This window comes from Bidens hawaiensis, unplaced genomic scaffold (assembly GCF_021521415.1).
Source record: "Bidens hawaiensis isolate Kalapana, Puna unplaced genomic scaffold, B.hawaiensis_p1.1 tig00023229_1, whole genome shotgun sequence".
NCBI lineage: Eukaryota > Viridiplantae > Streptophyta > Magnoliopsida > Asterales > Asteraceae > Bidens > Bidens hawaiensis.
Window position 1 is genome coordinate 230625 of NW_027493645.1, and position 72089 is coordinate 302713.

Sequence of the window (72089 nt, forward strand, 5' to 3'; positions counted from 1 at the left end):
TCTCTCTCTTGGTGAATCGATAAAGATTTTTTGGGGGGAGTTTCCCTACCATTCGACCAATGTTCATCCTTTTTTCTTTTAAATATAATTTTGTATATTAAATAATCTTTGGTAAATAATTTTTATTTATTAATTAAAGAAAATTAAATTTATAGGTTTGTATTAAAAAAATGTCTAGTTATCCATGTAAAATTTTAACGAAAACGAACTTTTTTCTGAAAAAATATATTTTGGCCTCATAAACGACTGACACATGTTTGAATTGCGAATATTATTCGAATTTTTATATATATTTTTAATTTTATGTTTATATGTATTAGTCATCAATCAAATTTTCAATTTAATTAGTTGGTAATGTTTTATGTAGTATTAATTCTAGTTATATTAAATTTTATTTTTATTATAGATATATTAATAGTATTATTTTATTTGAAAAGGGATGGATTTGATGAATTAGGAAGTATTTTCTCGATATTGTGAAAAATAGTGAAATGAACTAAAGTGGAGTGTGATGTGATCATGTGATGCTAACGTTGCACTATTGGGAAATTGATGAATTATGGTTCATACCACATGATCTAAGATTTTATCTTTTCAAATGTTGATGTATTAAATTTCATTGATGACAATAATTAAACAAAAAAACGTTTAAAAAAGAAAAAGAAGTTTATTGCTAGCTCTCACACACTCATTTATGCGTATTTCGGTCACTAAAATTGTGAATAATGAATAATTAGGAATACCGCAATATAAATGAAAAAGAAGTGAACTGGGGAAAATGCTTTGCTATGTCTCGAAAGTGTTTTGCGGAACAAACAATATTTAGAAACCCATGCATATGAGTATTTATTTACATTGGAGCCTCTATTTGTTATATAAAATTTAATTAAAAACATGTTTTTCTTAAGTTTGTTTATTTTTCAAAGCCCTCTATCTCTATCTTTATTTTATTCATAAACACTTATTTTATTATTTTTGCCTATTTTTATACACTCATAAGAAAATATTCACCCGTAATTATTCTAGGGTGTAAGGTTTGTATGCTTTCAGTGCTTTATATCGTGTTAATTAGTTAAACATAATTTTATATAATCGTTTAGTCATGTACATGAATTTGATGTTTCGTATTGTTGTTGAAGGTTAATTAGCACCATTGACGTGTCTTTAATAAATGTGTGCTTTAGTTTTCTATAAACTTTTCTTAATAAAGAGATCCCATTATAGCGGTATTTTAGTGTTTCCTATATTTTTTCCTTTATATTTTATAAAAATTATGAATGCGAAGGCTCCAATGTGAATGCTCTTAGTAGATAATTGCTAACATGAAATATATGAGTTTGGGTTAAGTCTAAACAGTTTCAAATTTTGCAAGTTCGTAGTTAATTGTGTATTTTATGTCAAAATGTAAAATAATAAAAGAGAAACAAGCATAATGAATTATAGATCAAAGTAATTATATTATATAACTTTGTACTTTTTTTGTTGTAAATTCCTAACTTTGTTGTATTATTATTCTAATAAATAAAATAAAACAAGTCAAACGGGTTGTATATGTGTCACATTTCTTAATTTATTTTATATTTTAATATGTCAAACAATGAATACGACTCGTTTAACACTCTTTTAAAAATTACAGTGTATAATAAAGCACAATCTATCTTCAAGATCGTGGAGGACATCAAGAAGAGTCATTCATTTGGTTGAGTCATTAGATACAAAATTACCCATGCTAACATTACCAGCATACCTTCACTAATAGATACTCGTCAATAATGACTTCCACCGATAAAAATGTTGATAAGTGATACTCATCTTTTATTGCATATTAACTATTCACAAGTGAAGTGATTGAAATCGGTGACACATGTTTCTCTAAAATTTGTTAGCAAATGCCTTTATTATACACGCAACAATGCATTTATTATGTACAATAATACTCAATATACATTTATTGTATATGAGTTGTTCTTATCTATGAATTTGTTGACAGCACTCAGCAGTGCTGTTTTATTTTCTTTAAAACGCCAAACGCATAGCCGTCTAATCTCACTCTACACCTTTGTTCATAGTAAGACCTGAAAAATCAATCTTATGACGAAGAAAATCACTATGTATACACCTTGATATCTCTAGACTACAATTTATTTGAAACCAATGTTAGATACACTGAGGGGCGCATCGGTACCGACCGTCCATCCAGTCGTTACTATTACTATGTAACAAGTCAATTTGATTGTAAGACTGTAAATCATTGGAGTTTGAAAGACTTTTGAACAAACTTATCTAATAACAAGTTCGTTATACGAAATAGTTAAAATTCTTAATGTAAATAGAGATATTGTATTTATTAATAAATAAAATAATAAAGTGATAAGCATACAGCCCTTTTACACGTAGTTAATGGTAAGTAAAAGTTGACTTAAAAATGTTTTCTTATTTGAAAAAAAAAAGTTATTGGAAATGGTTTTATATTAAATATATTTTAAACTGTTAATACACATTTAAAAATAATTTAAGTATCAAGTAACAATACTAGATTTTAAATGTTTAATAACATAAACTAATAAAAAAATAACAATAGATCGAAAAACGCATAGAATAATGATCTGGAAACAATATATGAAGAAACACTAACCAGACCCCGGGCAGATTACTGGTAACCTGGGGGTTAGATAGATGTTTCCCACGAGGGGTTAGACCCTTGGAAGATGGTTCTTCTGATAACCTGCAAAACAGACACCGTGAGCTCGTCACTGAGAAGGGGGGGGTTCCTCCTTGTGACCACCCTCCGGCGTGAGAATCAGACTAGATTGCTCTTTAAATATAAAAGTATATTAAGAGATTGCTAGAGCAGATATCAGGTATATATGATGATAATGTAGTAAGATATGATAAGATGAGATGGTCATACCATTTGTGGTATTTATAGCCGAAGGTAGGTTTCCAAAGAGGTATGGCCGGCTGCAACAGTGTTCCTGTTCCACCAACAGTAGCCTACGCACGTGCCCTGCTGGTAGTTGGTGGGTAGGTAGCGGCTGACAGCGATCAGGCCTGCTGTATACTATTCCTGTTCCACAAACTGACGGCTACACACGTGGTATGGCAGTAGTTGGTGAGTAGGCAGCGGCTAATAGTGACATCCAGTGCAGGAGCATGCTGCTCGCCATACTGTTGTCAATAAGCTGTCGTATCTTTAGTCAGATCTTTTTCCCATACCTCGTCAGGTACAGTACAGAAGATCTTCCTGTATCGTACGGACTGGCTTATTTGGGCGGGAGTATTCCCCCTCCCGCCCTTGTGCGGGATTGTTCCCGGCTTCGCTCATTCCTTCAGGTGACACTGAGTGATTGAGAGCTAAGTGCCTTGTGCGTGTAGCCTTGCTGCGCGGGTGGCCTTCCCTGATGGCTTGTATCCGAGGCTGCGGGAACAGGCGGAGTCCTTCACCATCGGGAGGCATTTCCTGCGGGACCAGCTTGCGTACTGCGCGTAAGGACGTCACATCTCTGAGCATGGTTGGTCCTGCGGATCCAGTTGGTTTCTGCGCAGACGTCCCTCTTTTAGGTGAGTCTTGCGGGTCCAACTGGGCTTTGCTGGGACCTACCTCTTCAAGTCCCCCAGTCCAATGTTCTTCTCATGAGTGTTTAATAAAGTGAAGTGAACTTTTGGACTTAAGCAGAGGGTTTTGAAAAGGGTTTTTCTAAGGTTTTCCATGGGGATTCTTCCCGCGGAAGTCCTTGTCACTTGCAGAAATGCCCGAGTTTCCTGCTTGGTCTTTGGGTATGATGCGGGTAGGCTGTAATCTCCTCGCACGTCAGGAGCGTTGAGTCCCACTTGTGTGGATTCTCCTTGAGGTTTTGGTGGTTTTGAACATAGTGATCAATTATGTTAAGACCACCAATTCCATCCTGGAGCTTCGAACAACGTAGTTCTCGACGTTCCCGCTATGCGGGGATGTTATTTCCGTTTCCGCAAGCATTGCCCAGAAGATCCTTCTTGGTTTCAATTCCCAGCGGAGTGCTAGGTATGTGAAGGGTTTTGCCTTAACACTGTACCAGCGCTCGTCTTACGGTTACTTTACTTCCAAGGTATTCCTGGCGTCAATTCCCTGCGGGTGCTAGGTATGTGAAGGGTTTTGCCTTTACACTGTACCCACACCCGTCTTATAGTTACTTGGTTGCCGAGGAATATTTGGCTTCAATTCCCTGCGGGTGCTAGGTATGTGAAGGGTTTTGCCTTAACACTGTACCCGCATCCGTCTTACGGTTCCTTGTTCGCCAAGGTTTACTTGGCTTCAATTCCCTGCGGGTGCTAGGTATGTGAAGGGTTTTGCCTTTACACTGTACCCGCATCCGTCTTACGGTTACTTGTTTGCCAAGGTAAGGGGTATTTTCCCGCTTACTTTTTAATATTTTTAAATTTTGAATTTTGAAATTTGAAAGGTTGGTGGAAAGATAGGAACAGTCCAAACCTCTGAAACGTCGTGCGACAGTTTCTTCTGACTGTGTCAGGACGTGCAGGAAGTTATGGTGACGTGACGTTATATGGTCATTCCAGACGCTTTTTCAGGCGCGTGGGCGCGATTTTTCGGGCGCGTGGCCGCGAAATTACTGGCACACGTCCTGTCAACAGCTGTTGCCAGTCTGCTTTTTGCCACGTGTCATAGTTTCATTGCACCTTCGATTTCTCTCTCCTCCGCATTAAATTCACCGCATTAATTGCGATTAGTATATAAAGGGGGAGAGGCCTCTTTGTAATCCACACTTTCACCTTTCTTCTTCTTCTTCTTAGTGATTTCCGGCAAATACTCCCCTTTTCAGGCAAGCATTTTCCCGAAATCACTTTCTTCTTTCTGCAAAATGTCTTCTCATGATGCTGAATCTGTAGCCGACGATAGGAGTACTGCTGGCGAGTGCCAGTGTGCTCTACCTGTCGATCAGTACCAGTACATCGTCAGGAAGTTCATGCTTGAGTCTCTTGAGCCTGAGTTTCCTGAATCCCACCAGACTGTGTACGATGCCCCCAGTGGCAAGATCGGGGTATATGCTGCATTCTTTGTCTATGGGAACCTTAGGTTTCCTTTGACAAAGTTTATGTACCGTGTCCTGGAGAGGCACGGTGTGCACCTGACCGAGGTGCATCCGATGGCGATTGCCAAGGTCCGGCACTTCGAGTGGGTGTGCCGGATTCTTGGTATTGAGCCCTACGTGGACCGCCTGATGACCTTCTATACTTGGAGGTGCGTCCAGGGGTAGTACACCCTGACAACCCGTATTAAGGGTTTGAAGATCTGCGTGACCGAGCGCAGTCTCCGATCGTGGAAGCGGGAGTTCTTCTACATCTCTGCCCGCGCCATCCCCATTGCCATGAAGTTTAAGAAGGGGCAAGCGCTTCCGAGCCTTCACGCTTCCAGCTACCAGGAAGCGGAATGGTTCGCGAAGATATCCCGGGTCCAATCTCCGGTTTACCGGTTTGCGGAGTCCGGGATGGTGATGCTGGGGATGAGCCGGGTATGGAAGGATGCGTCCCGGTTTCCCATCCTTCTCGAATACGGTTTGAACTCTATTCCTTATGTTATGTCTTGTCTTTCTTGCTGATATTAGTTTGTCTTCTAACTGTTTCTTTTCTTTCAGAGGGGAATGACTTGGAGTCGCTCCTGTACCCGCGGGAAGCTGACGGTCCCGTGCGGGTGGGCACTCGTGCTTTAGACGAGAATGAGTTGCCCATCCTGGAGCAAACGGCGGATCGGTTTGTGGAGGTCTATCCGCCGGGCCAAGAGATCCTGAGCCAGAGGCGGCCAGGTAAGGCGATATTCTATCCTCAACCCCTCAATGTTGTACCTGCTGCTGGATTTCCTTACATCCTGTCTTCTTCTGAGGAATCCGCAGATGGTCCTCCGCTGGTGCGGAAGAAGAAGGCTGCCGGAGGGAAAGGAAAGGAGAAGGTGGCCTCCACGGCTGATCCGGTGCTTCTATCTGACACCGAGTCAGATAGTGAAGAGGTGGCGGGGAACCCCGGTGGTGAGAAGACCACTGCTCCGGAGGCTACGACTGTTACCTCCGGAGAACCAATGACGACGACGGTGACCGGCGTCAAGAGACCGGCCCCATCGGGCTTGTCCCCGCCCCTCCGTACGTTCAGGCTCAAGAAAACCCGTAAGTACAAACATTCTTTTTGTAGATTTATCATACTTCATAAATTTATTAACACTTATCTTCTTGTGCAGGCGTGGATGTTGACGCATTCCAGGGTGAAGTGCCGAGTAGTATCTCTCCGCCGATGACGGTAGGCTTGGTCAGCCTACCTGAGGCGTCGACCCAGGCGCCTGCGCCTGGTCCCGCTGGTTCAGTTGCTCACTCTGAGCCGACTGTTCCAGCCGAGTTTATGCCACCGCCGGCCGTGAGTGCGATTTTTACGTCGTCCTTCACCGAGCCGGCGGTTACGATTGCTGCGGATTCTGCGGCAGCGACTGCGGCGGCTGCCACCATGCCCCCGCCACCGGCACCGACGGCCGGCTCATCAGGTACGCATGGGAGTACTCGCCAATCCTTGCCACCTTCCCATCTGCCTGACCTTTTGGATGGGTTTCCTTTGGGTTCAGGTGATGGGTTCGGCGGCTATCGGCCTGTTATAGACCCTACAGGTGCGTAGGGTTCCTTTGGCCCTTTTTCACTTTTATTTTTATCATCTTTTCCTAACTGTTTTTTTGTTTTTTGCAGTGTCGGATTCCAATGAAGTGTATGTTCCGCGATGGAACATACGCCGAGGAACAACCCTTCGCACCCCTGTGGAGTGCGTGGAATGGGCTCGCCACGCTGCTCCCCATGGTGCGTTGGGGGAAGCCATGGCTAGCTACCAGGAGGGTAGGCTAACCAATGAGCTTCGGGTTCTCCAAGCCCTGATGCAGCCGCGCGTCGAGCTGCTTTGTCGTGAAAACGACAAGTTGAAAGCAGCTCGCGCAAAGGACGTATCTCAGGCGCGGGCTCTTCGGGAGGAGAACCAACGGTTGGCCGCAGCTGCTGCGGAGAAGGAGAAGGCCTTCAAGGCCCTCGAGGTTGAAGTTCAAGCGCGACTCGAGGCCCGCTCCAAGGCTGCCCAAGCTGTTAACGAACAGCTTCGGCTGGCTAAGGAGACTGCGAGGAACGCAACTGAGAGGGCCACCAAGGCTGAGGCCGTTGCTGAGCCTTTACGCGTGGAGAACGAGGAGCTCAAGGCCAAATTAGAGGCTCTCCAACGTGCTCATGATGCCTTGGCCATGGAAGATGCCAAGAAGCTCCAAGAGATCCTGGACCAGAGGGGCGTGCTTGACCACACCGAGCGGAAGCTTAAGGGCGTTGAAGAGGCTGCTGCAAAGGAAGTGCAACTTGCCAACCTCAATAAAAGCGAAGCCGAACGCGCCTGTACCCAAGCCCTGGTTGCCAAGGAATGGCTTCTTCGAGAAGCGTTGCCTCAGGTAAGCTTTCATGTCTTTACGCTTTCCTTTGTACATAGAATGATTTGTATATTTTCTTTTGTAGGTTGTGCATCGTGTCTTCTCAGAGACATCCTACGACGATGCGATGAGCGCAGCCCTCAACGCTTCTCACGAGGATGGGGAACGGGCTGGCTTCCTGCTTGGTCTAGGGTTCGTTGAGAAAGGCTTCCCGCCTTCCAACTTCCCTTTGTACAATGTTGATACTGAAGCCATATATGACCAAGCAGTAAACCAATATGCTGCCTTCCCGCATCCAGTGGTGGAGAAGGTGAACCAAGTAGCTGCTGCTGATGATGGGTTAGCTATCCTTAAAGCTTTCCTCGAACCGGCCCGTTCTTCTGATGGAGCGGGTCCAAGTGGAAGCGGCCCTGAGGCTTGATCCCGAAGATCCCTTCCCATTGCTAGGATAGTCTTGTAATGTATTTATTTTTCTTTTCGTAGGCGGGTAGTTACCCGGCCATTCTTGTAATAATTCATTTGTGAAATATAAATCTTTTTGCGTATAAGATTGTTATTTCCTTCTTTGGGTTCCTTGCTTTATAAACTTATGACTTGCATACTTAGTTTAAATTAGCAATTTTCCAAGTGTTTAGAATAAGTTAACCTGTTGAACGTGGTTGATAATGGGTTAAAGTTTTGCTTCCTCTTTCGTGATTGTGCGGGTAGAACCGTCACTTGCACTTAGTAGGATGGCTAAACTTTAACCTTCATCTGACCTGCGTGTAGGTTTTCCTCATCTTTTGAGGATAAGTTAACCTTTGAACGTGGTTGATAATAGGTGTGAAGTTTTGCTTCCTCTTTCGTGATTGTGCGGGTAGAACCGTCACTTGCACTTAGTAGGATGGCAAAACTTTACCCTTATCTGACCTGCGTGTAGGTTTTCCTCATCCTTTGAGGATAAGTTAACCTTTGAACGTGGTTGATAATAGGTGTGAAGTTTTGCTTCCTCTTTCGTGATTGTGCGGGTAGAACCGTCACTTGCACTTAGTAGGATGGCAAAACTTTACCCTTATCTGACCTGCGTGTAGGTTTTCCTCATCCTTTGAGGATAAGTTAACCTTTGAACGTGGTTGATAATAGGTGTGAAGTTTTGCTTCCTCTTTCGTGATTGTGCGGGTAGAACCGTCACTTGCACTTAGTAGGATGGCAAAACTTTACCCTTATCTGACCTGCGTGTAGGTTTTCCTCATCCTTTTTAAGAATTGTTTTGAACCGTTCGACTCGCGGTTGTCAATAGGTTAGTGTTCAGTTTCCTTTAATGATTCATGCGGATAGACCGGCACTTTCATTTAATGGGATAATTGAACTCTTCCCCTTCAACTGACCTGCGTGAAGGTTTGCCACGTTATTGGGTTCGTGCGGGTAGGACCGCCTTCCCACGCAACGACTTCACGTAATGTGTGCCGTCACCCGTGTTGCATAGTTTAACCGTTCGACGCGCGGTTGTTGATAGGTTATTGTTCAGTTTCCTCATTATGATTCGTGCGGATAGACCGGCACTTTCATTTTTGGGTGGTGAACCTTTTCTCTTCAACTGACCTGCGTGAAGGTTTTTTCACATTATTGGGTTTGTGCGGGTAGGACCGCCTTCCCACGCAACGACTTCACGTAATTATGCGGTGAAAGCCGGCATACTAGTGTTCAGAAAAGTAAAATCATCAGCTTCGATGTTCTTAAAGAGAATCATTTCCATTAGAAGTGGCTCTTGGCCTTTTCTTTACAAATTGGAATTGATTTACATGCAAATTGTGTAAATGAGCTCCCTTCCATGTTGGGATGGGAGTGCCATCGAGCCGATACGCACCTGGTTCGGGGTCTCGTTCTTTACGCAGCATGTAGTCTCGACATTGAAGCTGGAACTTTTATTCGTGTTTTCCCCAGCTGAGGTTCTACACGCACCCGCCTGCTCAACCTTTATTGCGCCACGAGGTGCGCGAGCGTCCCATCTCTGACAAATGCTTCGACCATGTCTTTTACGTCTATGCATTCTTCAGTGTTGTGCCCTTTTGTCTTGTGAAAGTCACAGTATTTGCTCCGATCAGCATCATGACGATGTCGGATTATTGGAGGCTTTGGCCATGGGAGCTCTTCAGTAGCGAATATCTCAGTGACGCTCTTGGTGAGTGGCGTCCATCTGGAGTTCCGGTGCGGATGTACATTATCCCTTCCGCCCAATCGATGTTGCAAGCCGGATGAGGTGTCAAAGTTTACCCTTGACTGCCAAATGCCTAGCTTCCGCTTTTTATTTAATCGGGCGGTGAGGACGTTGTCTTCTCTCGTTTTCTGAGTGTAGAGGTTTGTGCTCTGGGGGAGATCTCTACCCAGTTGCTTCTCCGTTTCCGCATAGCGTTTTGCTGCTGTCATGATGGCATCCCATGTGGATGGCATGCCATCTTTACCCGTTAGGGTGCGGATGAGCTCTGGGTCATGCGCGCCCTGGATGAAGGCAGCGCGAACAAGATCTTCGCTGATATTGCCCAAACTTAGCTTCTTTGAGTTGAAGCGAGTGATGAAGTTTGGCAGAGATTCATCTTCTTCTCGTATGCATTTGAGGATTGTCCATTGCTCCTCGGTATACTTCCGTTGCTGGCTGAAGTGTTGGCTAAACTTCTGCTGGAAGTCTGCCCAGTCGTAGATGTGGTTGACCGGCAGACGATCAAACCAAGCTCTAGCAGCCCCAACAAGCGTCATTTGGAACATGTAGCACCACGTGGGTTCCGTCCAATTGCTGACGGTTGCCCCTGCTATGAACCTGTTCAAATGATCGTCTGGATCGGATATACCGTCATATGTGCCTATGTTAGGCATTTGTTTGGCACTCTTTGGGGCGATTGCTTCCGCAATGTCCCTTGCAAACTTGGACGTTCCTGCATTTGCAATGTTTGGTCTGAACGTTTTGGAGAAGTCTCGTGGACTTCCACCTGTGCTTTTTGGTTTGAAGGCTTGTCCAAAATGCCTTTTCGGTTGGGATTCCATTTCCTTACGCTTCCCTTTTGCCCTATGGCGAGGGTTCGCGTCGGAGTCGGATTCCTCCGAGTCATCCTCCCAGTATTCGAATTCGTCGGCCTGTTGTATGGAACGCAAGCGTTCGTCCAACTCAGCCTGGAATTCCTTTTGTCGTGCCTCCGCCCATGCCTTAACTTCATCGAGAGTTTGGCGGGGGAGTCTTCGTTTCTCAAACTGGGTATCAGTGGATCCCAGTAGGCGATCATTTACTGCACTTGCCCCAGCTTGAGTAGCTGGGGTAGTGTTCGTAAAATTTACTTCACTTGCCCCGGCTTGGGTAACCGGGGTAGTGTTTGTAAAAACCGTGTTACCGGTATTCACCCCAGTAGCTGGGGTTGTGGTTACCGGAATTTCTCTAACCATCTTTGTAGAAGTTTGAAAAAACTGGAAAAAAATAAAGTTCTAGCTTTATGCACGGATGGCGCCAATGAAGAAACACTAACCAGACCCCGGGCAGATTACTGGTAACCTGGGGGTTAGATAGATGTTTCCCACGAGGGGTTAGACCCTTGGAAGATGGTTCTTCTGATAACCTGCAAAACAGACACCGTGAGCTCGTCACTGAGAAGGGGGGGGGGGTTCCTCCTTGTGACCACCCTCCGGCGTGAGAATCAGACTAGATTGCTCTTTAAATATAAAAGTATATTAAGAGATTGCTAGAGCAGATATCAGGTATATATGATGATAATGTAGTAAGATATGATAAGATGAGATGGTCATACCATTTGTGGTATTTATAGCCGAAGGTAGGTTTCCAAAGAGGTATGGCCGGCTGCAACAGTGTTCCTGTTCCACCAACAGTAGCCTACGCACGTGCCCTGCTGGTAGTTGGTGGGTAGGTAGCGGCTGACAGCGATCAGGCCTGCTGTATACTATTCCTGTTCCACAAACTGACGGCTACACACGTGGTATGGCAGTAGTTGGTGAGTAGGCAGCGGCTAATAGTGACATACAGTGCAGGAGCATGCTGCTCGCCATACTGTTGTCAATAAGCTGTCGTATCTTTAGTCAGATCTTTTTCCCATACCTCGTCAGGTACAGTACAGAAGATCTTCCTGTATCGTACGGACTGGCTTATTTGGGCGGGAGTATTCCCCCTCCCGCCCTTGTGCGGGATTGTTCCCGGCTTCGCTCATTCCTTCAGGTGACACTGAGTGATTGAGAGCTAAGTGCCTTGTGCGTGTAGCCTTGCTGCGCGGGTGGCCTTCCCTGATGGCTTGTATCCGAGGCTGCGGGAACAGGCGGAGTCCTTCACCATCGGGAGGCATTTCCTGCGGGACCAGCTTGCGTACTGCGCGTAAGGACGTCACATCTCTGAGCATGGTTGGTCCTGCGGATCCAGTTGGTTTCTGCGCAGACGTCCCTCTTTTAGGTGAGTCTTGCGGGTCCAACTGGGCTTTGCTGGGACCTACCTCTTCAATATAATAGCAATAATATTTAATAATGATACTGCAATAATAAAAACTTAATAAGAAAAACATAAGCATGGAGGAATATAAAACCAATTTTAAGAATTCAATTTTAAGCACGAATAATCATAAAACTTCGTCACACTTTTATTTATATTATTTGCTCCCGATTTAAGATGCAATTGCCTCAACTAGTTATCAAAGCTTCTTTTTTCTTGTGATGCCATTGATTCACTCGATCTTTTGACTTCTTCATCTGAAAATATCATATAGGTTTCGTTTTATATACAGCATCAAATCTATTTTTCACTCAGCATGTGCACATATAAAGTTGTAAAATACTTACCTCTTTGTCCCAATCAGTTCGAAACGTAACCCATAACAGAATAAATGTCTGCAACGTCGTACCCCCAATCATGCCCAACCATATTCCCTTAAGTTTCATGAAAAAAACATATGGCAAAAATTAAAAATACACGTGTTTTTAGTTTTAATTTTTGCTCAAATAAAAATGTTTAAAATGCAAATTATTTGGTTAAATATAATATGTGGTACCTTAGCACCAAGATTAAACTTGAAGGCAAACAAAGAACCAAGTGGAACTCCAACCACATAATAACATCCGACGTTCACATATGCAACGAATGTTTGCCATCCACATCCAACAGCAACCCCTGTCCAACTCCAATTAATAATAACAACAACAATAAACAACTACTAATTTGCGACGGTTTCGTTGTAATCAAGCAGCCAACAATACTATTGATATTAACCTGAAAGGACGGGTTGAATGCCATTGAGGATGATGGAGAGTGCAAGGAGAGGAGTAAGTTCCGAGACAGCATTTGCGACGGTTTCACCTTCGGTAAATACATAGCTTATGTAATCTCTTACGCAAAGGAGAATTATGGCACATATCAAAGAGACCACCAGTGAGCTGAGAGTCACTATTACTACAGAATAAGCTGCGGATTTAGGATGTCCTGCACCTAGCTCGTTGCTAACTCGCACACTGTCACTTATACATCTATTAGTCACTAAAAAAAGAGAAGACTTGCGACTTCTAATAGGGAGTCACTAAAAAAAGAAAAGACTTGCGACTTCTAATAGGTTAGTTTGAGGTTGAATACAAGTCGATCCGAGCACGACTCATTTTGTTAAAGTATCAACTCAAACGCAAGATAATGAGTTGGTCATTCAACAAGCTTAAAGTTCATACTCATATTTTGATAATTAGATTTTAGAGTTTCGAACATTTTGTTGATCATTTTCATTTGAATTCTCTAATGTCAAGCTAAATATAAAAATGTGCTTGTTAGAACATGTTTAGGATTGAGTTTGAAAACAACTTATTAGCTTATTGGTTTTTTCAAAAAACAATAAGTTAATAAGGTATTTGGCAATCATAAAAAATCATTCTTATTTTAGTTTTTTGAAATGGTTAGAAAGTTGTTTTCTAAAAGCCGCAAACCATAGCTTTTCAGTATGACTTTTTGATAAAACTAATAAGTCAATAAGCTGTTTTAAAACTCAAATTGAAAATAAATGATAAAAATAAAAACAATTAAAAACATACCAACTATAAAATATAAAAAATAAAAATCTTTTTAGATGAAGTCATGATTACCAACTCCCCATTTAAAACTCATGTTCACAATTAATATTAGATTGAGTCAACTTGACACACCATAGCATTGCTATTGGAGAAATATACTGAGTACGATGATGATGATGAGTCAACTTGACACACGATATGATTTTAAGTTTGTTTGGTTTGTGAGTCAAGTTGACACACGATATGATTTTAAGTTAGTTTGGTTTGTGTTCTTGACACGAATAATTACATAGATCATGTTTAGGTTCATATATTTAACTGATTAACTCATTAACCTATCAACTCAAAATCATTCAACTATATAACTAGTCATGATTAACACTCCTGTCACAAAGTACGTAGCCACAAACACATTTAAATTAACAGGTATTGTCCAGGCTAATTAACTTGACGATTTATAGGTTGACTTGTTCAATCTATTTCTTTTTGTAAATTTTTCCAAAGTACTTTTTCTATATTAAAAAGTGATTGAATTTTATTCAAAAATTTAAAAGAATAAATTAGAACGAATGTAACGATTTTCAAGGTTCATTGGCAATGACAAAGCCTTTAAAACACCAAAGAGTTAGAGCATTCACATCTCATCCAGTATCTCTAAATCTAAAATTACATTAACAAACACTAAATTTTCTCTTTTATTTCAATTAAATTATATTTTTTTTACATTTATCATTACATTTTCTCTTTCTTACACTCCCAACCACTTTAAAAAAACATTAAAAAATTTATAGGATGCATTTTTAAATTATGAAAATCTCTACTCATGCAGAAAAATCATTGTATTTTTCTCTCCTATACTCACAATATCTTAAACCACTTTTTAAATTATAAAAATTTCACTCACATAATTTGATGATTAAGATGTGAATGTTAAGGAGGTCTTGAGTTCAAGTTTCCTGGATAACAAAAAATTCGGCGTTCAACCAAAAATTAGTGTCAAAAGAACTTAACAAACCTGGCGGCCGCATTAAACCCGAATGAAATCATCAACACCCATCCAAGTATAGTCGTGCATATAGCCAATGAATCCAATGCAATTTCCGGGTTTTCGAGCAAACCCGCTATCAAAACCAAAACTTGATAGTACCACGCCTCGAGACACAACATTACAGCAGACGACACAGATAATTTAAAAAAAGACCAAAGTCCAGAAAACGCTCTCATGCTGAACCCGGTCCATGTCTTGTTACGAGTTCGATCACTCCTTAATATGTACACAAATTGTGCCACAACGACTACCCACCACGAAAAACTCAACACTAGAGATGCCCCTAATAAGCCCCAACCCCACTCAAACAGCGCAAACCATGTCAATAGAAAATGGAACACAAGAACCACAGCCGCAATGTAGGCACTCGGGTTTACAATGCTTTGAGCTTGGAGAAACTTTTGGATAGGGAAGTTGGCTGCGTAGGCAAAGATTTGCGGGATGAGGCCAAAGATGAACAACGAAGCCGCAGTGGCGATCTCCTTGGATTGACCGATTAAGATCAAGAGTGGTTTAGAGAAGATGTAAACGAACATAAGTGGAATTGAGGTGGCCATTAGAAGTACGGTTGATCTTTGAAGATAAACACCAAGCATTTCAAACTGATGAGCTCCATATGCTTGCCCACATAATGTCTCCACTGCACTCCCCATCCCAAGCTAAAAAGTATTTAACAATTTGTTTATACACACACATGTTTGCATGAAGAGTAAATTATTACATTTAAGCTAGTAGTTTTACACCAATGTGGTATTAGGTTAGTAGTCAATTAGCAAAGTCAAAGCCTTTAAACATTGTAGTTAGAGGATTTTGGATGTTTTAGGTTCAAAGGTCATGTTATTTTACAAAGAGTGATAAAAAATGAAAAGAATAAGAAGAATTTGTGGCCCTTAAAAAAAGCCACTCAAAAAAGTTAATAAAAAAATCAAAACTAAAATTTTAAAAAACAAATAAAAAAGGTAAAAAAACAATAATGTTTCTCCCGTCTTTCTCTTTAAAAGAAGACACAATATTTAGGAAAAAAATCATTGTATCTTTATGGTTATTAATGTGTTTTTTTTTCATTACTGATTGTGTTTTTTTCCTTAACATTGTGTTTTTATAATATTTTATTATATTACTCAACATTGTGTTATATTTTTTTCAGCATTGAGTTATATTTTGCGATATGTTGTGTCTTTTATTAATTTTCATCATTGTGTCTTTTCGTCGTTTTTTTTGGAACGAGAATGACGGGGGAAATATTTTAATTTTTAAAATTTTTTCGTTTTTTATTTATATTTTGAGTTATGATTTTTTTAATTATTTTTGAAGAATTTTTTGTATGACCAAAAATTCTTTTCACACTTCTCATATTTATCTCATTATGTATTTTAGCTTTACCATTAAACTCAAATCTCACATATAGCAAGAATTAAAAAAAACTTGCCATTAAAAGAGGAAAAAAACCATACTTTTACTTACCATATGTGGGAAGACTTTCAAGAAAAAACCAAATATCCTTTAATTAATTGTAATAAATATACCAAACCAACAACTCTTTGTAGATGAATAAATGAAGTTTTATTAAATGCAATTAAATTATATAAAATGCATGCATATAAGATCTTTTAATATCAAATATATGATATATGATTGCTATTTGATTCTAACTGTATTAGTACGTGCGTATATATGATGTATTTGTGTCATTGTGTGTGGGTATATACAATTATACACACACAAACAAGAGTAAACTTTTTTCGAAAATAGAAAAAATAAATCATTAATTTTTCAATCTAAAATATTTTAAAGCACAAAAAATATTGTAATGTAAATGTTTGTTAATCTCTTCTCGAATATCTAAAAAAAGTATAAGTTCATTTATTTATAAAAGCAACTCAAGTTCAGAATTTACACGTACATGTCTGCATGTAGGTAAACGTTTTTGAATAAATTCAATAGCTTTTATGTATACACAATATAGATGTTTGAATGCAATAACAAATAGTTATAAAAATATGAACCGATCATATAACATTAAACATTTGAGGTTTATCTTTTTGTTCTCGCAGTTGTTTAGATAAAATATTAGAAACCTAAATAATTTTTAGAAAAAAATGTATTATATATGCCGACAAATTTACGTAATTTACAACTATGTATAATTATCTTAGCTGTAGTGTTTGAGATTTCTAAAATATTTTTCATTAAAGAACTTTCGACAACGGGATGAAGCAAATGCATTACTATGCTGCGTGCATCCAATTAAATATATTCTGAAAACTTAGTGAAGTATTTCAATAAAGACATAGGAATTATAATCTTTGATACTAATCAAAATTCTAACTTGAAATAAAATATTTTACTTTTCAGCTTTAAAGTTTTGTTGGTTTAAAGTTTGTAAGACAATTTTGTGATAATTCATTAAAACGTAGATTCTGAATCATTCAATATGTTTCTAGATTTTTAACAGACTTTATAATTGGTAAGAGATGTCTTTTTAGTTAATCAAATATACCTTACCTTCGAAAAATAGTGATTACTTCAAAACACTCTACATCTAACCAATTCAAAGATAATCACGTGATAGAATCATTAAAAGGCTATTAAAAAGTCACCTACATTGTCTAACTTATTAATGGATTTCTAAATATTTTAGTGTACATTGTCTAATTTATTAATCGACTTTGAAATATATATGTTTGAGATTGAAGAAACACGGATCCACTCCCCAGGTATGGGTCCTGGATCCAATGAGTCCACAGGGTACAATAAAATAACTACTACCACGATATGAGTGAGGCTCCCTAAAGTCCAGTGACCGGAACCTGCGAAACAAACACCGTGAGTCTCGTTACAGGAAGGACGAGAGGGGGGTCTTCCTGTAACCACCTTCCGGCGTGAGAATCAGTAACGTTCGTAATGAAGAAAGTACTGAAGTACAGAGACTAAGTGTAGTCAGAATATATGTGGGTGAATGAATACCTCATACCATTTGACAAGGTATTTATAGCCGAAGGATGAATGGGGCAGCTGTCCTCTTCTAGAAGATCTCTGATAACCGTCTGGACACGTGTCCTATTGTGATAGGTTGAGCTATACGTCTCATGTGCATGGGTATAACAACCTGGACACGCGTCACCAAATGATAGGACGGATTGCACCCTGGCCATGTGCACGGTTATAACAACCTGGCCAGGTGTCCTTTATTCATTGGTTAATATGTTATGTGTTCCCCAAGTTAGAATCGTAAACATTCTTCTAGAGAATACTTAAGTGATGACAGCTGTCCTACTGGCATTGCCTTCCGGTTGTTTAGGCGGACAGATGTCTTGTCCTGCGGATGACTTTTGAGGATGCCAGGATGCTTCCTCGTGTGTTATGAGGACGTTCCTCCTCATTCGTGACGTGCGGGTGACCCGAGTGTTCCGCAGGTGGTTTATAAGAGGGTTCTCTATTACCCGCGGGTAGTATTTAAGGGTATTTGGGTCTTTTTGGTACCCGCGTGAAGTCTTTGTGCAGGTGGAATTCTGGACTTAATGTATGTTGGGGATTTTTGTTGTTCGGAGGTTAGGTAAAAAAATATCTTCTGTTGTATGGATAATCATGAAAAAAGGACAAGTTGACCACTCGCAGGCGCGTGAATAGATGATGGAACGTTTTTGACGGTTGTCACTGTACCCGATTGTGCAGTTTTTTCTCTTTTTCAAATTTCTCGCGTGACCGTGTCAGTCACTGGTTGGGTAATGTTTTTCTCTTTCTACTGTTCATGTTTCATCGCATTAATTGCGATGAGTATAAATAGGGAGAGGCTTCTTCTTTTTGAAGTTTTATCACTCTTTTCGTCTGATTATCTTCTTAATTTTTTCTTAACTTTCTATATATCTTCCTTTCAATCCATTATAATGTCGAACGCACAGACTGAAGTTGATGAGATAGAAATTGCATGGGACTATTCAGAGTATGAAAAATTGTTGGAAACGTATGGTATTCCACCCGAGTGGGAACCAGAGTTTCCTTCCATTGGATCTATAGCCAGTTTTCCACCGCCTGGGAAAATGGCTTTGTATGCCGATTATTTTGTTCATGGGAATTTTCGTCTTCCTATAACAAAATTTTTAGAGAGAATTCTGACCGCTTATGGAATTCATTTATCTCAACTACACCCGCGTGCTATGATGCGAATTCGTCATTATGAATTTGTATGTATAGCACGTGATATGGTTCCCCACATAGATCGATTTCCAGTGTTTTACCGTCTTACTAACCGTAATGGTTGGTATACATGTCAAGGGTTTTCTGATCGAAGCCTTGGGTATGAAGTTGAAAAGTTGTCCGTCGACTGGCGTAACAAGTTTTTCTGGATATATGAGGATGTGGTGCCCCTTGCCATGGTTCATCGTCCAGTGAATGCTGCTCTTCCGGACGTTGTCACGGCCGCTCATGAAGGTCGTGAATGGTACCGTGTACTTACTATGCAGCCCTCACCTATGCGTGCTTTACCAGAAGAAGCTTTGGTGTGGGCGGGCATGAGCCGGTTGTGGCCGACGGAGTTTATAGAACCCATTTTTGCAGATCTGCATGAACGTAAGTTTCTTTGTACTGTCTCTTATCTTTTTTGAATATTCTGATGATTAAGTTTCTATCTTTTCAGGTCGAAGCTCCATGTTCAATGTTCTTTTTGGAGACAGGGGTTGTGTCTGCAAGAGTATCCGCGAAGCTGGGAACCAACCCATACTTGACAAGACTAAGTCTCAATTTTTGTTTCCTAAGAAGGTTCGGGCTGAACCTGTAATTTCCAACGCCACCTTTGAAACAGGTGCGTATGTTCTAAACCCTCCTCCTCTTACTGCCGTTACTTCCGACGGAACGATTGCCATCTTATCATCAAGTGATGATGATGGAGATGTTTCTCAGTTTTCCGCTTCGGAAGAGGAAGAAAACTCTGATGAGGGTGCTTCTAAATTTTCCTCTGTCTCGTCTTTGTTAGCAGAATTGGAAAGAAAGAGAGCTTTTGTAGCTTCTCAGACGGATCGCCCAAATATGAAGGCTGCGGATACTGAGGCGGGGCCATCGAAGAAAAAACGGAAAGTGCACCGTCCCAAGAAGCCGCAATACAGCCTTGATGACCGCATTGACACTGTTGAAGGTACGTATAACTTTGGTGTTACACTGTAATCTTTTTTTGTTATGAGTGTTTTAGCTAAGTACAACTTTGTTGTGTAGATCCGTTGATCTTTAGTGAGGATATTTCGGAGAGGCTATCTACACCAACTCCCCAAACTGAAAAACCACCACCCCCTTCTCCCAAAGAAGATGCTGAGACTGAGTTGACTACTCCGCCAAGTGGCCCTAATGTAGAGCCTTCAACTGAAAATGTTGCGGGAGATAGGGTGCCAACTCCGCCAGCTGATATTTCAACGGAGGAAGCTAATATCCAGTCTGAAACTGATACTCGCTTTGACTATCTGTTTCAGGCTGGGGGTGGTACTGGTGGTCAGCAGGACAATCCTGCTGTTAACGAAGAAAATGTTAGAAATGTGGAGTCTCCTCCTCCGCAACAACCTTTTTCAACCCTAGCTCGCCTTAAACCTTCAGGTTCCCGTTATTACGGTGATACACAAACATGAGCTGTTTTTTCCTCCATGGGGTATTACTAACGGATCCCGGTTTTCCCAAGCTAGGACTTGTATGGATTTCGTTAAACATTGTACACCACCCGCTGAGATGGCATATCAACGTGACCTTTCCCGCCATGATCTTCACACAAATGTGCTTATCATCTGGATAATGCTTTGGCTGGTAGCCAGGAAGTCTTAAGTGAATGGCGTACTTTAAGTGGGAAAGTGGGGGAAGCTCGACGGGCAACTGAGGTTGCGAAGAAGGAGACTGAGGAGCATCGCGTTGCTGCCCAAACAGCCAAATGGAAACAATATGATGCTGAAATCGCCCTGAAGGCCGAGCAAGATCGTAATGCTGATGCGGCGCGTCGATGGAAAGAAGCTTGTGAAAAGCAAAATTCTCTTCTTGAGGCTGCTCGAGCTAAAACTCAGAGGGAAAGAGATGAATTGGCTCATGCTCAAGAAGCTAATTCTTCATTAGAGAATCAAGTGGCCCTTCAAGGCGTACGGATTCATGACCTTGAAGCGGAGCTAAAGTTGCAGAAGGAGCATGCCAGATTTAAGGATCAGAGTGCTGCTGAAATTCAGACTGCTTATGATTCTCTCCTTCAAGCCCATGAGGAAGCTACTGCGGAAGCTAAGGAGTTCCGAGCGCGGGCGGAACGTGCGGAACAGGACCGCCAATGGTTCCTTACTCGAGGCGTTGATGCTGTAAGTTAATCTTTATTACTTGTTATTTTACTTTCACTTTTTGATACTGGGAACTTATGTTTTCGTCTTAATAGGTTGTCCGCCATATCAAAGGAGGTAAGGAGCTGAATGACAGCTTTGCCAATGCGATGGCTGCTTCTTCCTCACTTGGGCTTGTTGTGGGCTTTCATGAAGGGATGAAGTACGCCCAGAGTAACCGCACATTCAAAGATCATCCGCTCTATGGCGTAAACATTAAACAAGATCGTGTCAACCGGGTTAAGGAACATGACACTTTAGTCTTCACCTTACAAGATGTGCTTCCAGAATTCGCTTCCGCATATGACGGCGTACAAATTTTGAAGACTTATCTTGGGGAAGACTCTGAGGATGACTCTTCCGAAGACACGTCGTTGAAGGCTCCGGAAGGCCCATCAGCTTCAAATCCTTAGGATAAGCTTAGATGTTTTGTAACTTGTAAATTTTTCTTTTCCTTCTTGTAATTACTTTTAGGATAATTAATGAGGTAGGTTTCTTTTGTCTTTTGTGGATATTCTATTCTTTTTATGAAAATATCTTTAGGAAATGTTTTTGATATTTTATATCTCTTGAGAAGATTTTTCTGAAATCTTCGACTTTTTGAAGTATTTGAATGTTTGGATAACTATGATGACGTGGCGAAGAGAGAAACTTATTGAGGACAACTGATAAGACGTTCATGACGCCTTTGACAGCCTGTTTTCATCATCTTGAATTTCCCGTCTGACGTGTCTGTCATCTGGCGGTCCGCAGTTTCTCTCTCTTCTGGCAATTTGTGAATCGCATTAATTGCGATGGATTTAAATACAACCCTTGTGGTTTCCATTTAAACTTTATCACTTTCATATTTCTTCAAACACTTGAGGCCTTTTAACCTTCTCCAAAATTTCTTCGTTTTTATGAGATTTCTTTTAACCTTTCTGATATAGAAATGGCTAAAGAGAAAGAGAGTACCCCTTCTATCGGTGAAGTTACCGTCTGCCTTAAGGAAGAAGATTATAATGACGTCGTCAACGTGTACGGATTGGCGACGGAGTGGGAGCCGGAACATCCTGCTAGTGGTTCTGTTGCCACTAGCCCTCCTCCGAATAAAATGGCTGTATACGTAGACCATTTCACAACGGGGAACTTCCGGATTCCAGTTACTAAGTTTGTCTAATCGATCTTGACATCTTACGGAATTCATCTTTCACAGATCCACCCCTTCGGGATGTTGAGGGTTCGACACTTCGAATTCTGTTGCCAAATTCACAACCATGAACCCACCGTTGGCATGTTTGCCGTTTATTACAAAATGACCTTTCATGATGGGTGGGACAGTTTTGCAACCATCGAGAAGAGGATCATAGGCACGGAGTGGCTCCGTAGCCTTCATGGCTAGAAGCCAAAATTTTTCTGGAACCGGGAGGACGTTATCCCTTTCCGGATGACTAAACGCAAGGCGGACACTCCTCCGCCTGTTGTTCCTGCGGTCACTCATGAAGGTCTTTCATGGTTTAAGACCCTGATGTCTACTCCTTCTCCCATGCGTCCTATTCACGAGGGCGCAATGGTGAGTGCAAAGATGAGCTGATTGTGGCCATTCCCAAATTGGAGCCATATTATGAGAAAACTGATAAGAGTGAGTTTGTTTATGGCCTCCATCTCTTTCTTAATATGAATAATTTCTGACTTTACATATTTGTGTAGGTGAAGGTTCTGCCTTCAGTACCTTGTTAGACAAGGAAGGGGACATGATGGTGCGACGTCCGATTGATCCAAAAGATGGTTCCTTTCTGGATCGGACGAGCGATAACTTTTTGTTCCTTGCTGCTTTTCGTCCGGAGCCATTGGTCTCTGAACCAATGTATGCCCAAGGTGAGAAGTATGTTGAAGATTACATCCAGAAAGGTGAGGGCGTTTTGAAACGCAAACCTGTGACTGCTCTTACTTCTAGAGGAATGATTGTGCTCTTCTCGTCTAGCGAGGAGTCATCATTTTGCGAAGAAGTTTATTCAACTGATGCTAATAAAGCTGTGAGCTCAACTGCAGGTCTTACCCGTCAACAGGTCATGATAACGTTGTTGTTACTGCGGAAGTTGAGGGTCCAGAACGTGATGACGTTGCTGCTGAGGGTAAACGTCCGGTTGTTGACGTGGGTGTTTCCAAGGCGGCGGGTAAGCGCAAGGTTAATCCTGTGAAGATTGCCTTAAATAAGAAAAAATCCAAGAAAACAACTTCTTCCGCCTTGGAAGCCCGTTTAGAACAACTTGATGCGGAAGACCCTTCTCTAGGTATGTAAATTTTGTCTCTACTCTTTATTTATTATGAGTTGGAGAATTTCTAACCCATTGTTAACACTTTTTAGTGAACCTGGATAACCTTTCTGAGGGTATTTCTGGTTTGAAGGATTCACCTCTTCGTCCGCCACCACCGTCTCCTAACACTGTTGAAAATCCAGTAGTTGTGGCGGACGATTCCCCACTGAAGAAGAAAGGGGTGACACAACTGAACATACTACGGTGTCACCCTCTCATAATGTTTACCGCTTCAGGGATCAAGGGGGCGTGATTTTCGTATGCTTCCCCGACTTCTCCCTCTCCTGGGGAGGAAGATCCCACCCCGCACCAGCCTAACTGGTCCTTGCGTCGGGATTCAACATTCTGTGACGTGGACACATGTTTTGAATTTATGGGGGAGTGTCTTCCTCATGATGAAAAGGAGAGACATCGCCTTAGTATTCGCCAAGAATTACTAAACTCTCATTCTTATTATTTGGCGAATACTATGTCCACTACTCATGAGATAACCAGAGATTGGTTGGCGATGAATGAACAATGGGATGAGCTGGCGGCCTTTGCTTCTGATGCTAAACAAGAAGCTCTTAAAGCTATAAACGAAGCTAGGAGGCCAGCCAGGCCCTGGAGGTGGAAAAAGCTGCTCGGTCCGCTACTGAGGAAGCCAAGGCTGTTCTCCAAAAACAGTTGGAAGAAAAAGCCAGATTAATGGAGGCTCTTCAGGCTGAATCAGCAGCCAAGGACAAGCGTTTATCTAACCTTAACACCAAGAGCCGAAATCAATCGTTGGAATGTGCTCAACACAAAATGGAGCTTGTCCGGGCCAAGGCGGACCAAAAATGGCTATTGACGGAAGCTATTCCCAAGGTATGTGCCTTATTCTCATCATAAATGTTCCAAGTATTTTTAGAGTTACTTATGTGTAACTGTTCTATCAGGTCATTGCCGATGTTCGGGCTAGTGATGAACTTGGGAATTGTGTTGCTATCCTCCTTAAAGCTTCGAAGCAGGCTGGTCGCCAACTGGGTTTCCAAGAAGGTTATCAGTTTGGTTCAACCTCCAAGCTTCCTGAGGAGTATGTCCTAGCTGGCAAGGATACTGTTGCTATCCTTAAACAGAAATCAAAGGACTTTGATTCTCTGAAATTTTCTTTGACGGAACAGATATCCGCGCTTGCGGACAATGAGGATAGCATTCCGCAATTAAAGATTCTTCTTGAACTTGATGAAGAAAACAAAGAAGAAGAAGAAGAAGAAGAAGAAGGAGATAACGAATATGCGGAAGATGCGGAAGGTGAAGGTGCGGGGCACAGTGATGCTGCACCATAGTTTTTTTTTTTTTTTGCTCTTGTAACTTGATCCTTTTGTTGTAATCCCATTTGTATGAATAAAGAAGGCTTAATTTTGCATCCGTTACACTTTGTTTATTTGTCATAATATAAGTGTTTTGTAGGATCTTCTTTGTACGCCAATAAAAGATTACCTAATGATACAAGACTCAAATGACTAAAATTAAAATTTTCATAACTGAGGCATAAGCCAAAATACAAGAAATGAAATTACATATGTTGTGAACTTCTAGTTAGGCATGCAGGCCAAAAGATAAACATACTAAATGTAGCATTTCCTCAGTTGGGCCCCATTCCAAGTTCTAGGGACCTCTGTCCCGTCCAACCTTTCTAGTTTATAGGCAGCTTTAGACCGAACTTTCTGGATTCTATAAGGTCCTTCCCATTTAGGGGCCAACTTTCCCGGAGGCTCTTGCCCTGAGGCTTCGTTACTGCGGAAGACATAGTCTCCCGCATCGAATTCACATCTTTGAACCCGCGAGTCATAATACTTTTGCAACTGTCGTTTGTAATTGTGCTCGCGAATCGATGACATTTCCCTCCTTTCCTCGAGGAGGTCGAGGTTCATCCGGAGCTCATGATCATTATCTTCAATCATAAGGAGTCTGGCGGATGGGATACCAATCTCGGCGGGAATCATGGATTCTGTGCCATATGTTAAACTGAAGGGAGTTTCGGAATTGCTGGAATTCCTTTGAGTGCAGAAGGCCCATAGTACATGGGGCAATTCGTCCACCCATCCCGTTCGTTTTGTTCCCAGCCTCATTTTGATTCCTTCTTTGATCGTCCGATTTGTTCTTTCGACTTGACCATTCGCTTGCGGGTGGGCTACAGAGGTGAAGATTTGAGAAATGTGTAACTCTTTTAACCATTCTTGCAACCCACTGTCCGCGAATTGTGTCCCGTTGTCACTAACGAGCTCTAGAGGGAGGCCGAAACGGCATATGATGAATTCCCACAAGAATTTTTTAACACTCGCTGCTGTTATAGAAGCAACTGGTTTGGCCTCCACCCATTTTGTAAAGTAGTCGATGGCTACTATCAGGAACTTGATACGTCCGGGGGCTTCAGGGAAAGGTCCCATTATGTCAACTGCCCATTTCTAAAACGGCCAAGCTGAAGTGACTGGGACTAACTCATTTTTTGGTCGAAGCGTGTTAGGAGCATGGCGTTGACATGAATCACACTTTCTGATTTCATGTACAGCATCCATATGCATCCCCGGCCAGTAATATCCAGCAATCATTACCTTTGCTACAACCATCCGCGGACCCGCTTGAAGACCGCAAATGCCTTCATGAACCTCTTTGATTAAGTAATTCGCGTCCTCGGCATCCACACATCGAAGTAGTGGTCCGAGGAAAAAACGTCGGTACAAAACACCATCAAGAATCTGATAGTTCAAGACTTTGTGCTTTATCTTCCGGGTCGCTGCTTTTCCTTCCGGAAGTGCTCCAGATGACAAGTATGCCATAATGGGTGTCATCCAGGATTCTACTCCTGTTTGGATCACTAAAACCTGATGTTGCGGAACAGTCGGGCGATCTAATACTTCAATGCGGATGTCCTTGGCGACATGTTCGAAGTTCGATGAAGCCAATTTACTGAGAGCATCCGCTGATTTGTTTTCACTTCTCTTTATATGAATGACTTTGCAAGAAGAGAACTGAAGCATTAAATCCTTTGCCTGTGACACATATGAAGCCATGATATCGTTTTTTGCTTCGTATGTACCATTGATCTGTCCCGCAATCAACATGGAATCCACTCGGGCTTCTAAATGTTTAACCACGAGCTTTTTGGCTATCCGCAAGCCTACCAAGAAAGCTTCATATTATGCCTCGTTGTTGGTACTTTTGAAGTCCAGCTTTATGGCATATTTAAACTCATGGCCTTCGGGATTGACCAGCCTGAGGCCTGCGCCACATCCCTCATTGCTTGAAGCTCCATCCGTGAATAAGGACCAAATTTGTCCCAATTCCGGAGGTGATTGGGGTTGTTGCTCGATTAAACATTCTTTTTCTTTGTGATGCGAAACTTCTGTCACGAAGTTCGCCAACACCTGCCCTTTGATTGTTGTCCTAGGTTTGTATTCTATTGCATGTTCACCTAGTTCGATGGCCCATTTGGCCAATCTGCCAGATAATTCGGGCTTACTGAGAACATTTTTGAGCTTGTATCCGGTTAAAACATTGATGGGGTGCCCTTGAAAGTACCTGCGGAGGCGTCGGGCAGCATAGACCAGTGCCAAAACAAGTTTTTTAAGCATGGAGTATCTTGTTTCCGGGTCCGATAGTGTTCTGCTGATGTAGTAGATCGGTGTTTGAATATTCTTTCGATCTGTCAGGAGGACGGCCCCGATGGCAATGTCTGACGCTAATAGGTATATCGTTAAAGGTTCCCCCGCACAGGGTGCTGTTAACTTGGGCAGCTCCATCAAACATTTTTTAACCTCCAAAAAAGCTTGTTCTGCTTCCGCAGTCTAATTGAAATGTGCTTTCTTAAGGAAATTTCTTAGTGTTGAGATAAATGGGTGAGATTTGGCTGCATGGTTTGCCAAGAATTGATTCAAAGAAACCAAACGCCCATTGAGTGTCTGAACTTCCTTGAGGGAGGACGGAGAAGGCATGCGGACTATGGCTTGAACTTTATCTGGATTAGCTTTGAAGCCCTCGTCCGTGACAATCACTCCCAGAAATTTTCCTTTTTCCATTCCAAATGAACACTTTGCTGGATTCAACTTCATGTTGATACTCTTCAAAGTATCGAATGTTTCTTCGATATATCTCAACATTTGATCTTCTTCAACACTTTTGATTACGAGATCATCCATATACACCTCTAGATTTCGACCAATTTGACTCTTGAATGCTATGTCCATCAATCGTTGATACGTGGCTCCCGCATTTTTCAGTCCGAAAGACATCATTTTGTAACAAAAGGTGCCTTGATCGGTGCGAAATGCTGTTTTGTCCTCATCGCCCGCTGCCATGCGGATCTGATGGTAGCCTTTGTAGGCATCCAGGAAACACTTAAATTTGAATGGTGCTACAGCATCAACCCTGAGGTCTATCTCGGGTAAAGTATAACAATCCTTGGGACATGCTTTATTTAAGTCCTTGAAATTGATACACATCCGCCATGCCCCATTGCTTTTGGGGACGATAACTGGGTTGGCAACCCAAGTTTGGTAACGGATTGGATGAATGATCCCTGCCTGCAAGAGGTCCTGGACTTGTTCATTCATCCTACTGCACCGTGTGCTGTGGACGGATGAGCATTGAAATCACCAATCGCTTCTCGTCCAAGGATAATATCATGTCTTGATGTTGCTGGCAAAACCAGAAATTCGACCTCCTCGGTCCTCGAATGAATTCCATCACTCAGGGTAACTGGGAATGAGATTACACCTCGCGGATGCATTATTTCTCCTCCAAATCCCGATACTAGAGCGTGAATGGGTTTCAATCTTTCTTTATCTTCTTCGTCAAGCTGATCAAAGCATTGTTCATACATGATATCTGATGTGCTACCCGTGTCGAAGAAGACGTAATGAGAACGATAGTACCCGAAGAGAGCAGTGATGATCAGGGGATTCTTATTGTTCGGGCCACCTTTCATTCGAGGGAAGATCACTGGTTCATTCTTCCACTCTTCAACATCATATTCTTTTCTCTTATTCCCTGTATGGAACTCTCCTTGTATCATATGAAGATTCAAATCTTTAATTTGTTTCTTACTCGGGCATTGGATGTCCCGAACAAGTGTTTTTCCATTGTTCGGTTTTCCATCTTTTACCAAGTGTTTGAGCTTTCCAGATTTCACAGCCGTCTCAATTTCATTTTTCAATGTTCTACATTCATTCGTATTATGACCAATGTCGTCATGATACGAACAGTGCTTAGTAGCATCCAAGAATGATCTTCTTGTTAATAGTTGTGGCTTTCTAAACTTTATATTCTCTATAGTGAGAATTTCAGTGGGAGTCTTTGAAAGAGGAGTCCAATTGTTGGGACCTCGGTTTACAGGTCCCGCTTTGTTCTTGTTGCCTATGAGGGATCTTGCATCAAATGGTTTTGACGCTTCCGCACTTGGCTGAAGCCTTGACCATATAGGGCCTTTGGCCTGTCTATTAGGTCTCGGATTCTGAAACTCAACTTTAAATTTTTGTTTCGTGTTACCATTCCTCAATGTTTTCTCAGTGTTAGCATACACCTTTGCCGCAGTCATCAGGGCGTCCCACTCTTTTGGCATTCCATCTATGCCCGTAAGCGTGCGGACTAAATCGTCACATTTGACATTTTTGCGTAAGGCACCACGAAGCATGTCTTTACTGATTCTACCGATGTTCAAACTTTCGTCATTGAACCTGGTGATAAAATCTTCTATGGACTCGTTATCGCGGCGGACAATATCCAAAATTTCTGATTGGTCTCGCGTATGTTTTTTCTGTTGACTGAAGTGTTTGGGAAAATTTTTTCACCAGATCGTCCCAACTAGAAATTTCACCGTTAGGTAACTTTTCAAACCATTCTCTTGCTGCCCCTGTTAGTGTCAATGCGAACATGTGACACCAATAAGGCAGTGTCCAACCACTAACACCACCTACCGCAATAAAGTTCTGGAGATGATAACTTGGATCAGTCATACCATTATACTTACCCACCGATGTAGGTATCTTAGCATTAACGAGAAAGGGTGTTGTGGCAATACTTGCTATGAACTTTGATTTTTCAGCGAAGGCCGCGGGGCGGTATGGTTTAGTAAAGTCTCGTTCCGCATTGCTATGGTATTCGGTATGGCGGACTATGTCATGCGGACGGCTGCTTTTTGCCTGAGAACTCATCCTACTGTCTCCGGTATACATACTGTAATCTCCCGGGTGGTAGGATGAATCGTAACCGTCAAACTCATCTAAATAAGATGGCATCCGCATATTTATGCGAGGACGAGGACGTAGCCTCTGAAGTTCGCCAAACTCTAGCTCCGTCTGTTGACTGTAACGGGTTTGACTTCCTCGCGCTGTTGGTGGAGGAGAAGGAGATCCCCTATGTGACAACTGCCCAATCCGACCCGACCCAGGTACCCGTTTTCGAATCCGATTCTTTTTATGATTTAAAATTTGATTATTAATCTTTGTAAATTTAACATTTAATAAATCGTATATATATAAATTTTTATAATACTTACTAATAATAATAATTTCCTTTCCGCCGTCTCGCCTTTTTCTCTCTTGTCGCCGTCCCGCCCCTTTGCTTAACCCTTGAGCCTTGAACCCCTTTTTCTCTTAACTCTTTGCTTGTCCTTTGGTTCTTCCCGCCTAAGGATGTCTGCGCAGCTCCACGCGCCAGACTCCTTACAAGGAAGCCTGCGTGAAGACCAGTTGTTCCTGCGACGCGCTAAGGATTGTAGTTCTTCTCGCAGCGCGCTAAGAACGGTAGTTCTTCCCGCGACGCGCTAAGAATTGTAGTTCTTCTCGCAGCACGCTAAGGATGGTAGTTCTTCTCGCAGCGCGCTAAGAATGGTAGTTCTTCCCGCGACGCGCTAAGGATTTGTAGTTCTTCCCCGCGACGCGCTAAGGATTTAAGTTCTTCCCGCGGCGCGCTAAGGTTGTTCTGTCTGCCTTCGCCCTCGCGCGTGCGCTCGAATCTTCTCGCGCTAGACCTTAAGTCTTTTCTTCTGTTTAGGTCAGCCTGTATTCTTTTGAAATATCTTATCTTTAGTTTGAGCTCTTTAGGTCAGTTCCGACATCTGTCCGAAAAGCCACTTTCGGCGCAGCATGCGCACCAATCCTATTGGTTGACAGAAAAAGTGACTGACACAATCTTTTGAAATCTTCTTTTGCATGCCTTGAACAGTGTTTTCTCTGACTCCTCCCATGCTTTATTCTGTAACATGTCAGCCCTTTTTCCTGTTCCCCTGCAGCTGCCGGCATATCTTTCCATATCTTTTGCTTTTGGATTCTTATGCTTTTTAATATCTTTTGCTTGATTTAATAAGATCTTTTCCTCTTTTCTAGGGATTGTGTTCCCTAGGGTTTGCCTATAAATATATAGCTATTTTCTTAACACTACACACACTACACTTAAACTCCCCTCTGCTCTCTTCTCCTTGCCCTCTGCCGTTATTCCTCAGCCGCCTCCACTCTCTTGCCTCTGTCTTCTCTTCTGTTCTGCCCAGATCTCGGTAAATATATATATTTTGTTTAAGTAACTTACATATATTCAAGACATAAAAACCAATCGTTAAACCAATAACCTCTTATTTATAGGTTAACTTGTGCTTATTTAAAAGTTGGTTCTTGCATTACCTTTCAACGCACCGTTTACATGTGAGTAATCTCGTACCTAATCCCTTTTTATTTTTAATGTTTTGGGATGTTCATGTGTTCGTACAAACTTGAGTCTTAAACTTGTTTATGAACTTTTGTCGCGCAAAACCCCATGTGTTATGGACGTAGACTTGGCTGTTTATTTGTATGTGTGGATCATTAACCGTCTTGTCGGCCTATTCCGCAGTTTTCATGGATCCATTAGATGAACACGGGAGAACTATCGTTTATGATTTCTCTTTTGTTTACACTTGCACAGTTTTCTTGTTTTTGTGCTCAATTGGGAGCACGGATTGAACTATGAGCTATGATCTAAGGCTTGATCACAATCTGATTACACCCTTGTTGAACACCAGTTATACACATGATGCGCGCAGATATTGTTATCTATTTATATCTATTAAACTTGATTTCTCACCGACACGCAAGTGTTGACGTTTTATTTTAACACATGTTCTGGTTTGCTGTAGCTGTTTCTGGAAGCTTGAGGACACATAGGATGTTTTCTTTTCTTTTGGACCTAGTTTAAAATGTAACAAGACAAGTTTATGTTATTTGAATATTTTGAGTTATGATATGATTTATGTTACTTTATGTCATGTTCTGCGCATGCGCAATGAAATGTATTTATTAAATATTGACACCCAAATAGTGTCGCGAGTAATGAAACAATACGTGGCGCCCCGATGTATAATCCGCCATCGGTCGGGGTGTTACAGATTGGTATCAGAGCTCCGTGACTTTAGGATAGGTGGTTAGACGTAACGACCTAGAATACCTAAGAGTCCCTTTTCGCGCATGAGAAATATCTCATGTTTGCGCGCTAATTGTTATTTACTCGATAATTATAAAATATGCTTGCGCATACGCAGCACTTGATTTCATGGTTTATTCGCGATCTTTCGATTTTTATTAAATTTCAATTTATTTCCTTACATATTCGTTTGTTGTGGGATTGAAAATCCGAGAAGTCATGGTGGTACATGAATAGTTGATTTTCAATTACCATTAACTTTATGTTTTAAATTGAAGATTTGAAAAGTCATGGTGATACATGAATTGTCAATCTCCAATATTCATTTACTCGATATTTTAAATTGAAGATTTGAAAAGTCATGGTGATACATGAATGGTCAACCTTCAATGCTCATTTACTCGTATATTTTAAATTGAGAATTCGAAAAGTCATGGTGATGCATGAATGGTCGATTTTCGATTCGAATTCATTACCTGTATTAAGTTTGCATTTAAATTCATTACTTTTACTTCAAAATTTAATAGCATTTAACTTCGCGAAACAAGCTTTACGACGGTATACTATGCGCTAAAACGATTTCCTATACCAAGATATTAACAAAAATTAAAACTTTTATAGAATGCCTCCGCTATCAGCTCGTTATCAGAGGAGAGAAGCCTCGCGCAGACGTAGGCAGCAACGTTCCCAGGAAATGGCCGCCGCAATAGCCCAAGCCTTAAACCAAACTAATACCAACCCCTCCGGATACAATATTAAATCCTTCAATGCGGGTAACCCTCCGAAATTCACCGGACTTGAAGGAGCCACCGTGATGCTCCAGTGGCTCGAGAAAATTGAAAACACTTTCCTCCATACCCAATGCCCTCCAGACAAACGAACCTTATATGCCTCTAGTGTCCTGGAATCAAGGGCGCTTACTTGGTGGAACGGAGTAGCTCATGCGCGTGGCGCAGAGGCTGCTTCTAGCATGCTTTGGGAGGAATTCAAGGAAATCTTGACGCGAGAGTTCTGCCCTCCCAACGAAGTAAAGCGCCTGGAGGAAGAGTTTTGGAACCTGAAACAGTACAGTGGCGAAGCGCGCGAGTACGCGACGCGCTTCCACGAACTAAGCTTGCTTGTCCCACACCTAGTTACCCCTTCCCGCCGAGCCATCGAGAAGTTCCTTAGGGGTCTCCCCATGGAAATCCAAGATTCTGTATGGGCCAGGAACCCACTAACCCTCTCTGACGCCATCGAGTTGGCCGCTGTGCTCAGCGACAACCATGTCAGGGCAGGAACCCTGTTCCTGCGGGGAGCTGAGAAGACCAAACCCACCAAGACTGTCACAGAACCAACAGAAACCAAGCCAGAACCCTCAAACCGTAACAACCTCAAGCGCAGGCGCAAAGCCTATGCGCTTACCAACCCGCCCATTGTCCAGCAACCCACCTACCAACCTCCAGTTTACGCGCCTAACCCACTGTCGACCTACTCAACACCTCCTGTAGTCCACAACTATGCCTTAACCAATCCAGCACTCCCTGCCCCGCCAACTAAGAAACCCTACACAGGAAACCAACCCTTTTGTCCAACCTGTAGACTTCACCATCCAACCCAAGTCCCGTGTCGACAATGTAACCGATGTGGCCGTACTGGTCACACTGCTGAGAACTGTAGAGTCCTTCCCTCCAACCCAATTGCGCAAACACCACCAACCTACCTGCAGAACCCACAACCAACATACCCTAATCCACGACCCAGGTCGTGCTATAACTGCGGTGACCCCAGTCATTTCCGGAACGCGTGCCCGAGACTACAAGTTCAGATTACGCAAGCGAACCCAGTTAACCAAATTTCGAACCAAGTGACGCGCGGACGAGCTTTTAATATAACCGCGCACCAAGCGCAAGCGAATAATGACGTGGTTAATGGTACATTTTTACTTAACGGACAATATGCATCTATACTTTTTGATACTGGCGCCGATAGAAGTTTTATTTCTCGCGCATTTGAGCAGAAACTTGCGCGACCGCGCATAAACTTAAGCGAAAACTTTTCAGTTGAATTGGCTAATGGTGAAACTATTTTAATAAACTCCGTAATCAAAGATTGCACGCTTAACCTTAACGAAAACGATTTTCTAATCGACCTCATTCCTATGCCGCTTGGAAGCTTTGATGTTATTATCGGTATGGACTGGCTCTCGCAAAATCGCGCCGAAGTTATTTGCGCCAAAAAGATGATTCGCATTCCTCGAGAAAATGGTGATCTGCATATCTACGGCGAGAAACCATCTAACGGTCTTAAACTGATGTCATGCACTGAAGCCCGAAGACTTTTGCGGAAGAAATGTGTTGCATTCTTAGCCCATGTGGTCAAACCCGATGAAGGAAAGAAGAAGCTTTCTGAAATCCCCATCGTGCGTGACTTTCCTGAAGTCTTCCCTGATGATCTTTCTGGTTTACCTCCCGCTCGGGAAGTCGAGTTTCGTGTTGATCTTGTCCCTGGTGCATCTCCCGTAGCCAAATCTCCTTATCGTCTTGCACCCGCTGAAATGCAAGAATTAGCAAGTCAACTTCAAGAGTTGACCGCTAAAGGATTCATTCGCCCTAGCTCTTCGCCCTGGGGTGCTCCGGTGTTGTTCGTTAAAAAGAAAGATGGTACGTTTCGCATGTGTATTGATTACCGCGAGCTGAACAAGCTCACCATTAAGAACCGGTATCCCTTACCGCGTATTGACGACCTCTTTGATCAACTCCAAGGTGCCTCTTGTTTCTCCAATATCGATCTCCGTTCTGCCTATCACCAGTTGCGTATCCGCGAAGAGGATATTCCCAAGACTGCTTTTCGAACCCGCTATGGCCATTTTGAATTCTTGGTCATGTCCTTCGGTTTAACCAACGCACCCGCCGTTTTCATGGATCTAATGAATCGGGTGTGTAGGCCTTTCTTGGATAAATTCGTGATCGTGTTCATCGATGATGTTCTGGTGGATTCTAAAACCAAGGCCGAGCATGAGCAACATCTTCGGTTGGTGTTGCAAAAGCTTCAAACCGAGCAACTCTTTGCTAAACTCTCCAAGTGTGAGTTTTGGTCGGATGAAGTACAGTTTCTTGGTCATGTTGTAAACAAGATGGGTATTCATGTCGACCCATCCAAGATTGAAGCAATCAAGAACTGGATTACGCCATCCACTCCTACCGAAATCCGTTCCTTTTTGGGCTTAGCTGGTTACTACCGGCGATTTATTTCGAACTTCTCAAAGATCGCTTTGCCTTTAACAGCTTTAACGCACAAAGGCAAACCGTATATTTGGGGCTCGAAGCAAGAAGAAGCCTTTCTGGAGCTCAAGCGATTGTTGTGCGAAGCTCCTGTTCTAGCATTACCCGAGGGTAATGATGATTTTGTCGTGTATTGTGATGCCTCCAACCAAGGTCTCGGTTGTGTACTTATGCAACGAGGCAAGGTTATCGCTTACGCGTCAAGGCAACTCAAAATTCACGAAAAGAATTATACGACTCACGATCTCGAACTTGGTGCAGTTGTATTTGCCTTGAAAATCTGGAGACACTACCTCTATGGTACTAAGTGTATCCTTTACACCGACTATAAAAGCCTTCAGCACATTTTTGATCAAAAGGAACTTAACATGAGACAACGCCGATGGAACGAACTCATCAGCGATTACGATTGTGAGATCCGATATCACCCTGGAAAGGCTAATGTGGTAGCTGATGCGCTCAGCCGTAAACCCAGCCAACTTAACTGTATCTTGCCGCGCACGCAGCTTCACTTCGCGCCGATTCAAAGCAACTTTGAATCACGCATTCGTGACGCGCAGCGCGCATCCATCAGCAATGGCAACCTTCGCGCCGAGTTAGCGTGTGGCGCGGAAGCGCATTTTGTCCCTAATCTGAGTGGAATTCTCTGCTATCTCAATCGCATCTGGATCCCCAATGATGAGAATCTTCGCTCTGTCATACTGAGTGAAGCGCACAAATCTCGGTATTCAGTTCATCCTGGTGCTGACAAAATGTACAAAGATTTGCGTCTTTCTTTTTGGTGGCCTGGTATGAAAAAGGATATTGCTGTGTTCGTAGCTAAATGCCTAACTTGTTCCAAGGTAAAAGCTGAACATCAACGCCCATCTGGTTTGCTCGAACAACCTGAAATTCCTACGTGGAAATGGGAAAGTATAGCAATGGACTTTATCACCAAGTTACCCTTGACCGCAAGCAAACATGATAGCATTTGGGTAATAGTGGATCGATTGACCAAGTCTGCCCACTTTCTGCCCATTCGTGAAACCTACCGTGTTGAACAACTTGCGCATCTTTATGTCAAGGAAATTGTCTGCCGTCATGGTACTCCTTTGAGCATCATATCCGATCGCGATGGCCATTTTATATCTCGCTTTTGGAAATCTCTCCAATCTGCGTTAGGAACTCGCTTGGACATGAGTACTGCATACCATCCTCAGACTGACGGACAGTCTGAGCGAACCATCCAAACCCTTGAGGATATGCTTCGATCTTGTGTTCTTGATTTTGGAGGTAATTGGGATTCACACCTACCTCTGGTCGAGTTCTCCTATAATAACAGCTATCATTCCAGCATCGGTATGGCCCCATTTGAAGCACTTTACGGTCGAAAGTGCCGTTCACCGATTTGTTGGAACGAAGTGGGTGAAGTTCAAATCACAGGACCCGAACTAGTTCAAGAGACAACCGATAAAATCGCCAAGATCCGTGATCATCTGCTGACTGCCAGAAGCCGACAGAAGAGTTACGCAGATCGCAGGCGGAAGCCTCTCGAATTTCTAGTTGGTGATCTTGTTCTCCTCAAAGTGTCGCCCTGGAAGGGTGATGTCCGCTTTGGGAAGAAAGGTAAGCTTGCGCCTCGTTATGTTGGTCCATTCAAGATTCTTGCGAGGGTGGGAAAAGTTGCCTACAAACTAGACCTGCCGCCCGCGCTCAGCAATGTGCATCCAACTTTCCATGTATCTAATCTCAAGAAATGTTTAGCTGACGAGAACCTCCACATACCACTTGATGAAGTTCAAGTTGACGAGTCTATGCATTTCGTTGAGAAGCCTGTTGAGATTATGGATCGCGAGGTAAAGCAAACCAAGCGCAGTCGCATCCCTATTGTTAAAGTTCGTTGGCAGTCCAAGCGCGGAGCCGAGTTCACTTGGGAAAGGGAAGATCAGATAAAGATCAAGTACCCGCACCTTTTCTCTGCGCATCCTACTTCGAGATAAATTTCGGGACGAAATTTCTTAAAGTAAGGGAGACTGTGACAACTGCCCAATCCGACCCGACCCAGGTACCCGTTTTCGAATCCGATTCTTTTTATGATTTAAAATTTGATTATTAATCTTTGTAAATTTAACATTTAATAAATCGTATATATATAAATTTTTATAATACTTACTAATAATAATAATTTCCTTTCCGCCGTCTCGCCTTTTTCTCTCTTGTCGCCGTCCCGCCCCTTTGCTTAACCCTTGAGCCTTGAACCCCTTTTTCTCTTAACTCTTTGCTTGTCCTTTGGTTCTTCCCGCCTAAGGATGTCTGCGCAGCTCCACGCGCCAGACTCCTTACAAGGAAGCCTGCGTGAAGACCAGTTGTTCCTGCGACGCGCTAAGGATTGTAGTTCTTCTCGCAGCGCGCTAAGAACGGTAGTTCTTCCCGCGACGCGCTAAGAATTGTAGTTCTTCTCGCAGCGCGCTAAGGATGGTAGTTCTTCTCGCAGCGCGCTAAGAATGGTAGTTCTTCCCGCGACGCGCTAAGGATTTGTAGTTCTTCCCGCGACGCGCTAAGGATTTAAGTTCTTCCCGCGGCGCGCTAAGGTTGTTCTGTCTGCCTTCGCCCTCGCGCGTGCGCTCGAATCTTCTCGCGCTAGACCTTAAGTCTTTTCTTCTGTTTAGGTCAGCCTGTATTCTTTTGAAATATCTTATCTTTAGTTTGAGCTCTTTAGGTCAGTTCCGACATCTGTCCGAAAAGCCACTTTCGGCGCAGCATGCGCACCAATCCTATTGGTTGACAGAAAAAGTGACTGACACAATCTTTTGAAATCTTCTTTTGCATGCCTTGAACAGTGTTTTCTCTGACTCCTCCCATGCTTTATTCTATAACATGTCAGCCCTTTTTCCTGTTCCCCTGCAGCTGCCGGCATATCTTTCCATATCTTTTGCTTTTGGATTCTTATGCTTTTTAATATCTTTTGCTTGATTTAATAAGATCTTTTCCTCTTTTCTAGGGATTGTGTTCCCTAGGGTTTGCCTATAAATATATAGCTATTTTCTTAACACTACACACACTACACTTAAACTCCCCTCTGCTCTCTTCTCCTTGCCCTCTGCCGTTATTCCTCAGCCGCCTCAACTCTCTTGCCTCCGTCTTCTCTTCTGTTCTGCCCAGATCTCGGTAAATATATATATTTTGTTTAAGTAACTTACATATATTCAAGACATAAAAACCAATCGTTAAACCAATAACCTCTTATTTATAGGTTAACTTGTGCTTATTTAAAAGTTGGTTCTTGCATTACCTTTCAACGCACCGTTTACATGTGAGTAATCTCGTACCTAATCCCTTTTTATTTTTAATGTTTTGGGATGTTCATGTGTTCGTACAAACTTGAGTCTTAAACTTGTTTATGAACTTTTGTCGCGCAAAACCCCATGTGTTATGGACGTAGACTTGGCTGTTTATTTGTATGTGTGGATCATTAACCGTCTTGTCGGCCTATTCCGCAGTTTTCATGGATCCATTAGATGAACACGGGAGAACTATCGTTTATGATTTCTCTTTTGTTTACACTTGCACAGTTTTCTTGTTTTTGTGCTCAATTGGGAGCACGGATTGAACTATGAGCTATGATCTAAGGCTTGATCACAATCTGATTACACCCTTGTTGAACACCAGTTATACACATGATGCGCGCAGATATTGTTATCTATTTATATCTATTAAACTTGATTTCTCACCGACACGCAAGTGTTGACGTTTTATTTTAACACATGTTCAGGTTTGCTGTAGCTGTTTCTGGAAGCTTGAGGACACATAGGATGTTTTCTTTTCTTTTGGACCTAGTTTAAAATGTAACAAGACAAGTTTATGTTATTTGAATATTTTGAGTTATGATATGATTTATGTTACTTTATGTCATGTTCTGCGCATGCGCAATGAAATGTATTTATTAAATATTGACACCCAAATAGTGTCGCGAGTAATGAAACAATACGTGGCGCCCCGATGTATAATCCGCCATCGGTCGGGGTGTTACACCCTAGGGGATTCCTCATAATCCAAAGTGCGGGCGTGAAGTTGCTCGTTACGTTTTCTACGCTCGTATTCAGCCACCAAACTTTGTTGTTGCACATGGAGCCACTCTTCAGGAGTCAAGGCTCCTCTGGATATGGAATTACGTCTATGAGATCTCGCCACGTCAGAGTCACCTGAATCATTTTCTAGATCCAACACTGACCGCTTTCGGCGAGTTTCTTCCGTAATCCGTCTGAGATTACCCAAATTAGAACCTTCCGGTGCCGAGGCCCGTCCCATATCTGGGGGGTGGTACCGGTTGGTGCTGTGACGTTCTCTAGGGTAAAACCCCCCAGGTGTTACGTCAATGTTCCGTGACCCTGGAGCTGTGACTCGCTCAAGAGTACGGCCACTTGGAGTCGTGATGCGTGCAAAAACACTAAGACCCGGAGGTGCTTCTGTGTTAGTTACACGTGACTCAGTTGCAGGGGTTCCCGTAGGCCCTTCAGGAAGTTTACTCATATCAAACGAACCAAAAAACCAACGAAAACTATTGCTGTTCTAACACAAATCACGGATGGCGCCAATGAAGAAACACGGATCCACTCCCCAGGTATGGGTCCTGGATCCAATGAGTCCACAGGGTACAATACAATAACTACTACACGATATTAGTGAGGCCCCCTAAAGTCCAGTGACTGGAACCTGCGAAACAAACACCGTGAGTCTTGTTACAGGAAGGACGAGAGGGGGGGGGGTCTTCCTGTAACCACCTTCCGGCGTGAGAATCAGTAACGTTCGTAATAAAGAAAGTACTGAAGTACAGAGACTAAGTGTAGTCAGAATATATGTGGGTGAATGAATACCTCATACCATTTGACAATGTATTTATAGCCGAAGGATGAAGGAATGATGATTGGGGCAGCTGTCCTCTTCTAGAAGATCTCTGATAACCGTCTGGACACGTGTCCTCTTGTGATAGGTTGAGCTATACGTCTCATGTGCATGGGTATAACAACCTGGACACGCGTCACCAAATGATAAGACGGATTGCACCCTGGCCATGTGCACGGTTATAACAATCTGGCCAGGTGTCCCTTATTCATTGGTTAATATGTTATGTGTTCCCCAAGTTAGAATCGTAAACCTTCTTCTAGAGAATACTTGAGTGATGACAGCTGTTCTACTGGCATTGCCTTCCGGTTGTTTAGGCGGACAGATGTCTTGTCCTGCGGATGACTTTTGAGGATGCCAGGATGCTTCCGCGTGTGTTATGAGGACGTTCCTCCTCATTCGTGACGTGCGGGTGACCCGAGTGTCCCGCGGGTGATTTATAAGAGGGTTCTCTATGACCCACGGGTAGTATTTAAGGGTATTTGGGTCTTTTTTGTACCCTACCTCTACAGAGACAGAGAGAGGGAGAGTTACGAAATCAAACAAAAAAATTTATTGCTTAAAGAACCTTATTTTGTTTAAACATACCTCATACCTGTATGGTACGATGTTTTATTAATTTTAATTTTACATTCTTTTAACTAATATCTTTTAAGAATTAATGACCACCCATTTTTCAAAGTGTGTGTGCCGGCCAGCTAAATTATTATGAAAATCAAAAATAAAATCTGAATGGTTTAATTTTTTTTCTATTAACTATTCATATTTTTTTAAAAAGTTATATATTAGATACAAAGGATTATGTTATGTATATAAAAAGTTAAAAACAGTTACACTAATATGATCGTATGATTTATTTTCTTATTTTGAAAAATTAACCAATACAAGTTTAGATTATGTATATGTAAACTAGAGCCTACATGTACATGACGCGCACACGTCTAAGTTTTTACATGTTTAATTCATCTTTTATATTTAAAAACAAAATTAATGATTTATTTACATGTGTGTTGAACTTATTTAATAATCTATTTAAAGAGTCGTGTGTCTTATGTGTATAACGTTTTAGTATATTAAAAAAGACAGAATTACAAATTTTGTCCTTTAAAATAAGACGAATTACGGTTCGTGTCCTTTTCTAAGTTTCCTTGCAGGCGGTGTACTTTAAACTTTTTTTTCCTACAAGTTATGTCCTTTACGCTAACTGGGTTAGAAAAACTCTGTTAAATCCCATCACGTGAGAAGCATGTGAGGGCATTTTTGTCTTTTCACCTGTACCTGCAACTTCTTCTTCTTCAAAATAGAAAAATACCAAAAAACTCGCTGGCCGGACTCGAACCCGCGACCTCAGGCCGGACCAGAGTGTAACACACACACACCAGCCAACTGCGCTGGTGTGTCAGTTGGTTTAACATCGTAAACGTTTTAATATGAACTATGTGTGTACGAGATCAACGAACGAGACCGTGGAAGCCCTGCATATCTCCGGCTAGGTCAAAAACCAGTCAATTCACTCGGTGATCTTGTTCCGTTTACTAATAAAGTAAGTTTTTTTATAACTTATTTAATACTATATTATAGTAACAGATCTGAAATATTTACTGATTCCGGTACAGGTCTACAGTGCTGATCTTCAAACAAGACTCGGAATCACCGCCGGAATATGTATTCTGATCAAGAACATGCCGGAGACAAAATTGTATGTTTCATCGACGGCTGGAATATATAATCGAGCCAAATGCATAAAATTGTATGTTTGAATTCGTCACAGTGAGCTTTATAAAAGCCCTAACATTAATTAAACGAACATAGAACGAATTAATCAATTGCATGGTTAGATTTTATAATCAAATTGGGTTTAGATATGTTTATGTATATATTAAAACGTTTACGATGTTAAACCAACTGACACACCAGCGCAGTTGGCTGGTGTGTGTGTGTGTTACACTCTGGTCCGGCCTGAGGTCGCGGGTTCGAGTTTGGCCAGCGAGTTTTTTGGTATTTTTCTATTTTGAAGAAGAAGAAGAAGTTGCAGGTACAGGTGAAAAGACAAAAATGCCCTCACATGCTTCTCACGTGATGGGATTTAACAGAGTTTTTCTAACCCAGTTAGCGTAAAGGACATAACTTGTAGGAAAAAAAAGTTTAAAGTACACCGCCTGCAAGGAAACTTAGAAAAGGACACGAACCGTAATTCGTCTTATTTTAAAGGACAAAATTTGTAATTTAAAAAATACAAAGTAAAGACCACAAAGACCATAAGCAAATAAATAAATTATTGGGTTTATTTTGTTACTATGTTACCATGATCCCAAACGCAAAAAGTTGGACACCATTGTTGCCGAGTGAAGCTGCCGCAAGCTCAAGGTTACCGAGATGGCCGCAAAAGATTTGTGTCGATAGCGACGTCACGTTGTTCAATAAATAAACTATGATGGCTGGACCTGCTAGCCAAAACAAGCAGTTCAGTTCTACAGACGTCGCCTTTATTAATCGCCTAGACGAAGTTAAACTCGTGTCCGATAGTATCTCCTCCAGTTGTGAGCTCACCGGCTCGGCCGACGGATCACTGTTTTTTGATAAGAAGGGTTCACCGTGTCCGGTTGAACTTGAAGCCATATTGGTGAGTGTAGAGTGAATATTCAGGGCCTCATGATCTTATCATCACCTGTATATATAATTAATGCAATTTTACATAAAAGTTTGTGTATTTTAACAAATTACAGGAACAATCCCTGTTTTTTGCAATTTTAATTTTAGCTATTAGATTATGTGTAATGGAGTGCTTAAAAATAGAAGGATTTTGAACACTTGACGTTACGTCAACTGAGCTGATATTTTCATTTGAGGAATATAGTGATTTGTAGCAATGTTTTTAGACACGAACCGAATGTCGACTCGGACGCCTTATAATTATATATATATATATATATATTATAGGGGATGGTTCAAGAGAGAAGTCATTTTATTACGAGAAGTGCGAGAATTAATTACAACCTTTGATTGTGTTTGATCTAAGGCCTAAATTTAAAATGACAATTTTATAATATTATGAGTTTTAATGGTTTTTAAAACAAAGGGGTAGTTTAGTATTTTTAGTTCTTTATATTACAATCTAAGGGTAAAATTAAAATATAAAGGACAACAACAATGAGAAGGGTGAGAAGGAATCCAGTCTATTGATTTTAAATTTAAATGGCTGAGATTAATTTAATAAATAAAAATTGATGAAAAGGACATGAAGGTAATAAACCATCTTTGTTGATTTTCTCTCTCCACATGCAAGGCATATATCAATTCCCCCATCATTTTAAAATGTCCATAACTTTTTCATATGACATTATTTTTTTAAAAAAAATTCACCATAATAATAAGCGTTTTTTTATCCTTAATATGAATATCATATTGTTATATAAAAATATAAAAAAAATTAATGAGTTTTTTTAATTGTGTCTTTTAGTTGAGTTTCATATGAATTGTAATAAAGATTTTGATCATTATATTTTTCAATTGGTTGTTTCCATTGTTATATTACGTTCAAGTCATTGTGTAATATGTTGTTTCCATTGTGTTTTACGTTTTATATATATTCACCATTGTGTCTTACGTTTTAGGTCATTGTGTTATACATATTCACCATTGTGTCTTACGTTTTAGGTCATTGTGTTATACGTATTCACCATTGTGTTTTACGTTTCAAGTTATTATGTAACATGTATTAATCACTGTGTTTTATATATTAGATAATTTGTTGTTATTTTATCATTATTTTTACATATTATTATTATACAACGGTGTTATTAGTATTTAAAAAAACATAATGATGAGTTGAAAGACACAATGACGAAAAAAAACACAATGATAAACGAAAAGACACAATGGTGTGTGAAAAGACACAATGGTATGCGAAAAGAGACAATGACGAAAAACGACACAATGATAAGCGAAAAGACACAATGGTGTGTGAAAAGACACAATGGTATGCGAAAAGAGACAATGACGAAAAAAGACACAATGATAAGCGAAAAGACACAATGGTGTGCGAAAAGACACAATGACGAAAAAAGACACAATGATAAGCGAAAAGACACAATGGTGTGCGAAAAGACACAATGACGGAAATAGACACAATGATAAACGAAAAGACACAATGGTGTGCGAAAAGACACAATGACGAAAAAAGACACAATGATAAGCGAAAAAAGACAATGGTATGCGAAAAGACACAATGGTGTGCGAAAAGACACAATGATAAGCGAAAAGACACAATGGTGGGCGAAAAGATACAATGGTGTGCGAAAAGACACAATGACGTAATTTTTGTTTTAAATTTTATATAACAAAAATCACACTCATATTAAAGATAAAAAACGATTGTTATTATGATGAAATTTTTTATTAAAAAAAATACCATACGAAAAAGTTATAGACGTTCTAAAATTTTGGGGGTATTAACATGTGCCTTACATGTGGAGAGAGAAAATGTGTACAATTACCTCTATACATTTTTCCTTTTGATCCCTACTTGACACATGTCAATTATTTATGGTTTCTCACACTTTTTATTTTTGTTACCCTTTGTAAAATAACTTAACCCTTATTTAAAATACAATCATACTTGTGAATTATTAACATTTCCAAAAATCACACAAGCAATGAGAGTATCTTTTTTGATGTTTTTTTATGCTTACGTTACATGTACGTTTTATTTTAATTTTAGATTATAATAACATTAACAAATCACACATGTTGAATATTTGCGTTACATTTTTGATTTATTAGTTTATTAATTTTGGTTGGTGACTTTTATATTCAATTTTCTTTAAGATAAGACGATAATTTAGCTCGGTGAAGGTTTTTTTTCTAAACCTAGCAAATTAATTTTTTTCTTTTTGTTATTAACATGTATTATGTGTAGATGTTGCATATATGTGTAAGGATATGCAGACAATGTATTAATCACTTTTTGATCTGTGTAGGTGTATAATGATTTTGTGTATAAATAAAATTAGTATGAATCAAAATACTATGTGTAGGTGTATAATAATCTGTGTATGCATTATATTTATGTATGTCGGGATATGCTGACAGTGTATATATTATTAACATGTATGTTTACAATATGATGCAACAAAATGCTATGTGTAGGTGTTATGTGTAGGGATGTACGAACAATGAATATATTGTGAGATGTCTAGGTGTTGTATATAATGTGTGTAGGATATGATGGATAATATGATGATTTGTGTAGGAGTTTCAAAATGACAATACCAAATTCTTTATATTTGGCATACATAAATGATGAAAGTATGTGAAAGTGTCGAAGGATCGTAAATATATAAGATAAGAAAGTTAAAGGGGTTGTGAGATAACATACTTCTTTTTTATATTGTCAATGTGTGTGTAGGAATTTAGCTAACGTGTAGAAGATTTTTCTTGTAAGTGTTTAAGAATGATCATAAATAAATTAATTATGAAATTAGTCGATTTATGTAATTATTTGGTATTAAGCTGGAGGTGAATGGTAAATGGTATTTTAATAAATAAGCGGATTAGTTTGATAGACTTTTTAAACATGGAAAGAAATCCTATTAATGAAAATATTAGTAGTTGAATTCAAAATTTTGTATTTAAAATAAACATAAATATTAAATAAAGAAAATAAAAAATTTTGACGTGAAAGAAGAAAGAAGATTTATTGAATCCAAAACTAACAAGATTTATTGAATCCAAAATTAGTTTGTGTTACTTATTTACAAACTGGCAGAGAAATAAATAAAATAAATATTTTAGTTAAATTAAAACTTTTAGAAATCATTAGTAGTTACCAAAATAACAACATTGAAATATTTACCATTATATCCTTGCATATAATTAAATGATAAAAGGAAAAGAAAAGGTATGATTGGTTAGTTGGACTTCTCGTAATAAAATGTCTTCTCCCATGAACTTAAACAGGTATATATATATACACACACACTAGTTTTTATCCCCCGTATTACGAGGGCTGTTTTATATTATTTGTTTAAATATTTATTTTTTTTGAATTTTTATTATTTTATCGTATGAAAGTTAATAATATACTTATGGTTTGATGAAAAATTGTTTCACAAATAAATGAGATGTTATAATCCGTTTAAAAGCTATATGGGTTTGATGAGACCCAAGACCTATTTAATTTTTTTACTATAAAATTGGTTTTTTAATTATAAATAATATAAATATTTTTTAAATAAATCAGATATTAATTTTTAGTATATCCCTACTTTATAGGATCTTTATATCAAATATTTGGTGAGATTAGTTTTTAATTTAATGAGATGTTATAACCCGTTTAACAAATATATGGGTTTAATGAGACCCATACCCATGAATTCGTGTCAAATGCATGAGAGACCTCCATTTAAAAATTAAACAAATCTGGTAACTTTAAAAAAAGGGGGAGCGACCACATCGCGACACGTAAGATTTTTATGGTTTCGTTTATATATATTATAGATATACATATAAAATTCATATACATATAGAAAATAATAATGAAAAGCACACATTTTCCAATGGTACTTTTTTTAGTGATGGGCTTGCACCTTCTAAGACGGCTCGCTATGGGTTGCGTTGGGTGAGATGACGAGCGTCGTTGGGCGCTCAACACCACCAATAGGCGCCCTTGGTGGTCGGGCACCGTCTTGCCCATCAACCCAACGACCGGCGCGGTTAGGTGTGGAGGTGGGCCCCCCTCTCACACACACATACATATATATATATATGGGCGTCTTTGGGGGTATTAAATCACAACGGGACATTATTGGTTGAGACTTTGATGCCCTCGATACTTACGTGGCGCTGACGTGTCATGGTGAAGGGGCTTCGAAGCCCACACCATAGAGGATAGCCTAATACTCTTATATATGATTGATTTGTATATGTTAATTGTCGGCATTGAGGCTTTGACTCAATGGTACTCCGTATTAGGCTTTTCTTATTTACCGGGGCTAGTTTTTTTTCTATTTTTTTATGAGTATGTTATTTTTATTCTTAGATTTCTAATAAGCTAACACCATAGTTTTTCGGTTAGTTTGGATCGAATCAAGTCGGGTCAAGTAATAAAAATTCAGTAGCATATGATGACATCAACACAGTACGGAATAAATATATATTACAAGGGGCTAAAGTTTGGCCGGATTTTTTTTACAAGTTACGTCTTTTTTTTATGATTTCGGGTTTAGGGTTTCGGGTTTTGAGTTTAATTTGTAATATATATATATATACACACACTATTAAAATTCAAAAAAAGATAGAGTAAAGTGTCATTTAAGTCCTTGTGGTTTGACAAATATTGCGAATTTAGTCTAAAAAATTTATTTTTTACATATGGACCCTTCACGTTTCCCAGTTCTTGCCAATTACATCCAAATCACTAACCCCGTTAAATTTTATCGTTAAGTCAGGGGTAGACATGTATTTTCACCATTTCTTTATTATAATACGTATTTTAGTGAATTGCGGTTTTCGTCCCTTTGGTTTGTCAAAATCTGCAATTTTAGCCCAGTAGTTTCAAATTTGCAATTTTCTTTCTTATGGTTTCATTTCACTTGCAATTAAACCCGAATTTATTAACCTTGTTAAGTCATGTCGTTAACCCATTTGTGTGCCCCTCATGTGACGATCAATTTTGTATTTTTTCTCTCCAAATAAACCTCAGCCCCAATTCGCAACCCCCTCACGTGAGGGGCTGGGGTGTATTTGGGGAAAAAGGAAAAAAGAAGGAACAAAATTGCCCCTCACATGAAGGGCACACTGATGGGTTTAACAACTAAACTTAACGAGATTACGGAATTCGAGTTTAATTGCAAGTGAAATGAAACCATAGGGAAGAAAATTGAAAACTTAAAACTATTGGACTAAAACCGCAGATTTGGACAAACCATAAGGACGAAAACCGCAGTTCACTGAAATAAGTATTATAATAAAGAAATAGTGAAAAGACATGTCTACCCCTGACTTAACGATAAAATTTAACGGGGTTAGTGATTTGGGTGTAATTGGCAAGAACTGAGAAACGTGGAGGGTCCATATGCAAAAAATAAACTTTTTGGACTAAATTCGCATTATTTGCCAAACCACAAGGACTAAAATGGCAATTTACTCAAAAATATATTATAAATATTTACAATTTTAATTTGATATATATATTGGAGACTATTAAGTGAAAAAAATGTTATATGGACTAATATGTATATAAATATTGTTAAGAGCTAATAGTAATTGATCTAATAAGTTTCCGAAAGGGTGTATATTTAATAAAAATTGTATAAATGGAGTACGTTTAGCAGCACCCAATTAACAAACGTCGATAAAATAACATTAATGTATACTCTCATAAATGTTTTAGATGGATTTAATGACATTTAAAATAAAAGTTTTACATAACTCTTTACAGAAGAATAATGACAAACTAGCTAGGAACTTTATTTCATAATCATTTTCAGTTGATTAACTTACAAATAAACAAAATCAAACATGAAAAATAAACAATATATAATTAATTAAAACAATTAAACAGAAATAATTATTGGAAAATGGATAATTAAAAGACGTACATGATTAAAATTAGAAAAAGACATTTAATTATTTGGCGAAAGAAAAATATAAGAAGATGAGTCATATCCACATTCTGGATCGAACACACAACGTCACTAAAGGAAAATAGCAACTTTACCACTAAGACATTAACATACTTTGTCTTTAGTTTTCGTTGCTTTTCTAATGGAATCATTTTTAAAATATCTATGACAATGGGTTCATTCGATTTTCGGTAACATTTTTCACATATAAAAACCAAAAAACTATGGGTTTACTTGACCCGATCTCTTGTAAATAGCTCTGCCCATGCTTCTTTGATGTATACCATGGATCGATGTAGGTGACGTGATGGAGGTTTAGGAGATTTGTAATTTGCCAATTTACCACTAATAATGTTATTAATTGCTCTTTCAGTTTTAAACAATTGTTTTTCATTTTTATGTAAAGATAACTCATAATTTATAAGCCATTTGAAGCTCAAAAAGACCAAGTGTTGAGTTATAAACCACGTATTTATTTTGTCTTTATTTAGGAGTAAATTCTCATTTTATAGTGTTGGATTTAATGGTCGGTTCGGGTCAAGTCAACGCGACCGACCCGATGTGACCCGATATGAGTTACACCGGGGGTAACGAAATGTAAACCCACTTAAACGTTAACGTTAACTGGGCCCGATACTATCACGTAAAAGAAAAAGTTGGTGGATTAGGCTTTGTTTTAACATTTGGGCTTAAAGCCCAATAGGGTTTAATTGTTAAACCCTAAATATGTTCCCTATAAATAGATTAATATTATTCTATTTATGGGAACAATTAAAACCATCAAACCCTAGCTGCCACTATTAATCCGGTGCCGTTTTCCGGCCAACCGGTTTTCCGGCGAGTCGATTCCGGCCATCACTCACTCATTACAGCCGTCCCCTGGTCACCACAACCACCACCGACGTCCTATACGAGTTGTTGGTGGGTATTTTGGTTCAGCCGCAAGCTGTAGCGAATTTCCGGCGACCTGGTTACTTTTCCGGCGAGCCCGATTTTCGGCCACATTCTTCGCTGCTGCTGCTGTGCACTGAGTGTAGCTGTTGTCCGACGCCATCCACTGCCGTTCGACACCACTAATCATCGTCCAGCGCCGTCCGCAGCCATCTGACGCCGTACGCCGCCGTGCAGCCACCGTCGGTTGCCTTAGCATCGCCGTTTGGACTGGATCTTGCTTGATTGTGTCACCCTCTAGCTTATCTCGTTACTCCTCGGTGTCTTCCCGGTTTCGATAACCGAGGTATATCGAAAACTATCTATGGTTGTTTATTTTCGTTTATCGTGCTCGTATTGTTGTGATCGGATCCGAATTCGGGTTTCCGTTTATGGTTCATTTAAATCGTTTATATTCCGCTGCGTTTTTTAACTCGTTTTATATATTTGTATACTAATATTGATTAATATATATTGAAACGAAATAATTAACTAAAACGGGTTTAAAATTCTTGACCGTTTTCGTTTCGAACCACCGTTGAAACCCAACAGTGGTATCAGAGCCGCGGTTACAACGTACGAGTCGATTCCGGTTCATTTAAAACCGGATCTACATCTTAAACTTTAAATCGTTTAAAGTTTATAGATCTAGATTTATTTTCGGGTGATTTTAAGTTGGTCAAAGTTTTGTTTATTTTATTTGACCAAGTCAAAACGACCCGAAATTCGTTTATTTTGAATATGTAAATCTGGCCCCGACCTATGTTTGTTTGGTTGTGTTTGGTGTTTGAGCTTGTTTTGGCCATATGGTTGGTTCAAAAGTTGTAAACGGTTATTATTTATTTTTTCGGTTTTCTTTTGGCCATAAAGATGGTTCAAATTTGTAATAGGGCAAATAAATGTTAGTTTATAAATTTGTAATTAAGAAGACGCGAAGATAACCGAGGACGAGCCCAAGGATTTTTGGAGTTAGTGGGAGTTCAGGCAAGATGACGGGATGCACGAAGAAGTCCATCCTTGTGGTTGTTTTGTGTTGTGAACCCCTTGACCCGATCGGTCTCCCTAATTGGCGCTAGCGAGGCCGATCACCTTTTGGCCATAAGGATTTACATATTATTATTATTATTTGCTATTTTGATTGCTTGGATTGATTATAATAGGATTATAATATCACCAATCTACTACCAAATAAATTTGAAAATAAACATTTTATTAACCGATTTTGTTTTGTAAATTAAAAACGTTTTGATTTCCAAAACTAATAACTTAATAGATTTTCTATTAACTTAAAATTGGTTAGTCATATCGCGACAAACTTAGTTTTTAATAGGTTATTTAAAACTAAGTGTTCTGAGAGATGAAAGGGTTCATCTATTCGTCCCGGTAATAAGTACAGTAAAATTTGACTTTTACTCTATGTGGTAATTTTAAAATTAATCCTAATTTAAAACCAATAGTTTATGCTAATCCTACTACAAGTCACACTTGAGGCATACTGTGAAATTTCGAGTGTTTGGAGCTACAGCACCGCACTTGTTTTCTAGCCTATCCCATCAAAGTGAAAGCGCTTCGTTGACACATCCGGCTCTTTCACACATCACGGTACTAGGAAAACTATTACTTTACTCTCCTGTTACGTGCTAAAGCTGTCTGGAGACATAAAGTGGACAAAGATGAGGCTAAACGTATCTATACAGACAATCGTTGTCTCTATAGGCCTCATAACAGAGAGTTGTGCTCTATTCACAATTGACAATCGTTGTCAGTCTGCCTAACCACTTATTAATGTTGTGTGCTACAGCTGCCTTTAATAACTGGAAGCCAGATTCTCATACTCCTAATTAATTAATGTTATTGGGTCATTAATAATAGGACTACAACGTCGAAAATACTAATTAAATTTACTTTTGCTTAATTAATCAGATGTCGTCAAACGAAATTTCACCCTACACCCTTAAGACTATCCTTGAGAAGGATAAACTGAACGGTACCAACTTCATCGAATGGCACCGCAACTTAATACTTGTTCTCACCATGGCAAAACGCCTGTATGTTCTCGATGGACCTGTTCCAACCGATCCTGAAAACAACACAGCCGCTGCACGAAAAGTTCTTGACAAGCATAAGGACGACTCGGCTGAGGTCTCCTGTATTATGCTAGCCACCATGACTTCTGAGCTTGCTAAAGGCTTGGAAGACTTTGGTGCCTATGAGATGCTTGAGCAACTCAAGGGCATGTTCCAGAAACAAGCCCGTCAAGAACGTTTCGACACCATGAAACAACTCATCAGTTGCAAGATGGCAGAGGGGTCTCCCGTCAGTGCGCATGTTCTTAAGATGAAGGGTCACATCGATCAGCTCAAGAAACTTGATTATCCCATGCCTGATGAGATGGCATCTGATTTCATTCTCAACTCTCTCCCCAACTCATACGACCAGTTCGTAATGAATTTCAACATGAATGGTTGGGTGAAGACAATGCCGGAGCTTCATAACATGCTCAAGACGGCTGAGATGAACATTCCTTCTAGGACCAATCAAGTTCTGATGATTCGATCTGCTGGTGTCAAAAAGCCAAAACCAAAGAATCGGGGTTTTAAGGGAAAATGCAAGAAGAAAGTTACTGTTGCTGCCAATGTTGCCACCAACACTAACAAGGTAGTTGCAAAGGAAAAGCCGCAGCCCTTTGAGGAGCGCAAGTGCTACAAATGCAACCAAATGGGGCACTGGATGAGAAACTGCCCCGGGTACCTTGCTGAGATCAAGAAGAAGAGAGCCAATGGTGAAGGCTCTTCTGGAGGTATTTCCATATACGTTATTGAACTTTTCACTGTCTCTAGCAACACATGGGTATTTGATACCGGATGTGGTTACTACATCGTTAATGTCTTGTAGGAGCCTGAGAAGTAGATGAAACTGAATAAAGGCAGCATGGAACTCATCGTTGGAGATGGGAAGAGAGTACCAGTTCTGGCAACTGGAGTATTTCATTTTACTTGTCCATCTGGCCTAGTTTTTCCTTTAAATAATTGTTTGTATGCTCCTGGCTTGACCAGAAACATCATTTCAGTTTCGTTGTTATTTGAACAGGGATTTAAGTATGTTCTTAATGGCATGGCTATTTCTGCTTACTTAAATGATATCTTTTATTTTGAGGCTAAACCTCGAAATGGTATTTATGAGATTGATGTTCAACCTGACAATAACGTATATCATCTTTCAAAATGTATCAAGACTAGCATCAATGATACTTTTCTATGGCATTGCCGACTTGGCCATATAAGCAAGGCAAGAGTTAAAAGACTCCAATCCGAAGGGATTATTGAATCCACAGGACCGGACTCTTTTGACGATTGTGAATCTTGCTTAGCTGGCAAACTCGCCAAAGACTCCTTCACTAATAAAAGTGAACGAGCAAGTGATCTGTTAGGACTCATACATACTGATGTATGTGGACCTTTCAGAACCATGACTAGAAACCATGAAAGATACTTCGTTTCTTTTATCGACGATTATAGTCGATACGCTTATGTGTATCTTATGAAACACAAGTACGAAACTTTTGAAAAGTTCAAAGAGTTTCAAAGCGAAGTGGAAAAACATCTTGATAAAACCATTAAGATACTTCGATCAGATCGAGGTGGAGAGTATCTCAGCTCAGAGTTCATCACTCATCTAAAAGAGTATGGAATTGTTTCACAGCTCACTCCACCTGGCACACCCCAACTTAATGGCGTGAGCGAGAGGAGAAATCGAACTTTGCTAAACATGGTTCGATCGATGATGTGTAGAACCAACTTGCCTCACTCCTTTTGGGGATACGCCCTTATGACCGCCGCCCGCATTGTCAATCTAGCTCCAACTAAGAATATAGACAAAACACCATATGAGATATGGCATAAGGGAAAGAAGCTCAAATTGTCTTATCTTAGAGTATGGGCATGTGATGCTTATATCACGAGTGAGTCTGATGACAAACTTGATCCCCGCGGCGAAAAAGTTATTTTCGTCGGATACTATTATAAAAGCGGTTATTACTTCTTTCATCCTGATACAAACACGATTTCTGTCAGGAGGAAATGCCACTTCCTTGAGAAGAAATTTCTCAATCGAGGAACTGGAGATAACATTGTCGATCTTGAAGAAATTCAAGATCCACAACCAACCGCAGAAGAAGTTGGAGAGTCTGATCAACAAGTTGTTGTTGCTGATACATCAGACGTGAACACAAGTGTTCGCAGAAGTAGTAGGACTCCCGTACCAAATTCTAGATACTTATGTCATCTAGATGGTCCCGAAGTCTTATTAGTAGCCGAGTTTGGGGACGAGCCTACTAACTACAAATCTGTTATCTTGGATCCAGAATCCAAGAAATGGCAAGATGCCATGAACACAGAGATGCAATCCATGCATGATAACCAAGTTTGGAACTTGGTTGAGCTACCCCCCGATAGTCGGACAGTAGGGAGCAAATGGATTTTCAAGAAGAAAACCGACATGCATGGAAATGTGCAAACCTACAAGGCACGGCTAGTCGCGAAAGGTTTCACTCAAACTCAAGGTGTTCACTATGATGAAACTTTTTCGCCCGTTGCCATGACCAAGTCAATTAGGATATTGCTTGCTATTGCTGCATACTATGATTATGAGATATGGCAAATGGATGTCAAAACCGCTTTCCTTAATGGACATCTTTCTGAAGATGTTTATATGGTTCAGCTTGAAGGTTTTGTCGATCCAAAATATCCTAATAAGGTTTGCAAATTGAACAAGTCCATTTATGGACTTAAGCAGGCATCTCGAAGCTGGAATCTTCACTTTGACGAGAAAATCAAAGAGTTTGATTTTGTCAAGAATGAAGATGAACCTTGTTTTTACAGAAAGGCTAGTGGGAGCACTATATCATTCCTCATCTTGTATGTGGATGACATACTGATCATTGGAAACAACATTCCTATGCTTAAGGAAGTTAAGCAATGGTTGGAATCTTGTTTTGCAATGAAAGATCTTGGAGAAGCCACATATATTCTGGGAATAAAGATCTATAGAGATAGATGATTCTAGGGCTTAGTCAAAGTACTTACATAGACAAAGTAATGACACGCTTCTCGATGGAAAACTCCAAGAAAGGAGCTGTTCCAATGACTAAAGGAACCGTGTTGAGCAAATCGCAATCTCCGGCAACGGACATTGAATCTAAATGTATGCAAGCAATTCCATATGCTTCTGCGGTTGGCTATATCATGTATGCTATGTTGTGTACTAGACCTAACGTCTCGTATGCCTTGAGCATGACCAGTCGTTTTCAACAGAGTCCTGGCATTGCCCATTAGACTGCTGTTAAAAACATTTTAAGGTACTTGAATAGGACCAAAGACATGTTCTTGGTGTTTGGGGGAGTGGAAGAGGAGCTCACTGTAAAGTGTTACACTGATGCTAGCTTCCAGACTTACCGAGATGATTCTCGCTCACAGTCGGGTTTCGTTTTCACTCTCAATGGAGGAGCTATTTATTGGAAGAGCTCCAAGAAGAGTGTGGTAGCGGATTCTACCACCGAATCCGAATATATAGCTGCATCAGATGCTGCTAAGGAGGCTGCTTGGATGAAGAAGTTCATCACCGATCTCGATGTGGTTCCGAGTATTCACAAACCAATCGAGATATTCTGTGATAACACAGGTGCTATTGCTCAAGCCAAAGAGCCAAGGTCTCATCACAGAACCAAGCACATTCTAAGGAAGTTCCATCTTATTCGGGAAATATTGGAACGAGGTGACATCGTGATAAGCAAAGTAGACATAGTGAAGTGTTGAATAACACACTTATATTTTCTTACAATTTTATAATGTTTTAATGATTTAATATCAAATTTATGTAAGTTTAGGGGGTTAAGTGCAAAGTTTTACAAAATTGAAATGTTTTGTGAAGGTTATGGAAAGATGTGGAAAAAAGGCAAGAAAAAGAGAACTTGGAGGGTTTAAGTGTCAAAGTTTCAAAGTTTAATCAAGGCCCGACCCAAGCCCACATCTTAAAAGCCTTATATTAAATTATATTATGATAATAACAAGGAAAATCTGCCATTATTCATCCAATATACCTGAAATCAAAGAAGCCAAAACCCTAACATAGGGTTGCGATCGGAACAGCAGCCGCCGGCCAAAGAAGAAAGAAAAAAGGAAGAAGCAAGGCGGCTGTGGTCTTTTGGCGGCTGGAGAAGGAAGAAGGAAGCTTGGGGCTGCTGCTAGGGACTTTATATATCATCAATATCAGCCATATTACTTAAGTAATCATCTATAAACTTTACTTTATGTTCAAGAACCCTAACTCTATTGATTTGGTCTTTTGATTTGAATTGTTTTGCAATTGTTTGATAGTTTGCCTTGTTATTGATTGAGTTTGGATCTTGAATGAGTTTTATAATGTTTATGATGATGTTTATGGTGTTTTTCTTGAGTATGCATGGCTGTCCAAAATCTATGTTAGGCTAAACTTGTTTGTTCTACCTAGGATAGATGATTGTTGAATGGTTTTAACTTGTTTAATGGATTGTTAATGTTCAAGACTTAAATTATTGATGTAAAGTTTAACTAAACCATAAATTAGATTGTGTGTGATGGCTGTGTTTTATTTGTTATTACTTATAATCCTCTTGCATTAGTTAATTGAATCGGTTTTGATTAATTGATTGCTTGTAAAGCTCTTTACTTGGTGTTTTGGGTTTATTTGCGGGAAGTACAACCGTAGGGATAAGTGGGTAATATATCATCTAAAATCAGTTAAAATACACCTTCTTTGAGACCGAGAGGTGATAAGAAGTAATATCGTCTCATTGCTTTTACTTGTTAGAATTAAGACCGCGCGAGAGCGGGTTTTTGTCTTGTCAAGTTTGAGTGTTTATGTGCAATTAGTTGGTTTAATTTGGGTTAAGTTAAATTTTTCCTCTATCCTTGGTTGCGTAGTATTCGTCTCCATTAGGATAGTGTGTCGAGGAGACCGAGAGGAGAGTCGATATTTGAACACGTTAATAATTGTTTTTCCGGTTTGTTCTTTAAAAATCAACTAAAATAAGTTAAAGTTTGTTAGAGAGACTGAGAGGTAATTTGACTTTCTTAAACAAGTTTTGGTCGTGTCATCTTTTATAACCGGTGTCTTGAATATTTTCAATCCGTTGTCTTGTTATTTCTGTCAACATGATTCATTCCTAGGTAGACGTTTTTACATATTGAATTTAAATCAAAGTTTTCTAAAAGTGTTTTGTCAAACGTTTTCGTTTAGTTAAATTAATTTAAATAGTTAAATAAAATCTTAAAAATTAAATAAATATTATTTTGGTAAGTCTTAGTTAGAGTTTTCTTAATCATAAACGTTTTCACGTGTCTTTGAGTTCGACATCCGGACTTCCTTGATGCTATACTATTTATGATCGGTACACTTGCCGGTTTTGTTTGGTTTCTATAGGATTTTCGTTTTTATAAATTTAAAGCTTAATTGTGATTCGTTCTTTATTTATATTATACATTTTCACACATCACATAGATCAAAATCTAGCTGACCCGTTCACTAAGCCGATGACTCAGGACAAGCATGATCAGCATAGAGATGCTATCGGGCTTAGACTTGCTAGTTGTTTATTTTGATTTAGTATTTGGATGTATGAACGTTTAATCAGTTGTACTTCTCTGTTCACTTTTGATTTAATGGTTAAATGCAAACGTTGAATAATACAACTGTGTTCATTTTAATACGTTTAATCCGTGAATATTGTATTCTAAATTATCCGTAGTCGGTCAGACTCGTGGGAGCGATTCTGAATTAAGACTATTCTGACTTTGGACTCAAGCAGTTGACTTCCAAACTCACAGACCTTATTTTGAATGACGTTGGATGTAACTCGCACCAAATCATCTTCATGGATCTTGATCATAAGATGTTTTGATAATAGTATGCTCATTTAGTATCCTTAGACCTGAGATACATATTAGAACTTTCGTTTACCGAGGAATATTCTTTGATCATGTCAACCGCTGTTGCGTAACTGCCAGCCATAAAGGCATTGGTTGGGAATGTTCTGGAGTTCAGTGGGAGTTGTATGTAGTCAAGATGGGATTCTGTACTCTTACATTAAAATGTAACAGTTAGACATATTGGCGCCCTCGTTGATTCAAACTGGTAAAGTGTGAGGCCTCACCCAAACTAACTGTGTGTTTGATTAGACCACTTTGACTCTATATCGAGAATTACAATAATTGAACGCCATATGAGATTGATTTGATCCATGTCTCATTGTTCAATTAACGTCTTATACAGAAAGGATAGATGACAACGATTACTATAAATTTATTATCTTGCAATAAGGTATTCCAAGATACTTTGGTTATGGATTTAAAATGTCATATTCGGTTGGGGACAGCTGTGTGTAGCTAGAACGCCTCTGGCTGTTAGCGTTGTGATACTTGACCCAAATCCGTCCAAGTGGGAGACTGTTGGATTTAATGGTCGGTTCGGGTCAAGTCAACGCGACCGACCCGATGTGACCCGATATGAGTTACACCGGGGGTAACGAAATGTAAACCCACTTAAACATTAACGTTAACTGGGCCCGACACTATCACGTAAAAGAAAAAGTTGGTGGATTAGGCTTTGTTTTAGCATTTGGGCTTAAAGCCCAATGGGGTTTAATTGTTAAACCCTAAATATGTTCCCTATAAATAGATTAATATTATTCTATTTATGGGAACACTTAAAACCATCAAACACTAGCTGCCACTATTAATCCGGCGCCGTTTTCCGGCCAACCGGTTTTCCGGCAAGTCGATTCCGGCCATCACTCACTCAATACAGCCGTCCCCTGGTCACCACAACCACCACCGACGTCCTATACGAGTTGTTGGTGGGTATTTTGGTTCAGCCGCAAGCTGTAGCGAATTTTCGGCGACCTGGTTACTTTTCTGGCGAGCCCGATTTTTCGGCGAGCCCCTTTTCCGGCCACATTCTTCACTGCTGCTGCTGTGCACTGAGTGTAGCTGCTGTCCGACGCCATCCACTGCCGTTCGACACCACTAATCATCGTCCAGCGCCGTCCGCAGCCATTCGACGACGTCTGCCGCCGTGCAGCCACCGTCGGTTGCCTTAGCATCGCCGTTTGGACTGGATCTTGCTTGATTGTGTCACCCTCTAGCTTATCTCGTTACTCCTCGGTGTCTTCCCGGTTTCGATAACCGAGGTATATCGAAAACTATCTATGGATTTATTTTCGTTTATCGTACTCGTATTGTTGTGATCGGATCCGGGTTCGGGTTTCCGTTTATGGTTCATTTAAATCGTTTATATTCCGCTGCGTTTTTATAACTCGTTTTATATATTTGTATATTAATATTGATTAATATATATTGAAACGAAATAATTAACTAAAACGGGTTTAAAATTCTTGACCGTTTTCGTTTCGAACCACCGTTGAAACCCAACATATAGTTGTAATAACGTTTAGATAATGATGTTCGGGCATAAACAATATTAAAGTTGATAATTTCATAAACGACACTTAGCACACCACGAACAAGAACGTGACCTAGTTAGCAAGACCATTCATGGGTGGGTCACGCAGATTATAACGTCGATCTGCGGGTGTTTTTAAGAGGCATTTCTGTTGAGATGGACCTCTAAGGACTTAAGTTGTGTGTGTCTCTTTTGACGTTTTTATCTCATTTTCTTCTGCAATTTTTGTGGACATGACTTTCATTTTTAGCCCGCAATGTTTTTATAACCAGACCAGCTATCATACCGGATGTCTGACTAGTTCATATGGTCAATACGCTAGTTATATATATTGAGAAACGTTAGGGCTCGGGTCTCAAATTTAGAAAAATAAATAAACTATAGGTCATGTATGTATAGAGTATATTTATTAAATACACGTATACAACTGAAGTGCGATTGTCGTTTACTGCTAAGAGACCCATATTACTAGCCTAGTAGGAATGAGCACATTCGGTACCGGTATCGAAATCAGTACTGAATTGGTTCCGTCATTACCGAATCGGTACCAAAGTTTTGAGTTTGGGTATCGGTACAGTACTAGTATTTACTGAATTTTACCTTAAATGCCGGTACCGTCATGATACCGTACCAGTACCGTAACAGAGAATATACGCTTTTCAGGATTAAGATTTCAGTACCGGTACCCATCTCATTTCTACATATTAGTGATTACTAGGTTAGAGAAGTGTGTTGCATGAGTTGAACAAAGAAAAAAGTTAGATCATAATTTATTATTTTAATCAACATTTTGCATGCATTATAATTTGACCGTTTAAATCTCTAATTTGTCCAATCTGTGTGAAGTGTCATTGCTTGTTGGTGTAAGGTACCACGAATTTATGCCTTATCGACTCGTGATTTGTTGGAACTTTACAAGTATTCGTCTATGCCATCCCGAGAAGATAAGGCATTTCACGCGGTTTGTCTCACTGTAATTTGGTACCTTTGGATGGTGAGAAACTCTCTGGTGTTCGAAAGGAAACCGACACAGTTGAATCACATAATAAGTGAGATTAAAGCGTTAAACTTTTTATGGGTGAGCAGTAGATCTATGTCACACACCGTCTTAGGGCCTAGGCGTGTGACCAATAGTTGATATATGTTTTGTAAATATATCAGAGTCGTAGTTAATTTTAGCGGAAATCTTCTTGGATATTAAAAATCCAAGGGCTTGCAAATAAAATATTAATTTGTTATGAAATCTTCTCGGATAGTGAATATCCAAGTGTTTGATTTTTAAATTTTTGGTAAACCAGTTTATAATATTTTATTAATTAAAAACTGAGTCATCTCTACCTTACAAGCATTTAATTCCATGAGTGATTTTAATCCTTGCTACATGTACTTTACTTGTTTTTTCTGAAATGTTGGGAAAAATTTGTCAGCCATATGCTGGTGAACACGTTGACACAAAATATTTTATTACTTAATTATCCCCTCGAGACATAACTTAGGTCTCGACCCAACGTAGCTTAGGAAATAATCAAGTTCTGAAATCTGAATAAAAATTACAAACTTCAGCTCTACTCGAAACTGTTTAGCAAACACCGGAGCGTTTGAGATTACTTAGCTACTACCAATACACACAAGATAATCCTCACTCGAACATTACTTAGATCCGGCCCAATGTGCCCACCGTCTAACCACATATGAAAAAATCCAGAAAAACGTATACGATAGCCTAAGGGCCAACGATTATCTTTGAATATAATGTTTTAGGGATACATAATCCCATTTAAACATTTAAAGACACTATATATAAAGTTGTAAAGAGTTTGGACGTATTCACACCTGTAAAGAGTTTAGACGTATTCACCTTTGTTGTGATCAGTACAGTTCACTGATTTATGCTTAAACGTTACCTCGAACCTATAGTACGAGAATAACCTTTTATAAATACTATATCAACGATCTAGCTTTAGACGTTTAGTCTGTTATGCTTAACTTTAACCTTGATATATCACTTTCTTTTGTAAAACATTTAGACCTTTAGTCCCTATGTTTGTTTATCATATACATACTACGGTTCTTCTTCATGAAGAAACGCCCTTTGTTTATGTTTCTTTTTTTAACAAGAATATTAATTTATCAATAAATCTTGTATATAAAACTTTATATTTCTTGATCATGAAGAAACAATGTTTTAACTATATCTTTTACATAATAAACTTTATGTTTCCTAGTTATAAAGAAACATTATTTTGTCTATATCCTTGACTTATAAAGTACTATATTTAACTTATAATCAATCAAGGTTTAGGCTATATCCTCGACTAGAGCCTAAGGCATATAATAAAAACTTAAGTGGAACCCCTACCTCACATGGGCATTTGGAGTTAAATGCCTAAGCTTCAACGAGTAACACTTCTACTCAATGTCGCGTACTATGACTAAACAAACAAACTTCGGGGCTTAGCACGCACTACGAAGCTTGGCACGCAAAATGATACCAACTATGTGCAAGTGAAAGTGTTTAGTGTGAGGAGGAATGTGCCGTGAACCTCCCCTTTTATAACCATTTTTGTGTTCCTTCACGTAGCGCGAAGGAGAAAGGTTCCGGCCGTTCGCCTAGCGCGAACCGACTTCAAAATGACGAGTCATCGCCGGGGCTGCTACGTGGTCTGACACGTGTTGCCACATGTCACTCATGCATAATAGCTACTTCGCATAGCGTGAAACAGTCATGGGTTGGTTATTCGCGTAACGTGAAATCGTTCAATCTCGGGTTATGTGTTTTGTCTTTCGCGTAGCGCGAAGGATAAAAATTCAGATTTTTCACTTCTGGTTCTTGTACTTTCAAAAAATACTGATATGCAAAGTGCGCCATCAAATCAAAGCGCCACATTACACCCCTCGCTCGTGCGCGTCGAGTGCTTCGCACCCTCCGCTAGGACCACTGGATGCATATTGGTATATAAGAATATTACTATAGGAACTCATTTTTTTTATAAAGAGCTCACAATTTTTATAATCTTTCCATGTGGGAGGAAATTCTCTTTTCTATTTATACCAATGTGAAATGTTTACACTTTCTTTTTCCTTTCCATGTGTGATGACTTACTCTCTACAATATGAAATGCTTCCAACTTCATATTAATCCCTCCGTCTCGGTCAAAGTGTCTTAGTTTGAAAAACACAAAGTTTATGGTAGATTAAATTATTGTTTTTTTTTTTACCAACTAACAATAATGCTCTTGGAAATTGTGTCCATAAATATTATTTGTTAATGTTGGTTGTGTGTGTTCAAGGGTAAACTTGGAAATTAGCTAATAAATTTTGAAAGTGAACATTTGTAATGGGACAAATAAAAAAGAAAATTTGGACACTTTTAATGGGACAGAGGGAGTACATATATTTTTTTATTACTTAAAAGAAATTATAAATCCCTCATCTTTACTAACTTGTCAAATTTGAACCAAAATTTAAGGAATTTACAATCCAAGAACACGACCATAACGTGAGAGAAGTGGCGTAGTTTTAATCTCAATTCCTAATTGTAACCCCCATCACCCATCCTCTGTGGATTTTGGGTTGTATTTGGGTGAATGTTCATGTTGTTTGCTTGCTACTTACGAGCTTTTGGTTTTTTATTTATAAATTGTTTTGTTTGCCGTCAAAAGAAAATCTCTATGGTTAAAAAATGAATAAAACTATTGAAACAGAGATATCAAAACTTCATGCTATAGTCAACTCAGATAGCATTGAAGGGTTGTTTTGGTTGCCATACCTAGAAATTTTCTCACAGAGATTAGAATTTTTCAAAACTGACTATCGCTATATATTCACATAGGGTCAGTCGGAATATTAACACTACAATAACAATAAAATAATTCATAAGAGGTGGCTAAACCCGTACCACAAGGATAGGTCAGCCCATATTGAAGGGAATGTAAAGGAAGAGAGGATATTTATTTGTGCAACTACCAATCTGGAATTTTTCACAGCTATGGAGAAAGCTGATTGCAATAATGCAGAGAGAAAGTTTAGATAGTGACGTAGGTATTCATCGGTAATTTTCATGTATCATTTATGTTTTTGAGTGTACCTTGTCTCCATGTGCATCATTTACAAATTATTCACTGTTTTGTAATTGTTCCTTCTATTTTGGATCTATATAGAGAACGAGTTGTACGACTAAGTTGAAAGTAGAATGTGACCAAATGTTACATACATAAACTGAAAAAAAAAAAACAAATTATGTCTACGTATATGCTTTTTTATTTATTTTTTTCTTAAATTTAGAAGTAATAAGTAATAAACAGGATAACTATAACATTTATATTATATTATTTCGATTTCAAAATCATAAATAAAAAATAAAAAAATTTATTGTTCACTTTTATTAATTTTTTACCCTCACGATAATCTGTTTATTATATAAATTCCTATATTATTTTACCATTGAATTTAAAAAAAATAAGAACCACTAAAATTTTATAACCATTTAAAAAATGAGAACCACGGGTGATTGTTAATACATAACTATATGAACTGATAACATTTTCGTTCCCAAAATAAAACAAGAGTATTCATCGGCTAATGCAAATAAAAGCCATAACATGTACGTTTTTAATTAACTTAATTACATAAACGTCACTGGTGAAAATTTGTCTTGCATAGTTGAATATTTAATGGCTAGAAAGTGGTTCTTAACTTATATATATTTGAACTCATATCTTGATTATGGCATGTGTTGCTTCATTTTATCAATCACACACAACGTACAAGATACATACCTTTGGTATGTCAAACACTACCGACAAGGTGAAATAAATCGACAGATAGGCCACGTTACTCATATTGCTAAGTACAATGATATAAAACCTATAAGTGTTTTGGCTGATGAGTTCAAATTTCGATCTTTATCTCCTAAGAAAACTCATTTTTTTTAAATATACAACAGGTGAAGCAGTATGTACTATTAGGATAAACTTAAGCTCCAAAAGGTATACAGGGAACCTTGAAGACGAACAGACAAAGACAAAAAAGATTGTTGAAAAGAGCTTTTGTGTATATTGGTGTTTTTAATGTTTCTAGTATCTTTTGAAGGAGAGAATCACCTTAGGCTAAGGGTAATGAGGCTTGGTTGAGCCCCAAGTGATCCAATTAAAACATGACACGTAGGTGATGACATGGCCCTGAATCAAGCCCCTCAACCAAGCCCCAAAGGGTGTAGTGGTCCAGGTGATCCGGGGCTTGATCCGGTTTTTTTTATTTATTTTAAATATTACATAATTATATAAAAATTAATTTTCCAAACCTTCATATTCCAACCTCAGTCACCTTCATTCCCACCAACAACCTCAACTTCATTCCCACCAACAACCACCGCCGTACCACCACCAGCCGCCACCGTCTCCAAACCCACATCAGAGTCACCTTCACTAGGGTAATATCGTAATTCACCGGTGTCAGATCTGAAGGTCAAGGTTCGTTCGGAGATTGTTGGTGGTGGTCGTGTTAACGTTCGGAGCTCCACACCTTCACCGGAGGTTCGTAATTCACCGGCTATTTTTTTGATTTTCCCAAACTCCAACGGCTATAAAGCCCCGCGGTCAGCACCACGCCGACCAGCCGCGCCCATCGTCCACGCAAAGGTGTAGTGGTGTGCGCAGCGGCCACGTCGTCCACGCCCGGCCAGCCGCGCCCCACTACCCTCAGTCTTAGTATTAGCATCGAAAACAAACATAAACAACTCTATCAAGAATAAAACGAAAAAATATAAATTAATTGGGTTGAACGTCTTCAATGCATTTTATCATGTTTAAAACCTTATGATTGGAAACTATTATTTCTGTTTCAACTTAATAGCAACACATAATTCGTAGAACTGCTCACACGCAACTGACTAGTGGTAGCTAAACCATAGCATCTACATGACATGAATGGGACTATGGGAGCATGCCAAATACTAAATGCACCATAGAGTGTGCATGTGTGTGCGCAAGTTAGGGTGTATCACACCCTTTAGGGTCCCTGTTTAGCTTTTGCGAAACAATATCCTTAAAAGACTTCGACTTATTAGTCACTCCATGAATTTTCTTCCGACAAGTTCCCATTCATTTCACCCTTCCCCCTTTTTTCATTTTATTTTTTTGCATTTTTCGTAACTTCAAATACCCAACTTTGAGTACTAATGCCTCATTTATATTAGGTTCGTTTTAGACAATGTATGGTTTATTGCAAAGATCTTAGACAGGAGAACACAAGTTCAATAAATAATACACGTACATTAACAGACGTTAGATATCAATATTTCTATTAAAATTCAATTAAATACACTTTTATACTAGTAAAAGAAAATTCACTTTCACCAAATTTACCAAACAGGCTATTGGGAAAATCACAACTTTGTGTATTTTTACTTTTTTTAGGAAAAGTTTGATAATTTTTTCTTAAATATTCAACTAAACACTAAATAAAAACATACTGTTACATCAGAAACAATATTATATTACAACGTAACGTTACCATCAATATCTAAGTCAAACAATATTACATACATAAATTATATTGATAATATCACTAGATGACAGACGGAGTAATGGGCAAGAGTGAATATATAGCGGAGTAATGGGCAAGCTAGAGTGAATATATAGCACCTACCATAAGAGCCAATGAATTCAAATGAAATTCCTAGGCTTTATAAATCCTTCTAATTTTAGAACAAAAGTTAATAAAAACCGACAGAATGTCTTAACACTAGCCACTCCCAACCCGCCCATCAGGTTGGGTTTTATGGGTTCACCAACCCAAAGTAAACGCCGATGTTTTTTTTTGTTGAAAAGTATGTTCGGGTAGTTTCCAAACACCGTTGCAACCCCTTTGGGTGCATTGGATAAAAAAGAGATGGCACTAAATGGTTGATTGATGTTTTGGGTGTTAAAGCTACAAGTGTCTTTCATCCAAAGACCACATGTTAGGGTTAGAAGTAGATTATGTGAGTAAACATTATAACTCACCTTGTAATTGAAAATGATTTAGTTTTGATTCCTTGTTTTCCTCTTTTCTATAAAAAGGCTTCCGTTATCTAGAGTACGAGAGAAATTCAAAGATGACTAGTTTGACCCTGATAAAGAAGATTTTTCAGTAGAATGCTAAACTGAGAAGGTTAAGTAAGTAATGGATCGCGGAGAAAGCTCTTTGGTTCCTTAACTTAATTTAAATAAGTAAGACAATCCGATTTTTTATGCTGAATGATAGCTCTGATTTAGCACTATTCATTTTTCTACTTTCCTTTTGAGTTCGTTTAGTGCGCACACACACTTAAGATTTCCTAGGTGTGCAACTTATTTACAAACAACTCAAGACATGGATAATTGGATATTCTATATCTTAGGTCAATGTTTGGTCAAAACTCGAAAGGGCTAGAACGGCCCTTCAAGTAAAGTGATGTTATCTGGGTATTAGCCATTAGGCTATGTTTAATAAAGGGACTACAAATGGGACGTTTTGCGTCATGTGGAGTCCAGTCAATAAATAGTATGTTTTTGTTTTTAGGGTGTAATGATTTTGTAGCCCCTATACACACACACACACACACACACACATATATATATATATATACTAGGTTAAATACCGTGTATACACGGGTCGGATAAACTATATTAACAAAAGAACTACACAATGTGAAATACTTATACTAATTTGGTATTAGATGAATGAATATCAATATGTATTACAATGTTGAATAAAATAAAATTTTCATAAAATTAAAAAAAGAAAAGAAAATTAGATGGTAAATTTCATTAATCTCTAAAAATTTCTTCATATACAACATTTTTATAGTTACTCTTCATTGAATATTAGAAGATTGCTCCATCTCTAGTATTAATTAGGGATGTGTAAAAAACAAAAAAAGAACAAAAAAAATGGTCCGAAACCGAATTAACCGAATAATCCAAACCGAAAAACCGAACCAAAACAAAAACTGACGGTTTGGTTTAATGTTTTTTTTTAAACCACACTCACGGTTCGGTTTTTGTTTTGCACGTAAAAAAACCGAAAAACCCGAACTAAACCGAATTCCTAAACTTTTGTTTTTTTATATTTTATATTAAGTAATTTATTAGAATTTAGCAAATATGTAACTCCAATATTTTTGATCAAATATATAACAGTCTATTAATTTACAATTAACAAAATTATTTATACCTAAATTAATTATTTTTTGCCAACTTTATTAGGCCTAAAATTTTCAAGCTCAAATGGCAAAAACCAAAACCGAACCGAAACCAAAACGAAAACCGAAAAAAACCAAAATTTTTGTAAAAACCGCACTCACGGTACGGTTTTGGTTTTGCATGTAAAAAAACCGAACGAAACCAAATTCCTAAATTTTTGTTTGTTTATATTTTATATTAATTAATTTATTATTATTTAATATATATGTAACTCAAATATTATTGATCAAATGTATAATAGTCTATTATTTTACAATTAACAAAATTATTATACCTAAATTCATCAAAATTATTTATACCTAAATTCATTATTTTTTGCGAACTTTTTTATGGCCTAAAATTTGCAAGTTTAAATGGCAAAAACCGAAACCGAACTGAAAGCAAAGAGAAAACAAAAAAACGAAACCGAACGGTTTCAAAAATTCCAAAAACCGAAGTTTTTGTTTTCGGTTTGATTTTAGCCAAAAAAAACCACACCGAACCGTACCACGCACACACCCCTAGTATTAATCTAGAAAAGTGTGACATAAATCTCAAAAAACTTTCCTTGTATATAATGTTTAAAAATTATTTAATCAACTTTTCTTATTAATAACACATGATTGTTACTAAAAACATAAATTATTTAGTACTAATATTAATTTGATATAAGGATTTATATTTTTAAGAATAATGGTGTTTAAAAAAAAGATTGATACAATTCATACAAATACTTAAATAAATTTTTCTCAAAGTTTAAATAAATATATTATCTTATAAAACAATTTAAACTAATATTTGTGTTTAACATTAAAAAAATATATATATTCAAAACACCGGATACTAAGAGTTTAAAATAACACTAATATACAAAAACTGAAAAAGTACTTTAAAACATAAAAAAAAAACATTATCTTAAATATGAAAAACCGCTGCACTATTTCAAAACAATAAAACATCTCAAACAATATGAAACCAATATAGGTTTTGGATAATACTAGGGGTCATTGATCTTTGCTAACACCTTGAATGGGCCATCTGCGCGCGATTGTAACTTACTCGCACGAGCACCCGGAAAACGATCTTTACTAAGATGTATCCAGACAAGATCACCCTCCTTAAACACAACCTTTCTCCGCTTTAAATTCGCCCGACGTTGATAAACAATATTGTTATTGGCAATTTGTTCACGGATCTGTTGGTGTATCAACTTGATTTGCGCAACTCTATCTTCACCTTCTGCACTGAAGTATTCTGTTGTGGGCAACGGTGCAAGGTCCAACGGTGTAAACGGATTACGCCCATAAACGATCAAGAAAGGACTCATACCCGTAGACCTGTGAGTAGACCGATTGTAAGCAAACTCGGCTTGTGGAAGAACTAAATCCCAATGTTTCGGATTAGACCCAACAAGGCTACGCAACAAATTTCCTAAACTACGATTTGTGACCTCCGTCTGCCCATCACTTTGGGGATGGTGAGCGCTACTAAAGTTCAGACGCGAACCCAGCCGCTTCCACAACGTTCTCCAAAAGTGTCCCACAAACTTGACATCCCGATCTGAGGTTATTGTTTTAGGCACACCATGCAACTTTACTATCTCAGAAAAATATAATCGGGCCACTTGACTTGCATCATAAGTTTTAGCACATGGAATAAAGTGTGCCATTTTAGAGAATCTATCAACAACAACCATTACCGAGTCCTTTTGGCGTTGAGTGCGGGGTAGACCGACAACAAAGTCCACACTAACATCTTCCCATGGGCCGTCAGAAACGGGCAAAGGCGTATAAAGACCTGCATTAGAGGGATGCATCTTGGCAACATGACAGATCCGACAACGTTCAACTATCCGGGTGACATCTGTACTCATCTTCGGCCAGAAAAAACGTTCTTTGATCAACTTAAGCATTTTGTCCCGGCCAAAATGTCCCGCCAACGCCCCTTGGTGCCCCTCCTAAACAATGGCATCCCGCAACGAACATTTAGGAATTCACAATCGCATCCTTTTAAATAAAAACCCATCCTGTAGTGAGTACTCCTCCTTAGGCGCCAATCGGCAGGAAGCCCAAATCGCCGAAAACTCAGGATCATCGGGATAAAGGGTACAAAACGTGTTAAAAGCATCAACTCGAACTTGCAAAGAGGTAAGCAGGCCGCGTCGCCTACTGAGAGCATCGGCTATAGTGTTTGTAACGCCCGATTTGTGCCGAATCACAAACGAGAACTCTTGCAAAAATTCGACCCATTTAGCATGACGCGGGTTAAGCTTGTATTGCTCCTGAATAAACTTCAGCGCCTGATGGTCAGAAAATAAAATAAACTCGTTAGGTAATAAATAATGCTGCCAATACTCCAAACTCGAGATGATAGCATAAAACTCTTTATCATATGTGCTATACTTTTGTTTCGCTTCACTAAGCTTTTCACTAAAAGATGCAATGGGTCGAGTATTTTGACTCAAAACACCACCGATTCCAAACCCGGAAGCATCACATTTGACTTGGAAGGTGATCTGGAATTCGGGTAAAGCGAGTACAGGTGCTTGAGTCACCCGTAGCTTTAATTCTTCAAAAGTTGCGGAGGTCGCGGGAGTCCACTTGAAGTGGCTTCCTTTGAGGCAGTCAGTTATAGGGGCCACAATAGAGCTGAAATGCCGTATGAAGCGGCGATAAAACGATGCCAACCCATGAAAACTCCTAACATCATGAAGAGTAGAGGGTGTTGGCCAAGAAGTAATAGCCTCAATCTTCGACTCATCCATCCGAATCCCGTTCCCCGAAACGAGATACCCCAAAAAAAGGACTTCGTTTGACAAAAAGTGACTTACTTCCATTGGCGTAGAGTTTTTGCTCTCGAAGAATAGAAAAAACTTGTCTTAGATTTTGTAAATGTTGTGGAAGATTTTAGCTAAACACTAGGATGTCGTCGAAATAAACGACGACACACCGCCCTATCAGATTTTTAAACACATGGTTCATAAGGTGCGTAAAAGTACTTGGTGCATTTGAAAGACCAAACGGCATAACCATCCATTCGTACAATCCGTCACGTGTTTTGAAAGCCATTTTCCATTCGTCCCCAGGCCTCATTCGGATTTGATGATACCCGCTTTACAAGTCTATTTTGGAAAATACCTTAGCGCCACACAACTGATCGAGGAGATCCTCAAAACGCGGGATAGGAAACCTGTATTTTATAGTGATTTTGTTCACGGCGTGACTGTCGATTCACATGCGGTACGTTCCATTGGTTTTTGGTACTAACAACGCTGGGACTGCACAAGGGCTCTTGCTTTCACGGATAAGACCTTTGTCGAGGAGTTCCGTCACCTGCCTATGTAGTTCCTCGAATTCTTTAGGATTCATACGATAAGCCGGTTTGTTTGGGATTACCGCCCGTGGTACGAAATCAATGCAGTGTTGTATCTCGCGCACAAGGGGTAGCCCTGCCGGTATATTAGTCGGGAAAACATCACTGAATTCATTCATAAGAGGTTGCAAATAAGCGGGAATTTCGGTCACCACGGGGTTGCTTTCAGCGACCACCATAGCAAACATAACTGGTGGTTTCGAATAACGCGTGAAATCTATAAAAGCTTATTTAGTCAAGCCAAGTGCTTCCGTTCCCGTTTTGTGTGTGTCAAGTGGAGCCAATGTGACATTAACTCCATACTTTTTGAATGAATAAGTATTGTTGAACCCATCATGCCGTGTTTTCCTATCATATTACCAAGGCCTCCCCAACAGAACGTGACATGCATCCATGGGAATAACTTCACACCAAACCTCGTCTGAATAACGATTACCAATACTGAACTGAACAAGACACCTCTGATGGACTTTCACCACATTACCTTTTTTTAGCCACGTCAGTTGATAAGGGTCGGGATGGGGTTCAACGGGTAAGCCTAACTTCTCCACCATACCAGTAGCAACCATGTTTTCACAACTCCCCCCATCAATAATAATTGTACAAACTTTGCCTTTCGATGTGCATTTGGTTCTAAAAAATATTGTTGCGAAGCCACAATGTATCATCAACTGCTCGAGTCGGGACAGTACTTATAACTCGTTGTGTGATTAGAGTCTCTCCTTTATCGGGATAAATCACCTCTGCTCGGTTGTCTTCTGGTTGCTCATCCTCGGTAACATACATAGGTTCAGTATCGTCTGTGAGAGTGACGGGCTGTTTAGTCGGGCATTCTCGGGCAAAGTGACCAAAACCCTGGCAACGATAACATTTGGTTAACTTGTTCATGGAAGGAGGGGTGTTAACAGATGGTATCGTCACTGTGGAACCTTCAGGTTTGCTGGACCCGATTTTAAAACCCGTTGCGGCTGAGGTGACCCCAGTCCCCCTTGTGGTTTCAGCCCGGGCTGGACCAAATCTTCCTGCCGTTGTTTTGCCTTTTGCCTTTAATTTTTTTTCTACCTTCAGCGCAAGTTGACACATGTCGTTATACGACCAATATGGTTGTAGCTGAACCACATCAGCAATGTCAGAACGTAACAACCCTAGAAACCGGGCAATCACTTGTTCTTCTTCCTCATCGGCTCCACAATGCATACGCAACCTATCAAATTCAGCAATTATCTCCTCAACGGTGGAAGTCCATTGGGAAAGGTTATGATAATCCAAGAACGCTTCTTGGCGATAGTTAGGTGGTAAAAACTTATCACGGAGTAACTTCCGCATTTTATCCCATGTCTCAACCTTCGACCGCCCCTCTTAAGCCCTCTTTTTCTTAACATGTTCCCACCACAACGACGCATATTTTCGTAATTTAATGGCGACGAGTTTTACCTTGTATTTTTCGGGAATGTCGCGTAAGTCGAACACACACTCAACCGTGTGTAACCAATCAATGAACTCGTCTGGCTGAACTCTTCCTTCAAATTCTGGTATTTCGATCTTCACCCCAAGACTTCGTAGGGGATCAGACCTCTCCACATCACGTGGATGTTCTCGTCGACCAAACGGATTCCACCGCTCAGGTCGCACGAACGGGTTTTGGTAGCCGGCCCCGTCATCCCTGATAACAGAGTCGGTCTTCGTCTCCTCGAATCAATCTTCGTACTGCCACTCCAAATCCTGGATTCGTTGTTGCAGCCTAGCGATCTCTTAATCACGTGGATCCCGTTGATAGTCCTCGTTGCCTC

The 72089-nt window shown here is 39.6% G+C and overlaps 1 protein-coding gene across 1 annotated transcript; it reads right to left on the reverse strand.

Annotated features, from left to right (window-relative positions):
• Nucleotides 1–11968: 11968 nt before the first annotated feature.
• LOC143567173 (protein DETOXIFICATION 40-like) lies at nt 11969–42341 on the reverse strand. The gene is made up of 6 exons (XM_077053648.1): nt 41979–42341; nt 14457–15148; nt 12660–12898; nt 12442–12560; nt 12233–12319; nt 11969–12142 (listed from the first exon to the last, which is right to left on the reverse strand). Exons 1-6 carry the CDS (start codon nt 42291–42293, stop codon nt 12074–12076), a joined length of 1521 nt encoding a protein of 506 aa, XP_076909763.1. The 5' UTR covers nt 42294–42341; the 3' UTR covers nt 11969–12073.
• Between the last annotated feature and the right edge of the window lie 29748 nt (nt 42342–72089).

What these genes read in the sequence shown, in the direction of transcription:
- LOC143567173 (XM_077053648.1), bottom strand. Translation starts at nt 42,293, where the DNA reads ATGGCTTCAAGTTCAACCGGACACGGTGAACCCTTCTTATCAAAAAAC. An exon ending in CATTCAACCCGTCCTTTCAG is followed by an intron (nt 12,561 to 12,659) that starts GTTAATATCAAT and finishes GGAGTTGGACAG; the next exon opens with GGGTTGCTGTTGGATGTGGA. An exon ending in AGTTTAATCTTGGTGCTAAG is followed by an intron (nt 12,320 to 12,441) that starts GTACCACATATT and finishes ATGAAACTTAAG; the next exon opens with GGAATATGGTTGGGCATGAT.